This window comes from Trematomus bernacchii, unplaced genomic scaffold (assembly GCF_902827165.1).
Source record: "Trematomus bernacchii unplaced genomic scaffold, fTreBer1.1, whole genome shotgun sequence".
NCBI lineage: Eukaryota > Metazoa > Chordata > Actinopteri > Perciformes > Nototheniidae > Trematomus > Trematomus bernacchii.
The window spans coordinates 1081208-1142155 of record NW_022987876.1 but is presented as its reverse complement, the minus strand read 5'-3'; the positions used below and the strand labels follow the sequence as shown (position 1 = coordinate 1142155).

The following is a 60948-nucleotide window of genomic DNA, read 5'->3' as shown; positions in this document are numbered from 1 at the left end:
TATCCAAAGCGACTAACACACATTCAATACTGTGGACAATTTGGGGTGAAGTGTCTCAGGGACACAACGACATGCTGACTGCAGTGGGACTCGAACTTGCTATCCCCTGATTCAAAGTCCAGCACACTATCCACAGCCACACACTTTTTAATACCTTTAGTTACTTCACAGATGTGGATGAATGATATGAAATCTAATCAAGTGTTAAATCAGACTTTAGTTCCACCTGGAGTAAATTCACAAGCTACCCTGCAGTATACAAAGTCATTCAAACTAGCTGCACCTTTACCAGCTTTGAGAACACTTTCATGATCAATCATTATAAAACATATCATATATATTATTCTGAAATGGACCAATCTGCACAATGACTACTTTTACTGTCGCTACTTTCACTATATTTTGATGATAACACTTTTATACTTTCACTTGAGGAACATTTTGAATGCAGGACTTTTACTGTAACAGAGTATTCCTACACTCTGGTACTTCTACTTTTACTCAAGTACAAGATCTGAGTACTTCTACTTTAACTCAAGTACAAGACCTGAGTACTTCTACTTTTACTCAAGTATAGTTGAGTTAAAGTAGAAGTACTATACAAGATCTGAGTACTTCTCCCCCCCCCCCCTCTGCGTTTTAATATCTATGTTAAACTGCTGTGAGAACAGTTGTACATGTTACGCCCCTTTCCTTTCAGATGGGGAGAAATTATCACAAGAGTGAAAATTGTGTTTTATCACGTACATTTACTCAAGTGAGGGAATTACCCGCGAACCCCAAATGTGGTGGAGACAAACAAAAGCAATGGATCTCAGGATCCTAGATCAGACATTTAAGTGGATCAAAGATCAACATTTTATATTTAACATGTCAAAACGTAAATATTAGTTATCTTCACAGTTTAGTATTTATATACCATACAATCTTTGTGTGTCTAATGTAATATATGATCTTTTTACCACATTACATATTTTATCACAAGAAAACATGAATTTACTTTCTTCTATTAAAACAATCTATTACATATTCACTATAAGGACCAACTTATTGAAGCACAAAATAATAAAAAGAAACACTCAGTAATGTTTTTAATTAGTATAAAAGTAATTGGGAGTACAAAGGAGAGGATTGAAACCCCTCCACGTGACCCAAAGCAAACTGCGTTTCCCAAACATCCCATAATAAACGACGTGTCAGATCATTCTCATCTCCAGGATCCTCTTTCCTTGCATGTTAGCCGTCACAGTGAGAGGCAGCATGTGGAAAAATAATTTGGTGAATTCCTCCACGGTTTTGAAGCCCATTCCCTCAGAAAGGACTTGAGTTGTTCCGTAAAGGTTCCGCAGACGACCCCCCAACTGCACCTTCAGGTGAGTGTTTGTGTTGTTGGTGCGGAGTAATGTGATTACTTCAATCTTCCTGATCTGCACAGGAGCAGCACTCTGATCCTGGACAAACACACAAATCACATTCATACCAAAAGATGATCAGATAAAGGTGTTCAATCGTTCAGCCAAATGTGATCTCAAATGTGATCTCAAATGTGATCGGGACCAGTAAAATAATAACCCATAAATACTCCAAACTGTTCCCTTTGTTTTAGTGCAAAAAACGACATTCTGATCATGTTCACATCTACTGGACACTCTTCTTACACGACATCATGAACAACCTGACATTTCTGTAGAACAATAACTGATTTCCTACCTTTGGCTTCTGTGTGGCTCCGACTGGAACCTTCTGTTGAGGCTCCACAGCTCCGACTGGAACCTTCTGAATAAAACACCAGATTTAAAAAAGTACCAAAGACTTTCCAACATTAGATTCTTTCTCCCACCAAGTTTCAGAAACATCGGGCCAGAAGTTTCTCCGCAATCTTGCTAACAAACAAAACAACATCTTTCAACTACCTTTGGATTTGGGAAGAACCCGGCTGGTTTCAGGGTTGGGAGGAACCAGGCTGGGTTCGGGGTTGAGTCTCGACCCATGAGCTTCACGCCTCCAAATGGATCCATCTGACCAAAACCAAAAGAGTATAATAGGAGACCTTTAAGGATATACATTTTAAAGTCGAGACGTCGGTCCGTCACTGAGAGTTCTTCGGTGCAACATGAAACCAAAACTCACTGTATAAAATACAGACCATAAAACACTACATATCAGACTCTCAGGTGTGAACAGATCCTGTCTGGTGGAAATACATATATTTAAATGCCCCCTATTATACAGTTTTTCATCAATATATCACAGGTCTCAGATATATCCAGAGCCTGTCTCTGATTGGCTGAAACACCAAACAGATCATTGCAGCATTACCCATAATCCCCTCTGTTTCAGCCCTGTTTCCAAAGTGCTGATTCTCTGTCTGTTACTTTAGATGAAAATAAGGAGCCCCTCCCCACGCCCCTTTCACACCAACGCAACTCCGGTTCAAGCTCCGTGCTAGAGCTTTTCAGGTTCAGAACCGGTACTTCGGTTTAGCTCCGGCTCTTTTCACACCGCTCAGAGCCCGACTGGTGCTGCCGCTGCTGCGTCATGACGTCACAGTTTACGTCGCTTATTTTCTCACCAACGGAGCTCACCTCACAACAACAACGGGCCGATGATCGTGTTGCTTTTAATCATACGAAGCCAGATTAAATTAAATAACGACTTCTCCAACCTTATACTTTTCTCCAGAGTGCCGTGGTTCATTGTTTATTAATGTGTTTCAGCGGCATTTACCGACCGCTGCAGTGCTGCTGCTCTTCCACGAGTGTATTCTCCCGTTAGCTCCGGGTTAGCTCACACGGCTCTAAAGTATTCACTGTCTGACTGTCACACAAGCAGCTGATACATATCCCCAGTTCCCCTTAAGTGAATGTGTGTCAGTCTGAATTGACGCTGTTTGGCATCACAACGCTGTTATGAAAGTTTCTCTGGTATAACATGGGTGATGTTAGCATAGCAACCGAAGCTAAACTGACTACTTGGTAAGCCGTTTTCTACAGGCACATTTTACCGGCGTATTGTTCATTATGATTCTACTTGTGATAGTCGGACATGACAACCTGTGCAGCCCATGTATTGATTCCATCCGATAGCTGCTATAATAACAAACAAAACGTCTGCCTGCTCTCCACAATGATCAATAACAGCGAACGGATGGTCAAAGTGAGGTACAAATAAACAGAATCACAGCTGGTTAGTGTTGCCTGACTTTATAAAGCGTGTTTTTTTTTTTTACAAGTGTGTGGTTGCGTTCTAGTGACTTTGCTCAGCACTACTGCTTGTTACAACTTGTATTTGCCGTACTCGCCTTAACTGTTAGCTCAGGTTAATCTCGCCCCCCTCCGACGTAAGCGGTTCTTGCTTCTAGACGGACAACTTTTTGGTGCTCGAAACGAACCGGATTCCGGAGCTATGACGCTGCTCCGCTGCGGTGTGAACAGGAAAACCCGGTGCTTTTCAAGCACCAGCACCGAACCGGCCCCGAAACACCGTTGGTGTGAATGGGGTATTAGAGGCTGCTCTGCTGCGTTGTGAACAGGAAAACCCGGTGCTTTTCAAGCTCCAGCTCCGAACCGGCCCTGAAACACCGTTGGTGTGAATGGGGTAGAGAGATTTGGTTACAAAGAACCCAATGGTGCTCTAGGAGGAGATTCAGGTGATAAGGTGGGGGGGGGGGGGTTACCTTGGTTGCTGATTGGCTAATGGTTACACAAGCCAAAACATCGTTATGACATCATAAAGTGGCCAAAATCTGATCAGCTCATTTTCAGACAGGTTTTTATATAAATGGATCAAAAAGAGAGAGAATCTTTGTTCCTGAAACGTTCAGAGTCTCTTTACACAGAGGGGACACATGTTGATGAAGAAGAGACATGAAGAAGAGGGGACACATGTTGATGTAGAAGAGACATGAATAAGAGGGGACACATGTTGATGTAGAAGAGACATGAAGAAGAGGGGACACATGTTGATGTAGAAGAGACATGAAGAAGAGGGGACACATGTTGATGTAGAAGAGACATGAAGAAGAGGGGACACATGTTGATGTAGAAGAGACATGAATAAGAGGGGACACATGTTGATGTAGAAGAGACATGAAGAAGAGGGGACACATGTTGATGTAGAAGAGACATGAAGAAGAGGGGACACATGTTGATGTAGAAGAGACATGAAGAAGAGGGGACACATGTTGATGAAGAAGAGACATGAAGAAGAGGGGACACATGTTGATGTAGAAGAGACATGAAGAAGAGGGGACACATGTTGATGAAGAAGAGACATGAAGAAGAGGGGACACATGTTGATGTAGAAGAGACATGAAGAAGGGGAAAAACTAACCAAGCCGAGCACATCTTCGACCTGTGGAGTCTGAGGGTTCAGGGCGAGTTTCAGGGTTGAGTCTTGCTTCCGGATCTGGGTTTCACGACTGCCGCCGGAAACCTCTGAAAAAACATGAGATTAAAAAAAAATAATTTACAGTGTGTGAGTGTGTGTGTGTGTGTGTGTGTGTGTGTGTGTGTGTGTGTGTGTGTGTGTGTGTGTGTGTGTGTGTGAATGCTGACGGGTCGCTGGAGCTAAACTACATTATAATAAAAGTATAAATATCTTTGGAGAGAGAAGACCTGTTTGATTATTGCCTTGTAGATAAAGGGCAGAGGTAGTAGAAACGGTTACCAGGGTGTGTGTGTATGTGTGTGTGTGTGTGTGTGTGTGTGTGTGTGTGTGTGTGTGTGTGTGTGTGTGTGTGTGTGTGTGTGTGTGTGTGTGTGTGTGTGTGTGTGTGTACCAGCTGCAGGTTTCTTCTTCTTAGTCGCTGCTCCTGAGTCAGCTGCAGGTTTGGTCCCTGTGAAAGTAGAGGCTCTAAATAATCATATCACCTGAACATGATCCCTCTTTAGGAGATCCTCAGATGCGGCTTTCACACCAGCGCTTTTCCCTTTCTAGCTCCTAGCTAGAGCTTTTCTGGTTCAGCTCCGGTTTCCCTTTTCTGCTCCCGCTCTGTTCACACCGCCCAGAGCTATGGGCTCAGAACAGTCTCATAATACACACATGCACACAGAAGGATTCACACTTGTATTTCATGATCCGCAAAAGGATTCACACTTGTATTTCCGGATCTACACTTGTGTTTGTCAATGCACACACAAATGTTTTCCATTTCATATACATGTAAATAAAATCCAAATACAGAAAAAAGTTTTACATATGTATTTTTGATCCTCACATATTTGTTTTCCGTTTAAAACCGCTGCACCTGCAAACACAAACCGCTTTCTGTGCATGGATCGCTGTGCATTCGTGTGTGGGTTTTTTGAGACTCCCCTGACGGTCACCCGATTCGTACTTGTAATTTTTTCTATCTATAGCCAATCAGATGTCTCCTCAATTCTAAGCCAATCACATGAGCGCGCCCCCACGAGGGTAGATTTCTTGCGTTCATGACGTAGCGCTTCATGTACACATTTTGCGCTGTCCGGAGCTGACAGGTCCATGGAGCCTGCCTGCAGGCGCTAATCTCAGGACACCTCCACTTTCAGTACATTGCCACTTTCCGAACAGGAAATGCACGCAAATACAAGCCTTTATATTATTACGGTACAGCGCCACTTTCCGAACCATTCATGAATGCTTGTGTACATAAAAACGGCAGGCAAAACCGTTTTAAATGTGTGTTTCCTGTATGGCGAATACAGCTGCTTTGTTTATGTCTGTATGAAGTTGTTGTGAGTGTGGAGGGAGCAGCTACAGGTTAGCTTAGCCTAATCGATCAGTGCACTACGAAGCCAGTGCTAGACAGTGAACTGTCAACGGGGGGAGCCCCGCCGGTCATTATCGGTCGATATTCACTCTTAATAGTTTGATCGGTGCTCTCTATAAAGGCCGATCAGGAGAGCTGGATCTGATCGATATGGACATAAACGCGAGTGAAGTTTTAGCGAGCTGCATGAGAAACTGACGGGCTGTCAGGAGAGAGGGAGGGAGAGAGGAAAATAGATGATCCCGTATTAGCCATATCCGGTCATAGTCCGGTAATTACCTGCTAACGGAAACTCTGCTACACAATTCTTCTTCTTATTATTATTATTATTGAAACATGACCGGTAAGTTTCAAATTTGTCCGGTAAAATAAATTCTGTCCGTGGAAACCCAGCTCCGGACAGCGCAAAATGCGTACATGAAGTGTCATGAACGCAATAAATCATACCCTCGTGGGGATGTGATTGGCTTAGAATGAAGGAGACATCTGATTGGCTATAGATAGAAAAAATTACAAGTGCGAATCGGGTGACCGTCAGGGGAGTCTCAAAAAACACACACACGAATGCACAGCGATCCATGCACAGAAAGCGGGTTGTGTTGCAGGTTCAGGGGATTTAAACGGAAAACAAATATGTGAGGATCAAAAATACATATGTAAAACTTTTTTCTGTGTTTGGATTTTATTTACATGTATATGAAACGGAACACATTTGTGTGTGCATTGAAAAACACAAGTGTGGATCCGGAAATACAAGTGTGAATCCTTTTGTGTGCATGTGTGTATTATGAGACTGTTCTGAGCCCATACAGAGCTGCCGCTGCTGCGTCATGACGTCACCGTTTACATCGCTGATTTTCTCCCCAACGGAGCTCACAACAACAACAACAACAACGGGGGACTGCGTCGGGTCGATGATCGTGTTGCTTTTAATCATACGAAGCCAGATTAAATTAAATAACGACTTCTCCAACCTTATACTTTTCTCCAGAGTGCCGTGGTTCATTGTTTATTAATGTGTTTCAGCGGCATTTACCGACCGCTGCAGTGCTGGCTGCTCTTCCACGGGAGTGTATTCTCCCGTTAGCTCCGGGTTAGCTCACACGGCTCTAAAGTATTCACTGTCTGACTGTCACACAAGCAGCTGATACATATCCCCAGTTCCCCTTAAGTGAATGTGTGTCAGTCTGAATTGACGCTGTTTGGCATCACAACGCTGTTATGAAAGTTTCTCTGGTATAACATGGGTGATGTTAGCATAGCAACCGAAGCTAAACTGACTACTTGCTAAGCCGTTTTCTACAGGCACATTTTACCGGCGTATTTTTCATTATGATTCTACTTGTGATAGTCGGACATGACAACCTGTGCAGCCCATGTTTTGATTCCATCCGATAGCTGCTATAATAAAAAACAAAACGTCTGCCTGCTCTCCACAATGATCAATAACAGCGAACGGATGGTCAAAGTAAGGTACAAATAAACAGAATCACACGAAGCCTGGTTAGTGTTGCCTGACTTTATAAAGTGTGTGGTTGCCTTCTAGTCAATTTGCTCAGCGCTACTGCTTGTAGGCAGGCATGACGAGACTCTTCAGTCGACCCATGTTCAGGAGAGGTGGGTTTAGTTTCCTGCACGCCTCGACGTAAGAGAGACGTAAGTGACGCCGCCTCTTAGCTCCGAAGCTCTTGCCTCTAGACCGACAATTTTTTGGAGCTGGAAGTGAACCGCATTCCGGAGCTAAGAGGCGGCGCCGCTGCGGTGTGAACAGGAAAAAACGGTACTTTTCAGCTCCAGCTCCGAGCCGGAGCTGAAAACGTGTTGGTGTGAAAGGGGCAAGAGATGTTCAAACGCATTGATCCGATTGGTCTAAAATAAGGCCTTAATTACGGTTAAAATAGTTAAATCTATCCAAAAACGTATTAGACATTTTAAGGGGGATTTATGTTTATCTCTGAGTTGCAAATGTATTGGTAACATCTGACTTTCCTTAAATAAATAATAATCCACATAGCAGAACAATTGTGCGTAAATATTATCTAATTTGGACAAAAGTGTGTGTGTGTGTGTGTGTGTGTGTGTGTGTGTGTGTGTGTGTGTGTGTGTGTGTGTGTGTGTGAGAGAGTCTCTTTAATAACAATTTTCAACTCGAGCCTCAAATTCGCGGTAGCCAAACAGCAGTGAGGATCTCAGCCACTGACGTTGAATCAGAAAACCAAAACAGCAGCTGTTAGCACACAGAGCTCACATCTCATCATATCTGTTCAGAAACTGGACAAAAGTTAAACATGAACAAAACACAGACTGTCTGTGTCATGGTGAATACAGTCGCTGCTGTATTTCTGTCCTTAGGACGTTGTTGTGAGTTTGGACGGAGCAGCTACAGGTTAGTTTAGCCTGATCGATCCGATCCCCATTCAGAAAACACGCATTTTAAAAGTTTGTTTGCCTGCCGTCTTGTCTGCACACTTGTCAAAGCATTAATTCATGGTTTTTACTAACCATTATCAGTATTTTGTTAATTCGGCATCATTTTGAAACGTTTATTACAATTAAATCACGGTAAAATATGTAAATGTTGTTGTAGTTGAGTCTACCACAGTATTTATATGGATATAAGCCCCGCCCCCTCTCCAGCGCGTCCTGTTTGAATGACAGGAGTAAACACAGCTGACAGCCGCAGTGAAACTCCAGCGATTAGAGCAATGCGAATATTCATATCGCGTCCGTTGTGAACGCAGCATAATGCAGTTCAGAAACCACTGTTCTGACGTTTTTAAAGCAACTTCGAGATTTTAACAGTGTGAGGGGCACAAAGGCCACGGTGGCCGTAGGACGTACAATTATTAGTGGGACATAACGGCCAGACCGAGGGGCAACGACGGCCATGGCCGTCATGGCCGCCGTGAAATTCCTACCCTGGCTAACACGCAGCCTTGCTTGACTCCACTGGGAACGGCGAAGCTGTCTGAAGAAGATCCTTCAAAGAAAACCGTTGCTGACATGTCCTCGTGAAGCGATTGGACCAGCCCGAGCAGTGTCGGTGGACAGCCCAGTTTCTGCAAGGTGGCGAACAGTCCTTCCCGACTCACCATGTTGAACGCCTTCGCCAAGTCGACAAACGCCATGTGCAGTGGTTTGTTTTGCTCTCTGCACTTTTCTTGCACCTGGCGCACCGTGAAGATCATGTCTGTTGTTGAGCGGCCACTTCGAAACCCGCACTGTGACTCTGGGTACACGCGAGCGGCCAATTTCTGGAGCCGCACCAACAGAATTCTGGAGAAGACCTTGCCAAGCACGCTCAGCAGCGAAATGCCACAGTAGTTGTTACAGTCGCCTTTATCGCCTTTGTTCTTGTAAAGCGTGATTATCTTGGTGTCCTTCATGTCCGATGGGAAAGCGCCAGCTTGCCAGCATTGACAGAGCAGCTTGTGCATGTGCGGCAGTAATCAGCTGTCACATTTGAGGAGATCAGCCGGGATGCCGTCCGTGCCCGCAGCTTTGCCCTTTGCAGTGTGCTTCAGCGCGTTCACTAGCTCTACCATGGTTGGCAAGTTGTCCAGCTCAGCATTGATGTCAAAGCTGGGTGTTGAGGCCAAAGCCACGTCGCTGATGCTCCTTGGTTTGCCATAGAGCTCTGAGTAGTGCTCAACCCATCGTAACATCTGCTGCCCTGTGTCAGTGATCAGTGCTCCTTCTGCAGACTTCAGCGGACACACCTTTTTTGCTCTCGGCCCAATAGCCTTGTTCAGGCCCCTGTACAGTTCCCGCAGGTTACCAGTGTCTGAAGCCTGTTGGATGTCATTGCAGAGCTTGTTCCAGTACTGGTTAGCACAGAATCGAGCTGTCCTCTGAAGTTCACGCTGCGCATCCTTGAGTGCAGTGAGAGAACTCCGTGTTGCCCGTTGCTTGTACACTTTGTGCGACTCGCTCTTGGCAGCGAACAGCGGTTCCAGGACTACAGCATTTTTGGCCATCCAGTCTTCTTGCGGCGGCCTATTCGTGCCAAAAGATTCGGTAGCCGCGTCATGCATAGCAGCTCGCAGGCTCTGCCAGTTCTCTTCTGGTCCTGTGTCGGTACTGCTTGCAGCCATCTTTTTTGCAAACGACTTCCGGAATGCTATGACATTTTCTGCGCACTTAATTCTTGCGGTGTTTAGGCGCGGCTTCTCTTTTTGTCTTGGGGTAGGTTTTCGTTTAGGCATGTTCATCTGGGTTAGAACAAGCGAGTAGTCAGTATCACCATCCGCAGTGGGGTAAGTTCTGGAGCATCTTACTAGGCCAGAGGTCGGCAACCTTTTTGATATGAAGTGCCATTAAAAAAAAAGTATTTTATCAGCGTGCCGACGATCGTGAATCATCAACGGGGGGGGGGCTTTCAAGACACAGCCACGCAAAAACTGCGGCATTTGTACAGTTTCCGTTTTCGTTGATTTTCCCGACACCGAAGCGACCGATTGCATCCGGCCATGCCAAAAATGTGTTAAATATAGGATGGACCTTTATCTATCCAAGGAAATTCACGTGTCATGGCAGCAACAGGAACACAGGTAGTTAATATGAGAATACACTTGTATTTACAGTGTGAATTAAAAAAACAAAAGTAATCTTAGTTAACCTGTGATTCAGTGAATGTACTTACACTCACCGGCCACTTTATTAGGGACACCTTGTAGTACCGGGTTGGAACCCCTTTCTGAAATACTTGAGTTGCTGCCATGTGATTGGCTGATTAGATATCTGCGTTAACGAGCAGGTGAACAGGTGTACCTAATAAAGTGGCCAGTGAATGTGTATACAGATGCTATGTAAGGTTAATATATATTCCTTTAAATGTTAAATACCAGAGCGGGTATTAGTGTCACTGAACACTATTTATTTTCAAACTAACCTGCACGTTTATTAGATGCTTGCAGGATTTATTTCTACATGTATTTATTTTTCTTGTTATTTCTGACCTTTGCTTTTCTCCCGGAGTTTCTTCAGCTCGTCCTTCATGCCTCTGAGCCGGATCTTCATCAGGCGGTCGATGGGTGTGATGGATCCCTCGGTGAGTGTGATGGATCCTTCAAACAAATACATTTAAAAAGGTTTAACGCACTGAAAATGATAAATATAATTATATATGATAAATAATATGTATACTATGTGTGTGTGTGTGTGTGTGTGTGTGTGTGTGTGTGTGTGTGTGTGTTACAGCTGCTGTTTCTGTCTGCTCGTTAACCTGTCTGAGATTGTTTGCAGCTGTGTGTAATATGTAAATGAGCTGTGTGGTTGCCCCAATGTCGTTGGCTGTCTTCTCCTGGTCCTCCTCCGAAGACGCTGATTGGAGCACGCCGGGCCCAACGCTCTCCAATCCCCGTGCAATCCCAGAGCACACCTTCCGGAGATGACTACAAAGCCTGGGGACAATTATCACTCGGGAGGCTCTGCTGCAATCAGACACCTTTTGCTCTTGTGTCGTGGACACTACAGACTGTGTTTGGTGTGATATATGTGCTTAGTGTCGTGTGTTGAGTGTTGATATATGTGTTTAAAGTGGTGGGTTTAGTTTCTTTTGTTAGCTGTGTTTTCCTGCAGCTCCTTCCATTAGTGCTGATTGGAAGTGATCTCAGGTGTGATAACTAGGCTCATGTTTTAGAGGCCTTTCTCTGTTATTAGCAGTAGACTTGCGCCCTTTTGGCTTCTTTGTTTAGCTTAGGTTACCTTTGCTCCCTTTTTGTTGTATGCCTTTGTGTTATTTTATTAAAACCCTATTATAATTACATACCAAAACCATCTGGTGTATGTTAACTTACTCATCCGTGTGTGTGTGTGTGTGTGTGTGTGTGTGTGTGTGTGTGTGTGTGTGTGTGTGTGTGTGTGTGTGTGTGTGTGTGTGTGTGTGTGTGTGTGTGTGTGTGTGTGTGTGTGTGTGTGTGTGTGTGTGTGTGTGTGTGTGTGTGTGTGTGTGTGTGTGTGTGTGTGTGTGTGTGTGTGTGTGTGTGTGAGCTAGCTGCAGGTTTCTTCTTCTTAGTCGCTGCTCCTGAGTCAGCTGCAGGTTTGGTCCCTGTGAAAGTAGAGGCTCTAAATATTCATATCACCTGAACATGATCCCTCTTTAGGAGATCCTTAGAGATGTTCAACAGCATTGATCCGATTGGTCTAAAATAAGGCCTTAATTAGGGTTAGAAGAGTTAAAGCTCACCTATTATGCTATATTTGAACAATATATTATAGGGCCATATCTATACAAAACATGTCTCTGAAGTGTTTTGCTCAAAATACCAAACAGATCATTGTAGCCTCATCCCCCTCTATTTCAGCCCTGTTACTAAAGTGCTGATTCTGGCCTTTTAAATGTAACCGAGCTGCTGCTGGCCACGCCCCTTTGGAGCTGCTGCTGTGCGGTAACGTGTGCGGAAAATGTGTGCGGAAACATTTATGGAAACGTGTACGGGAACGTGGTTAACTGGCCCAGGCCAAGCTCTCGTCCAACGTTTATGGAAACGTGTCTGGAAAACATGTATGGAAATGTGTACGGAAACGTGTGCGGAAACGTGTCTAGAAAACATGTATGGAAACGTGTACGGAAACGTGTGCGGAAACGCGTGCGGAAACACGTGCGGCAACACTTGCGGAAACACTTGCGGAAACGTGTGCGGAAACACTTGCGGAATCGTGTGTTTAAACGTGTCACATGTAATAAAGTCCTCAGAGAAGAACCACAACATGGGGGTGAATGCTGACGGCTGGCTGGAGCTAGACTACATTATAATAAAAGTATAAATATCTTTGGAGAGAGAAGAACTGCTTGATTATTGCTTTGTAGATAAAGGGCAGAGGTAGTAGAACCGGTTACCAGGATGTGTGTGTGTGTGTGTTTTTTACCAGCTGCAGGTTTTCTCTTATTGGTTGCTGCTCCTGAGTCAGTTGCATTGCTCGTGGCCGCTAAACAAATACATTTTAAAAAGTTTAACGCACTGAAAATGATAAATATAATAATATATGATAAATAATATTTATACTGTGTGTGTGTGTGTGTGTGTGTGTGTGTGTGTGTGTGTGTGTGTGTGTGTGTGTGTGTGTGTGTCGGCCCCGACCCATTAAGCAACATAAGCGGCCGCTTAGGGCCGCGCAGCCACTAAGGGCCCCCTAGCAACAAAAAAAAAAATAATAATCTCAGTACTCCGTCGCCGTGATAAGTATGTTTAATTAATTTAGTTAATATGCCTAGATTGTCTACTCTCAAAGTCATGTATTATATTATTGAGTCAATCATATGATACATTAACCGTGCTTTACCTGAACCTCATCATGACACTAGAGAGGACGGCAGGATTGTAATTTCCCGTGTTCAGTGAATGCAACAGAGGCAAGACACCAGACCAACCAGAGAGTTGAATGGAAATAAACAACTGTCTTATTGGCTGACAGGTACCTATCCTGTGAGCTGTGACAATGTTTAAAATAAACTGTCAGTCGGACTCAGAGTTTTTGAAGATGGACATAAGAATTTCTTAAAAAAGACGACAATTCTCAAGTGGTGGCTCACACAACAACCCCAGAGCCACCACTTGAGCCAGGTAAACAAGGTATGTAAATGTCAGTAAACTTCCAATTATGCGAACATGTAAGCAAAGCATAAATTACAGCTACGTTGACGTTACTTTGAATCGCGGGGGTAAGCTACAGATGTAGCACTCCAGATAGGACTCCACCCAGCGGATTCCAAACAAAAACCCAGCGGATCCCAGTGGCTGGGGGCGTTGCCAAATTGCTAGAGGGCGTTGCCAAATTTCCCCATTTGTTCAATTACAGGATTTAACCATAAGATGGCGCTTCATTCACAACTACACAAAGACAACTGGGTGAACTTAGGTCTTCAGTTTGTTTGCAATGTTTGCAGCTCTGCAGTTGTGTTTGCTGAAGAGCATTTAATCACTTATTTGTTATGGTTTTCACAGGCTGCTATAACAAAAAAATATATATATTTTAGATCAAATAAAGTACATCTAATCTTATTATCTTAATTGTAATTCAATAATATATAGTCTTTATATATTAAATAATCATAATAATAATGTTTACACTTCTTTATTTGTTATGCTCATACTTTTACCTTTACAATAGTTTGCTTTAATGTGCAGTATATTTTTTGTAATATTGTTGTGGTGTACACAGTACAGTAGATTGAAGTAAATCAACTCATACATTATCACGTATTATACAGTAATGTGGTATTATTAAGTAATATCATTATAGCACATTAAAGGTAGGTAAGTTTGAGAAACCGGCTCGAGATCGCTAGAATTTGAAAATACACAACTGGAGAAAATCTGCCACTTCCTTACAGAGCCCCTCCTCCAACACACACGAACGCGCACATGACCAATGAGGGCACGAGATAAGTTTGTGCACAGATGGAAGGCTGACAGGCAGGTAGGCCCAGTGGCGTTTTTATATGTACAAAAGTGGTGGGGCACAAAAAACTTAGATGTCTATATATAAGCTTCTGCAGTGACGTGCAGTGAGGTTCATGGCTGGTGAGGCACTGGCACTGACTCTTCAGGTTTACAAATATTATATTTTGACCTAAACCAAAATATAATATTATTTTCAAAAGCTTTTTTTGTCTGATGCTTCGATTAATTTTAAACAGACAGTTCAACAAAAGGATACCCAAAAAATGTCATTTTATCATTTAAATATTGAATTGTTCTCTCTTAGTAAGATCCCATTTTCAAAAAATTGCGGTCTTACCTTGACTTGAAGATGAAGTCTATTTGCCTATCCTTCTGGACAAACATTTCTATTACTTTTTTGTAAAAGTCCTCCTTATCTTCTTGTAGTTTCAAAAGTCTATCATAAATCTAATCGATAGATTTATGATAAATTATAAAAGTAGGGTAGACATGTGGATGTTATCCGGCTGAACAAAACGTGCAATTATCTAACAGGTACATTTCCCACAGATCTTATTTCGAGTTATTTTCTAAAATCCTATGGAGAAACCTCATTGCTTTTTTGCAGCTTACTTCCTGGTTTTAGGACGCGTCACTGCAGCTCTCTCGTCTCCTCTTCACACACCACACTTTTCGCGGCACACGTACTTACAGCCAATCAGCTCTGAATGATGTGAGATGACGTATGGTGGGGATGGCAGCTCTGTGCCCCTATGGTCTTTTTTTTTTTGCCACACACATTACATTGAAAAATACTCTGAGCATGCGCAGTGTAGTTTTTACAGTCACCGTTCGCTTTGACAGTGAGAGGGTGGGGCATGATCAGGTTTTGTCCCACATGGCTCAAAACGGCACTGTAGACACTAATTAGAAGAACACAGACTAAAACAGCAATGTACAGACGAATCAGATGATTAAACATGACCTTAAAATATATTTTATATATTTTTTTATTTCTTTTTTTGCATCTCTTTGCATTTTTTGTAATCATTATGTGTAATACTTTCTGCTGACACTAGGTGGGGCTGTGCCACACCTGCCCCTAATGACCAGTCGCCACTGGGTAGGCCATCCAGTTATTTTAGCCGGGCCGGCTCAGATGATTGGTCGTGCTTTTTACAGTATTACGGCTTCCACAGATGACATTTTTTTATGGATTTTTTGTCAAAGCACTTAAGATATTCATTGCTATCAGGATGTTAAGAGCATTCCATGGAATATAACAAAAAGTGTATCTCGAGCCGGTTTCTCAAACTTACCTACCCTACCTTTAACATTAACCCCATTATAGCAGATGCCACATTGAATGGATGAACACATTTATGCATCAATAATTACAACGGAGTATTTCTAAATATAAGTTGTACAAATTATATGTATTTAATACTAATAACATAATGATTCATTTTACTTTCAGATGATAATACTTTTCACTTGGGCTATTGACAATTTTGAATGCAGGACATTTGCTTCTAACACATCTTTTTACCTAGGTAAATAATCGGAATACTTCTTCCACCTCTGATTTTAACCTGTCACTGTTTTTAAAACTTTAATTAAATGTTTGATATTTCCAGAGACCCTGTCAGACCGGCAATGCTGCCCTGCATGTAATTCCGATCAGAATGTGACAATAGTCAGAAGTTTCCCATCCCCCTTGGGAGACTTTCTCCACACATTCCGATGGGCAATTAGTTTTAAACAAAGAGTCCGCAATTTAGGCCACATTTACACGAGAACGAAACGGCTTGTATCTGCATAGTTTCTCTTGCGTATAGCCCTATTATTTACACGAGGCCGTAACAAACGGACCCCACAAACGATAACGGGTCCCAAGGTGGATAGATTTGCAAACGAAACGCTCTGGGGGGTCAAACGAGTCCGTGTAATCGCCTCTATACGAATATTTCCTGAAAAAATAACGATAGCCCCGCCTCTCCCCGCCTCTGCTGCTCACTGCTGTAGCATGGCCAGTAGCTACTGTCAGTAGCTACTGCTAGTGCTACTGCTACTGACCATGCTACAGATGTTAGTGCAACATCTACAGCTCGACCATGCTACAGATGTTAGTGGAAAATCTACAGCTCCTCTACCACAACCATCAGCAACAAGTGGACATGGAGAATTACATGAACTACTACATGTTGCTAAATCCACCGCGGGGCATAAACAGAAGGGTAGCCATGGCAACATTGCTGCGGGGCTGCTCCGGGGTCTTCTTCACTGCTTTTGGTGTATTTTGTGGCGGAAGTTACAGCGCCACTTACAGTCCCGGCATATGTACTACAGCGTGTCCAGCGCTTTCGAGCGGTCTCGTGTGGAAGTACAGCGCCACTTACAGTCCCGGCATATGTACTACAGCGTTTCCAGCGGTCTCGTTTGAACAGACACGTTAAATGAAACAAATGCATGTGAACGGAAGACTTTTTTGAAAACGCATACTGTGCATAAACGCAAACGTTCCCGTGTAAAAGCAGCCATAGACTGCAACAGTATCTCTTGTTAACAGAGGGGGGTTTCAGGGTTAATGAATAGTGGAAAATATGCAACTAGAAAGACTACAAATCCCAGAATCCCGGTCCCGCATGCTGGCTCTTACGGAACCGACTAACTCCCCTTGTGTGTATGCACAGCTCTCAACATGCCCAGACTTGGAGTGATTTTCACCTCTTTTAATACTTTCCGCCTCATTCTGAAAGAAAGAAGTGAAATGTGCCAACGTGACGGCCGTCTTGGTGTGTGGTGCGAGACGGGAGATGTAGTTCATTGAGCGGTTTCACACCAAAAAAAGTGTTACTTCACAGTTTTACGACACATTTTTTTTTTTTTTACTTGTAAAATTATCTTTTAAATTGACAAACATCATATGTGTAATTTGTGGCTCAATTCAAACGGGATCGAAGGATAATGTTTCTCTCCCCATTAACTTCAATACATACTTTTTCCGAAATAAGGTCCCATGAAGGTCCACCGGAAGGGGAGGGACTTCGCCTCTCTATTGCTTTCAACCAACCAGCTTTTATGGAGAAAATAAGTTATATAATAATTAACCAGAGGCATGTTTCTCACTATTTTATGCATAGAAACAACAGGCTACTGTGTGTGTGAGGAATCAGCTGTTTATTTCATATGAGTTTCATTGTGGCAGCGTCCATCACTGCTCTCCCTGGTTGCAATACACAAATGGCGCATTTCCACTACACGGCCTCGCTCGGCCTCGCTCGGTATGGCTAGGCCTCGTTAGGACTGGCTCACTTTATGGCGCATTTCCATTACAGTTTAGGAACTAGGGTAGTATCTATAGTAACGCAGTGTAGGCGGAGCCGTGACGTCATCTTCAATGAGAACCCCAGAAAAACAACACAGCCGTTAGCTGTTAGCACTCAAGCTCACAGCTCCTCATATCTGTTCAGAAACTAGACAAAAGTTAAACAAGTACAAACCACAGACTGTCTGTGTCATGGCGAATACAGTCGCTGGTTTATTTATGTCTGTAGGCCGTTGTTGTGAGTGTGGACGGTCGGAGCATATACTGCGTTAGCTTAGCCAATCTCCATTTAGAAAACACGCATTTTAAAAGGTTTTTCGCCTGCCGTCTGTCTGCAGACTTGTCAAAGCATTCATTCATGGTTTTTACTAACCGGTATCAGTATGTTGTTACTTCGGCATCATTTTGAAACGTGTATTACAATTAAATCACGGTCAAATATGTTCATCTTGTTGTAGTTGTAGCCCCCTTGCCAGCGATTTTCTCTCTAGTTTAGCATACTCAGCCCGACTCAGCCTCGTTGTTCCTGGCCCTAGAACAACGATTTTATGGGGCCAGAAAAACTGTGAATTAGGACCCGCTAGCCGGTACTAGGCCAAGTGGAAACGCAACCAAAGACGGGCCGCTGACGTCACAGCTCTCTTAAACGGGGCTCCGCGATGCAGTGGAAACGTGCCAAAAGACAGCTAACTGTAAAGGCCGCTACACACCCACCTGAGACCAAAGAATTCAACACGGCCGATTCAACATGTTGAATCGGCGTCGGGAGGTATGAAAAGGTGCCGTAAAGAGACGACGGTGTGGGACACACAAACCTGAGTAGGGCGCCACGAATGCCCGACTGCCTCTGACGGCCTCTGACGGCCTCTGACTCCCAAAATCAGGCTGGTGTGTCCGGGCCTTAAGCTTGTCACTCAGAGGGGGGTGGGGGCCATGGCTGATGGGCCATTAGGTGTGTAAACACACAGCTGATCACCTGAGAGCTGCCGTTTCATTCTGACTATTTAAAAATAAAAACCGGTCTGATTTTAACATTGCACAACAATGAACTCAATGTGTGATTGTTATAGCAGTAATATTAAACACTAATAATACAGTAAACTATTAACAATAGTATAATATTATAGCCCGTTTGCCCGTGGTGAGATGACGAGGCTTCATTAAAAATAAACCTATTTTTAGTGAATTACTGAGTTTGGGCAAGTGAATAAAGTTTTAATGAAGTTGACTACAGTATATTCATATTTGTCAGTGCTTTCAATTCGGCGAACATAAACATAAATGATCGTGGTGAAGATGATGATTACATTAGGATTAAAAATCGGTAGTGAGAGCTGCTGCATTTCCTCCCGTCGGATGTGATATAAAAACAAACTGATTATGTTTGTAGTTGTAAACTCACGTGGATTAAACTACATTTATTAGTGCTTTCATGTCAATTCGGCGAACATATGATACATTAAATGATCGTGAGGATGATGATTACAAATCGTTTGTTTGAGCCGGTCTGCATTTCCTGATGAAAAAACAAACCGATGGTTTTTGTATAGTTGTAGTACGCCAACGTGGATTAAACAACATTATTTTGTTAAATAAAAACATGGTGATGTTTTGTAAATGATTACATGTCTCTTATTTAGCACAGAATATGATCCTATCCGTTACATATGGATCTTAACAAATATTCGCTATATCAGATACCTGTAGATCTATCAGCTGTTTATTTTTTATTTCACATGAGTTCCAGTGTGGCAGCTTTTTAATCACTGCACCCCCTGGTGGATCCATGATCCATTGCAGCTGGTTTCATTATAATTAAATGTATTTATCAAGGGGGCGTATCAAGTCCTGCGGGGGGTTTTCCCCCTCCCTACAGGCAGATCACGCAGACTGCTAAAGTTTCAAATGTTCTCTTTAGTTCAGTTTCCATTGTCGCATAAGACTGATCCAGATAGCTCTGACTATGGCTGTCCTCTGTCTCCTGCTATCTGTATTTTGCGCAGTATATCTCTGAACGATGCGATGGTGATTCCACTGTGCAAATGGGCAACATTACCTCTACTATGAAGGATGCTACAAGCCTGTCCATCTCTGCTTTGGTTACCGGTCCTCCAAATTCTAATTTGTGCTGCTTCGGAGTCGGCGGTGGCGCACTCACAACATCCTCACTCTGGGTTCGGGGGTCCTTAGCTATTAGCTTCACCTTAGCATGTGTTCTTTGCAGGTGTTTGTTGAGGTTTGACGTGGTGTTTGCAGCAGTGGATAACAGCTTCTGGCCTGGACACAGTTTGCACCTCACCGTCACATTCCTGTCTATTCTTCGGACGAACTCAAAATAATGGCCATACCTCCACCCCTCGAAAGTTATCGCTGACTCTGCCATGTTTATGCAGCAGTGCACGTGGAGATGTGGATGCGCAAGTCGCGCAGATTACGTACATATAAACCTGCGGCGGAAACCCCTCTTGTCTGTCAGTGTGACTTTGTAACGCGTTACACCCAACTCTGCTTACAGTACACAGTTGATCCTGAGTCCTGTCAGTTAAAGGGTTTCATAGTTAGCTTAGCTAAGCATCAACCTAGCACTGAAATATATGGATGTTATGTGACAGTATTTCTGAGAAAAAGTCAGCTGAAATGGTGGCATAGTTGCCACTGCTTTACGTGTCGACAGCATGTTTGAATGTATTTGCAGCCGTAAATGTGGCTGTTTGGCCACTGACGTTGCCATAACAACACCTGAATTTAAATGTACAACCTCTTTTTGTGACAGATTTTTGCATGAAATTATAATTCTTCTGAATGATATTCCTATTGACAGCTAGTTTTTATGTGGACATTATGAGATGGACAGCCAGAGAGAATAAATGAAAAACAGTTATGAAATACTATATGACAAAACAGTTTAAAAGGGGAGTGATTTGTAAAATATCCATAAATAAAAATCTGTTTACAGTTCTGTTTCATATGGGTGTTGAGATATGTATCCATAGATCTCTTAATTTTGCTCTCAAAGTGAACCAGATTGATGCTTTTAACTTCAATATTTAAAAAACAAATCTTCCCGGGGGAGCATGCCCCCGGACCCCCCTAGAGGAGGTGAGGACCCCCCTAGAGGATGTTAGGTCCACGGTGTTTACATGCTTATTTATACAATATGTGTGCTTATGCTAACATCATAAGACAAAAGTTGGTTCCGTGTTGTATGTAGTGAGAGCGCGCTAGAGTGAGGGGGCCCCCAAAAGTCTAGGGCTGGCCCTGTGTGTGTGTGTGTGTGTGTGTGTGTGTGTGTGTGTGTGTGTGTGTGTGTGTGTGTGTGTTTACCAGCTGCAGGTTTCTTCTTCTTAGTCGCTGCTCCTGAGTCAGCTGCAGGTTTGGTCCCTGTGAAAGTAGAGGCTCTAAATAATCATATCACCTGCACATGATCCCTCTTTAGGAGATCCTTAGAGTTGTTCAAACGCATTGATCCGATTGGTCTAAAATAAGGCCTTAATTACGGTTAAAATACTTAAATCTATCCAAAAACCTATTAGACATGTATTGGTAACATCTGACTTTCCTTAAATAAATAATAATCCACATAGCAGAACAATTGTGCGTAAATATTATCTAATTTGGACAAAAGTGTGTGTGTGTGTGTGTGTGTGTGTGTGTGTGTGTGTGTGTGTGTGTGTGTGTGTGTGTGTGTGTGTGTGTGTGTGTGTGTGTGTGTGTGTGTGTGTGTGTGTGTGTGTGTGTGTGTGTGTGTGTGTTTGTTTGCTTGTTTGTACCAGCTGCAGCTTTCCTCTTCTTGGCTGCAGATGTGGTCCCTAAAAAATAAAATGAAAGTTAAAGTGTGAAGAGGCGCATGATGGTTCTTCATCTGCATATGCAAATATAAAAACACAAATGTGCCCAAGTACAGTTTTAATATTGGCATAGCTGCAGTGTGTTTCTCCTGATGTTTTTTTTAGAACAAATTTGCATTTTCTACCATTTGTTAAACATAGGATGGACCTTTATCTATCCAAGGAAATTCACGTGTCATGGCAGCAACAGGAACGCAGGTAGTTCATATGAGAATACACTTGTATTTACATTGTGAATTAAAAAAACAAAAGTAATCTTAGTTAACCTGTGATTCAGTGAATGTACTTACACTCACCGGCCACTTTATTAGGGACACCTTGTAGTACCGGGTTGGAACCCCTTTCAGAAAACCTCAGATCAACAACCATGCCACGTTCAAAGCTTCTTAGATCCCATTTCTCCCCCGTTCTGATGTCTGAACCTCACCAGGTCCTCTTCACCATTTCTACATGCCTAAATGCATTGAGTTGCTGCCATGTGATTGGCTGATTAGATATCTGCGTTAAGTGGCCAGTGAATGTGTATACAGATACTATGTAAGGTTAAATATATATTCCTTTAAATGTGCACGTACCAGAGCGGGTATTAGTGTCACTGAACACTATTTATTTTTAAACTAACCTGCACGTTTATTAGATGCTTGCAGGATTTATTTCTACATGTATTTATTTTTCTTGTTATTTCTGACCTTTGCTTTTCTCCCGGAGTTTCTTCAGCTCGTCCTTCATGCCTCTGAGAGGCTGCTGCACGGCGGCGTCCAGCCTGGGCAGGATCTTCATCAGGCGGTCGATGAGTGTGATGGATCCCTCGGTGCCATAGTGCTGGATGATGACGCTGGGCATGTCGCCCCGCGGCCGCCCCCCCTTCACCCCCTGAGGGATCTTCTGCAGGTTAAACAGAAGTTTCTGGAACTCGTCGTCCATCAACATGTGCAGGATGGAGCTCAGCGCCGTCCTCCACTTCGTCTCCAACGCCATCAGGTCCATCTGAGCACAAACAGGAGGAGGTGGGACTCAAGTACTTTACACAAGAACAACTTTGAGGTACTTGTACTTTACATGAGTATTTCCATGTTATGCTACTGTGTACTTCTACCCCACTACAGGTACATGGTGTACTTGTACTCCACTACATGTATTTAATACCTTTAGTTACTTCACAGATGTGGATGAATGATGTGAAATATAATCAAGTGTTAAATCAGACTTTAGTTCCACCTGGAGTAAATTCACAAGCTACCCTGCAGTATACAAAGTCATTCAAACTAGCTGCACCTTTACCAGCTTTGAGAACACTTTAATGATCAATCATTATAAAACATATCATATATATTATTCTGAAATGGACCAATCTGCACAATGACTACTTTTACTGTTGCTACTTTAACTATATTTTGATGATAATACTTTTATACCTTCACTTGAGGAACATTTTGAATGCAGGACTTTTACTGTAACAGAGTATTCCTACACTCTGGTACTTCTACTTTTACTCAAGTACAAGATCTGAGTACTTCTACTTTTACTCAAGCACAAGATCTGAGTACTTCTACTTTTACTCAAGTACAAGATCTGAGTACTTCTACTTTTACTCAAGTACAAGATCTGAGTACTTCTACTTTTACTCAAGTACAAGATCTGAGTACTTCTACTTTTACTCAAGTACAATATCCGGGTACTTCTACTTTTACTCAAGTACAAGATCCGGGTACTTCTACTTTTACTCAAGTACAAGATCCGGGTACTTCTACTTTTACTCAAGTACAAGATCCGGGTACTTCTACTTTAACTCAAGCATACGATCTGCATTTTATTTATAGAGCGTTAGTAGTAGTGTACTAACCCTAACCTCTCAGGATATATTTTACTTTTTCTTTTCCCATTTTTCAATACTGATAGGATTCATGGTTTTCACCGAACAGGAGGAGATTTACCTCTGAAGTGAAGTACAGTAACAGTTTAAAGTAGCAGGGAATACTAAAACACCTTAAAGTAACCCTTAAAGTAACCCTTAAGTACATGTATAGTTACACGTTACTCACAGATAGATTTTTTGAACAAACTGAGTGTGAACTTACTGCGTCTCTTCCTTCAACCGCAGCCCGGGTTTTCACACACGGTATATTTTTGTATCAGATTTATAAAGAGCGAGTCAGAGGAGAGGGAAGTCTGAACCTGTTTGGATCGTACCAACTGAAATCTTGATTTGCTGTTGATTTGGAATAGTACAAATATATAAAGGAGAGGGGTGGGGTGGTTATATTATCCAAACTTTAATTGTTAATCCCTCATGACATCCAGTCAGTCCTCCCCTCCAGTGAAGAATGGTTTGGCCCAAAATAAACCTTCCTTAAGTTTCATTTATTGTGAACAGGATCTTATTAACCTGTTAAGCCCTGAGCCTGTTTTTCAGGTCTCAGGCTCGAAAATGACATTCCCAGAACAAATGACCATATCTTCCCTTCTAAAAGGGGTACATTAATAATCTTTTTTCTCAAAGCAATGATAAACCTGTGAGTTGGATGTAGAAGAGTCAGAATCAATATAGATGTTTTTCTTTTAAAGTAAATTCAGATTTTACATAGTAAAAAACTGTAAATTATAGTGTCCGTCCAAAAATTATTTTTTACTTATAGTGAAAACTACCCTTGGATGATGGGTTAGTAGAATAAAAGCTTTAGGAATTCAAACTATAACATATAATAAGTACCCTGTATCAAGATTGATGCAAAACAAGTGAAATTTGACCTTTTTAGAGAGATTTAGCAAAATAAACCCACTTCTGGGGTCATTTGGGTGGATTTGACCTATCTCTTTTTAACTGCAAGTGAAAAAAAAAAAAAAGCTCCGCTGGCGGGGTCTTTGGGGCTTAACAGGTTAACATATTTTAAAAGTGTGTCTTATATAAATAAATACACTATCATGCTATTTTTAGGCATATATTATGGGTCTCAGATATATAAAAATATATAAAAACATGTCTATGATGTGTTTTTCTCAAAATACAAACAGATCATGCATTTTAGAAATCCCTCATAGCCCTCTATTCCAGCTGTTAGAGAAATGCGGCTTTTGGTATAATTTAATTTTGGTTTAGTATTGATAAGTAAACTTGAGTCAAAGATGGCTGCAACTCCACCTCCTCAGCCTGTGCCTCGAGCAATATGAGTATTGATATGGCTGGGTGGAGTGGCCTCATTTATGCTGACATATTCTTCATGTCCCAACCAAGTTTCTGTGAGACAGCATATATCAATATTATAATCTGATATTAAATCATTTACCAATATTGCTTTAGATGCTAGAGATTTTATGTTTAAGAGACCACATTTAATCTTCCTGTTTTGTTGCACTGTAGTAGTTGTTACATTTACTTTTATTAGGTTATTATGTATGACACCTCTATTAGGTTTTACCTTAAATTGTCCTTGGGCAGACACACACACCGTTAATATTGGGTATTTTATTGGGTTCGGGAATCCTAGTAGAACCTAGTAATTTTTTGTTTGTAGCTTTAAAAGTATTTTATAAATAAAAGATATTTTGAAGTCAACTGAATCGTGCATCTGAGTTCCTGTGAGCCCTTCGTGTCAAAGGGGCATTATTTTTTTTTATAATTTGGGAAAATTGAAATTCGGTAGGGAAAGCCAGCTAAATCGGTAGACGGTAGAAACATGTCAAAAGCGGTAGACTACCGCCCAAATCGGTAGGGTTGGCAGGTATGCATATATTTGTTTTTGCCATGTTTGTAAAATGTAATTTTCTTAAATGTTTTATGTGAGGGACTGCGGATGGAAATGAGCTCAAAGCTAAATCTGGCACTGTTACGCTTGACACATTTTGATGTTTTAAGTGTTCATTACTGTGCATTGTCCCTTCTAAATAAACGATTCAATAAATTAGACTTTAGTTCCACCTGGAGTAAATTCACAAGCTACCCTGCAGTATACAAAGTCATTCAAACTAGCTGCACCTTTACCAGCTTTGAGAACACTTTAATGATCAATCATTATAAAACATATCATATATATTATTCTGAAATGGACCAATCTGCACAATGACTACTTTTACTGTCGCTACTTTCACTATATTTTGATGAGAATACTTTTCTACTTTTACTTGAGGAACATTTTGAATGCAGGACTTTTACTGTAACAGAGTATTCCTACACTCTGGTACTTCTACTTTTACTCAAGTACAAGATCTGAGTACTTCTACTTTTACTCAAGTACAAGATCTGAGTACTTCTACTTTCACTCAAGTACAAGACCTGAGTACTTCTACTTTTACTCAAGTACAATATCTGAGTACTTCTCTCACCTCTTGTAACAGGCAAATAACAATTATAATAATAATAATGCATTTTATTTATTGAGCGTTAATACTAGTGTACTGACCCTAGCCTCTCAGGATATATTTTACTTTTTCTTTTCCCATTTATCAATACTGATAGGATTCATGGTTTTCACCGAACAGGAGGAGATTTACCTCTGAAGTGAAGTAGAGTCATAAGGACAGGTACAGGAAAACACTCCTGCCTACTGCAATACCTCTGTATAACAAATCACCTCTGGCTGCAGAGAACTCTCTGCTCCATAGCTTATCCTTGGTTAACTGGACTTATTACATTCCCACTGTACATTTTATATTTATATTTAATTGAATATTCCATTCCATGCACACTTGATGTAAATAATATCCTGCTTATATTGTAGTGATTTTATTTGTCAGACAGTTTATTGATTTTTTATCTTCACGGTCATATGTATGTTTTTCTTACTCTGTAATGCTGGTTTATTTCTATTTCTATTTTGAGATGTTTCTATTTTAGAATTGTTTTATTTCTACTCTTTGAATTTGTTATTATGTGCAATGTCTTGTTTTGTTTTATGCTGCTGCAACAAAACACATTTTCCCAAATAAATAAAGTACATTTTATCTTATCTTAGAGCAAAAGTATAAAGTAGCAGGAAATACTAAAACACCTTGAAGTCACCCGGTCGCATTCACACCAGCCTTGTATCCGTTTGAATCGAACCCTGGTGTGGTTTGTTTGGGTTGATGTGAACACAGTCCGAGACCTCTGAAGTGAACTAAACAACCTGACTCTGGTCCGCCTAAAAGAGGTGTTCTCGGACCGCTTGCTATTGAACTCTGGAGCGGTTAATCTCTGGTGTGAACGCAGTCCGCACCAAAACACAGGATATTACTTTTTTTTTTCATGTCCCTTTAGGGGCTCCGTACGGATGTATTCAAAATCTTTAGCGAAAGAATGAAGCAGAATGAAGTGTTGAACTGTGTCGTGTAAAGTATAAATGCTCAACTACATAAAAGTCAGAGCCACCTGTCGTCGGTGAAACCTCCTCCTGACTGCAGAACGTCACTCATTTTATTTGTTTAATATTTTTTAACGCACATCGTCTGATTGTATATTCATATGTGCGGGCCGCTAGAGTCTATATGCTGTCCAGATTAACAGCAGCATGAAAATAACCTGCTGATGCTATATAGTGTATATATACTGCCTCAGTGTATTTATTTGTATTTATACATTTTACATTTATACCTTTACTTGTATATTTGTATAGTGCATTTATTTTGTACAGACTGCTGATAGATGTGTATATAACTGACTGTTTGCACTCTTGTTAGACCCTGTTACACTCTGCTTGCATTATGTAATGACAATAAAGTAATCTAATCTAACAGCATTTCCGTGCACATGACTTCTGTTTAAAGTTTATAGTCCGTTAGAGTTTTGCCCGTGTGAACGCACACCGAACCTTCTGAAAAATGAAACAATAGCCGCGTTCACACCGGAGTACTTTTCACCGTACTTTTCGCGTTTAGTTCCGTTAGTACCCCTTATGTCGCGTTCACACCAAAAATCTTACTTAATCTCGGGAATTTTTACCCCCATTTTTAGTGCCCGCTGAGAGATCGTACTTTCCTGTGGGTAAAAAGTGCCCCAGTGCTGATTGGCTGGGCGAATTGCAAACCACGCCCCGTACAACTGTGAAAATGTTGTGTTGAGCCGCCATTGTTTTTCCTCGCTACAAAAACCCAGCGCACCGACGGAGTAGTTTGTTTTTGAAAGCAGTTATGGCAAGCATCAAGAAATGATGAGGAGGTGTCGGCGCTTCTGGAGATCTACGCCGAGGACGCGACCCAGGGAATGCTACTGAAGCCAGTTCAGTAGCTTTCACTCGACCTGGGAATCACAGCCCCACGGCACACCGGCTAAAAATAAAGAAACTCAGGCAGGACTACAAACGGCGGATTCAGTGGCCAACGATGACGACCACGACGAAGGTAAAATCAACTACATGCACTGGGGTTTTAATCTGCACAATAATGGTCTAATATGTACTTTTATTTGCTCAGTAGATCAAGCTAGCCATGCTAGGCTGAATAGGCTAACACCGGCCCCTAGCTAGCTACATCTAGCTAGCTAGATATTCTCGGCCGCTATGAAAACGTTTTGACTTGTGAATAACTGTGCAGTGTTTCTGTAATTTGCTTCACTAACTCATGGCACTAATCGTCTGTTTCAGGCGAGGATGGACAACTCTCGGGATTGGAAACAAGCGAGCTTTGCATTCTAGATCACAGCGCTTGGTCGTCCCCCTTACCAGCAACCAAACGCAAAGGTACACACACTGTAACTTTGTCTTGAAAGAACGTTACGCATCGAACTGATGTTCACAATCATGTTTATTTCCTTCTTGGTACAATTATGAAACAGCGTGAAAACGTATTCGCCTAGACCGGCATTTACAAATGTTCGCGCCTTTTTACTCTCTCACAAACATTGTAAACATCCGGGCTAGAGGTCACATGACTTCCGGTAAGAAAACTTGCCTCAACAACATTAAACAAAGTTCAAGCATACATGAAGCACTCTTCAAAAAGGAACAATCCTCCGTGTTTGAACCTCTTAAATCGCTGCATAGCCGATTTATTTGGACTGGATTATCCCAGAGAGGCTAAACATTCTTTATAACACAGTTTCAGATTTGTGAAACCTTAATTCTTTTTGTGAAAATACAAAAAAGGGAGATTTCAGTGCTTTTTTTATATGTAGACCACATTAGACCAGGTCCTGATCTAAAACCACTATACCTAGACTCATCAAATCTGGACTGGATTATCCCAGAGAGGCTAAACATTCTTTATAACACAGTTTCAGATTTGTGAAACCTTAATTCTATTTGTGAAAATACAAAAAAGGGAGATTTCAGTGCTTTTTTTACATGTAGACCACATTAGACCAGGTCCTGATCTAAAACCACTATACCTAGACTCATCAAATCTGGACTGGATTATCCCAGAGGGTCTAAACATTCTTTATAACACAGTTTCAGATTTGTGAAACCTTAATTCTATTTGTGAAAATACAAAAAAGGGAGATTTCAGTGCTTTTTTTACATGTAGACCACATTAGACCAGGTCCTGATCTACAACCACTCTACCTAGACTCATCAAATCTGGACTGGATTATCCCAGAGAGTCAAAAGATTCTTTATAACACAGTTTCAGATTTGTGAAACCTTAATTCTATTTGTGAAAATACAAAAAAAACATTCCTAGTATGTTGTAAAACTACATGGCGACTAAACAGATCTTGTATCTTGCTTATTTTCCTCTCTTACGGACCGTCCACACAGCAGCGTTAAAAAAATCTTGGAGGTGGGCGTATCTGAAGCTTGGGGATTTTTTGCGAGCAAGGCACCAACAACCAATCACATGAATCTCCCGCCCGCGACATACGAAGCAAAAAAGTTTGAAGTAAACTGGATATAAACTCCCCAAACAGGCGAAAACATACCACTGTCTCTGCCACCTCCCTCCATGCCTGGCTCCTCCGGTTTATATCCCGGTAGGTAAATAGGGACTGGTCATATAGCACCGGGTGATTCCCTACCGCTAATTTCTCCTCCATTTTTTGGAATATGAGGAAATGACCGGCGGTATGTCTCTCCCAGCATACACGCCGTTTGATTGGCTAGAGCTTGAACTGTCAGATTTGCGTACACGGGATTTGATTGGCTGACGCTTCCACCTCAGCCTCAAAAGTTGAACATTGCTCAACTTTGAATCCTGAAAATCCTGAAAATCTCCGTTCGCCTGCCCACAATGCAGTTCGGCGAAAAGTGAGGGAAAGTGACGTCACCCCATTCAAAGTGAATGGGCAGAAGCGTTTCAAGATTTTTTTAACGCTGCTGTGTGGACGGTCCGTTAGGAAAGCGGACACGGGATGCGAATTTCTTTGACACCGTCCAGGTGTTGGAGGACCGGCGTGCCGTGGTGAAAGAGTCGATGCACGGGGATCAGATGGTGCTGTTCACCAAGGCCCAGGAAACGGAGGACAAGATGCTCACCAGTTCATTTTATATTATTATTATTACTGTTATTATATAGTCTTGATACAACTGACACTTTATTTTATATTGATAATGTTAATTTACATGTACAACTTCTATTTTATTTACATAAAAAATGTGAACTTCTATTTACTGTTAAACAGATCCTGTATCTTGCTTATTTCTCCTGACACTATCTTTAGTGACCTGTGTAGCATCCTATACATCACATGTAAGTGATTATTCTGATACCATCATGTTTCATCGGTTATAAACTGGCAAAGCTTTATTTGTCATTTATTTATCATCAATGTTGCAACCTTGTGGAGGAATGGCAGGGGCACATACACAAATATGATAATTTATATCATTTTAAATATTATTTGACCTAAAACTAAATGTTTTTATGATTGTCCTCTGAGGAGGACATGGGGATTTGCAAACTTTTAATTCCCCCCCCCCCATTTTACACAACACAAAATGGAGTCCACTATGGGCCGAAACTAACATGTAGGTTTCCATAGTGTTTATGGCAGACGGATGCAGTGGGTCTCAGGAAGATATATAATAAAGGTGGGTTTGCTGCTGAGCATATTTACTGTGCATACAACACACCTGGCACAGTTTATTGTTATTATATTGCCACACTGTACACTATTGTAATGTTGCCTGTCTTGACTGGAAAATAAAAGAGAGAAATAAAAGCACTGTACAAATATCAGCTTTATTGTCAAAATGTTTACAATGTACAATTTACACGCTGTTCAGATGCCTCAAAGCTGGGTCGCCGGTAAGGCAGTCCATTCGTCCCTGTACTCATCATTACTTTCACAAAGGTTATGTAATATGCAACATGCTGCCACCTGGATTTTGATCTTGTCCATCTTGCAGTCGTTTCTTTTCATCAAGCACCGCCACCTGCCCTTCAGTCTGCCAAAAGCGTTCTCCACCACCACTCATGCTCGGCTTGTTTTGTTATTGTACGCAAGTTGCTCAGGCTGCATTAACTCAGTTACAAAGCTGTATAACATGAGCACAAACAGCACAACTTCAGTCGACTCCATCTCCATCATGTCTGAGGTCGGAAGGTAAACAACAGACGCCTAATGTACAGCGAGTGGGTGGGCGTCGCAGTATACGCGGGAAGTTTTTCTTCTTCTTCTTCTTCTCTTGTTTTGCAGCGGATTGCAAACAACTTTAAGGTGCATACCGCCACCTACTGTACTCGCCGTGAAGTGGTTTGTGGCCTGCCAGTAAAGCCAAAGCAGAAGAAGAAGAAGTGACGTCAGTGGCTCATTTGCCTAATCTTCCCTCAGGGAAAAGTACTCCGGTGTGAACGCGATCTGTACTAAGTGCCCTGGGGTAAAAAGCACCGGGGCTCTGAGTGCCGGAACTAAGTACAGGAAAGTACTTGGTGTGAACGTGGCTAATGTAACAAACTTGTCTGGTGCGCACCAGAGAAGCGGACTATTAGGTGTGAATGCGACCTAAAGTCACCCTTAATGTATCCCTTAGAGTAACCCTTAAAGTAACCCTTAAAGTCCCCCTTAAGGAAGTTAATAATCATATTTATCACAGATTCATTTTCAGAACAAACTGAGTGTAAACTTACTGCGTCTCTTCCTTCAACCTCAGCCTGGGTTTTCACTCTTTGAATATATTTAAATCAGATTTAGAAAGAGGAAGGTGAAGTCAGGTAGAGCAGCAGGTGAAGTCAGGTAGAGCAGCAGGTGCAGTCAGAACCTGTTTGGATCGTACCAAATGAAATTTGCTGCCCTGTTAATTTGGAATAGTACAAATATATAACGCAGAAGGGGGGGTTATATTCTCCAAACTTTCAGGCCCAATTCCAAACCACACCCTATCCACACCCACTCCGTGATGGAGTGAACTCTGTCTGTAGTCTCACTCTCAGCTCAACGAGGCTCCCTTCTTTCAGATGGAGGGTGCAAATACAGCAGCGTGTGCGTCACTCTTTAGTGTCCCCTGGCCTCCCAGCTGTGTGCGTCACTCTTTAATGTCCCCTGGTCTCCCAGCTGTGTGCGTCACTTTTTAGTATCCCCTGGTCTCCCAGCTGTGTGCGTCACTCTTTAGTGTCCCCTAGTCTCCCAGCTCTGTGCGTCACTCTTTAGTGTCCCCTGGTCTTGCAGCTTGAGACCTCCCTCTGCTCACCTGCTCGGGTGTTTCCGCTGTCGGCCAATCGGAGGAGAGCTTTCTTTTTCAGGATGATGCTTCCACCAATCGGGACGGCCGACAGCAGCGCCAGAGAGAGACCGAGCCACGGCCTGTAAGAGTTGCTGTCACATCTGCAGACAGAATACAATCACTTTATCACACCTGGGAAAAAAAGAAAAAGTACAATTATAATAATACTAATTGTAATCTTTAATCTATTCAAGAACTAGATTTTATAAAATGTTTAATAAACAGATTTTAAATGAGATCCTGGAACAATACGGATGTTCATACACAAGCAGTGAGAAGAGTTTTAACCCTAAACAAAGACCCCTCCCATCCTGAACACAGGTATGCAGGAGGTGTGTGTGTGTTACCTGTAGTAAGCGTGCTGTTCTCCAGGTGTGTGTGTAGCGTTGTTTGATCTCCAGAGATTGAACACACCACAGAATGAGGGCCGCACCACAGTCGCACCCCCGACCCTGCAGAGCAGAAGCTTTTATTTTTATTTTGACATGCTGTTTACACCTAAGAAGACTCTTAAAACAGTTCCTTAAACAACAACAATTCTAGCACAAGATAAAAAAAAAATCCATATAGAAAGCCATAGAAGAAACAATACAATATATTGGATGTTGATGTCCTCGCACGTGGAGGCACACTTTGCCTGCTGCCAGGTCCGTGACGAGGACCAGAAGTATTTTCACGTGGTGGCGGCGCTGGGGAGCTCCATGTCGTCCAGGTTGGTTGGATTTATCGCAGATCCCCCACGCCAGGGCAAATATGAGGCGATTAAAGCCCTTCTCCTTAAAGGCCCCTACACACCAGGCCGATATCGGCCGTCTTGCGTTGTTGGGCGAAAACGGGTTCCTTGTCGCCCAAAGTCAATTTGGTGTGTCCCGAACCCTCGGCCGTGACACGCCTTATTTGGCCTTTCACGATCGACACCCGGCCGATTCAACATGTTGAATCGGCCGGGTGTCGATCACAAGCTATCGGGCCAAGAAACCACTCTGATCAGCTGTTCAGCTAGCAAATGAGAAGCGAAACGGAAGTGAGGGACGTAAACAAACGATTTAAATGTCCTCTCTTACCTCCCACACATAGCAGGGACATCTCTGATATCGGCGGGAGCTGAGAGCTCCGTGATGTGTTTGGTCAAGTCCGGTTTTTCATCTCATCGTAAATTTAGCAAGAAGTGGCCATTATTACATTGCTGACTCAATAAACTACACACCCGCCAGAACACTGCGATCATCAGATGCAGGTCTATTAACTGTGATTTTATAGTATGTCTGCACTTTATGTGCTCATTTCATCATGCATGTATTTTTATATTCTAAAACATGTTTTCGATGGACGAGAGTGAAAATGGAACGGCACCCGCTATTTGTTTGTATATCAGTCTGTTCTTCTTCTCTGTCTTCCGGTTGTTGCCTATTTTGAATGACGAATACACACTACCGCCGCCTGCTGGTAAGGAGAGTTATTGCCACTCACGCATGCGCAGTTCGTACGTGCTCGGCTGTAGTAAAGCGGTGTATTTCAGTGCGACACACGGCCAATACGCAGGAGAACTCGTCGATGGATCTGTCGGTGTCGGATGTCGGCGAGTTCTCTGGTGACTGCCTGGTGTGTCAGGGCCTTAAGACATTTAGCTTATCTGCTAAGGAGAGGGCTCGCCAGATTTTTGAGATTCAGGGTCTGGGGGACAGCAAGCCGTCCCAGCTCATGGAGAATATGCTGAATCTGCTGGATTTTGTTTGTGGAAACCTTCCTGCGCCACTTGCCGCCCCGGGTTCAGATGGCGCTGGCCAACATGACCATTACTGAACCCCGCGCCCTGGCTTAGGAGGCTGACCGTTTCTTTCTGGCGACCCAGCAGCCCGGTGCTGGCAGCAATGCTCAGTGCCCCCTCACCAGGTAGGAGGGCTTGGGGGGAGCAGACTGCATCAGCTCCAGGCCGGCGTGCGGACACGGGGTAGTGTTTTTACAAAGCGCGGTTCGGGGCCAAGGCGAAGAAGTGCATCGCTCCCTGCAGCTACAAGCCTCCGGGAAATGAGAGGGCCGGCGCTCGGTAGTGGCCCTGAGCGTTGGCGGCACGAGCAGGCTTCTCTTCGTTAGCGACAGTCTCAGGAAGCTGGTTTCTCTGTGACACGGGTGCTCAACGGAGCGTGGTTCCTGCGTCGAGGGAGGACGTCGCTCGGCGGGGGCACGGGCCGCAGTTGACGACGGCTAATGGCAGCCCATCTGCACTTATGGCGTGAGGCCTATGTGTTTATGTGTTGGGGGTCAGCGGTTCAACTGGGACTTCGTCACAGCAGACATTTCTTTTCCCCTCCTCGGGGCAGATTTTTGATGTGCTCACGGGCTCCTGGTGGACGTTAAAAACAAACGCTTGGTTGATGCCTTGACGTTTTCCTCCCTTGTGTGTACGCTTGGCAAAGCGGCGTACAACGGGCTGTCGGGCTCACTGTCAGGTGCGGACAAGTACCTCGGGTTGTTGGTCGAGTTCCCGGAGCATGGGGTGGAGAACCACGTCACCACTGAGGGACCCCCAGTCTACGCCAGGGCCCGGTGGTTGAACCCTTAACTCGCAGTGGCGAAGGCGGAGTTCTCAACCATGGAACGCCTGGGTACCATCCGCCGGTCTGACAGTCCTTGGGTGTCTCCTCTGCACATCGTTCCCAAGCCTAATGGTGGTTGGCGCCCGTGTGGGGACTACCGCCGCCTCAACGACGCCACGACACTCGACCGCTACCCGGTGCCGCACATTCAGGACTTTTGGCAGCGGACCAGGTCACAGACCCCAGCGTCCAGGCCCTGAAGGGGGCTGACATGGGACTGCGTCTGGAGGATGTGGTTTTCAGTCGTTCCCACCAGCTGGAGGCGCTCCGTGTTCGAGGCGGTGCTCAACCTGTCGCTCCCCGGCAGGAAGCCTTCGGTGTGGATGGTGGCCGCGAAGTTCTGGCGGGGGTTCAAAAAGGACGTGTGTTGCTTGCCAGCGTGCTAAGGTGCACCGCCACACGAAGGCCCCCCTGGAGTGTTTCTTGGTGCCTGTGAGGAGGTTTGACTACATCAACATTGATCTGGTTGGTCCATTACCCTTCTCTCAGGGTTTTTCCTGTCTCCTGACCAGAGGTTGCGTTAACCGAATATTTTCCGTCTATGACGAAATGTTTCTAACAATGACGGAAAAATCTGAAAGGCGTCCGTCATTTTGACAGTTTAGAACAAACTCAGAACAGCGCCAAAGTTTCCCCGCAGCGGGGCTCCGGTATTATGCCGTGTTATGCATGCCCGCCCAAAAGGAAATTACATCGTTTCCAAACTTAACTTTGCCGAACAGATTTTCATTTCAAACCTTTATTTAACCAGATGGTCCCATTGAGATCATTGATCTCTTTTCCAAGGGAGACCTGCAGCAAATAGGTTCCACATGAAACATAAAACAATAAAGGACATCATACATTATATTTACAGGGCTACATTTACATACTTATCAACATTTACAAGTACCCACAGTATCAAAGAGCATTTCACTTATCCTAGCTTTAAATACATCCAGAGGAACGAAATTGCTCAGTTTCAATTCTTGTTGAAGATTGTTCCAAGCAAGAGGAGCTGCGCACATAAAAGCTGTCTTACCTAAGACAGTCCTTGCACTTGGCACATGTAACAAGACTACATCATGCGATCTCAGACAATAGCTGCCTGCAACTCTCTGTGTAGAGAGCAGATATAAGACGGGAGTTTACCCAACATGGCTTTATAAATGAACGTGTAAAGCCATGTTGGGTAAACTCCCGAAATATTGAAATGTCCGTGAGTATTTGCTTTACGCTGTGCGCGCTCCCGCGAGGTGCAGTGGGCATGCATAACGTGGCGCTAACAGTTCACGAGCGTGCGTCCCCCCCCGTTGACAGTTCACGGACCGACGGGTGATATTGGATTTTGACGGAAATGTTACGATCCTGTCTGTCAAAATGACGGGCAGCGAAAAAGTCTAGCGCAACCTCTGCTCCTGACTATGGTGGACAGGACTACCCGTTGGCCGGAGGCGCTCCCACTCGTGTCCACAGCGGTGGCGGACATAGCCCGGGCCTTCATTACAACATGGGTGTGTCGTTTCGGAACCCCTTCAGACATTTCCTCAGACCGTGGTTCGCAGCACATCTCGGTGGACCGGGTTAAGGCTGATCACAATACATGTTACTTGTTAGACGCTTTTATCCAAAGCGACTTACATACTCAATACTGTGGGCAATCCCCACAGGAGCAATTTGGGGTGAAGTGTCCGCCGCACGGACTTTGTGTATGGCTGAATTTTGGGGGGGCTTGTGTCGTGGAACATTACGGGACATAATTCACTGTGGTATATAGAGTGTGTTGCACCACGGACCTGTTAGAGAGGGTACCTGGGGTTTGTTATCATTCTAGCTTGAGTAGCATGTATGCAAGTTATTCTTTCCTTTCTGTAAACCTAATGGAAAATAAAGTGCGTTCCATACTCAACACGCCGCCTCCGACTCCCAGTGTGTGTGTGTGTATGTGTGTGTGTGTGTGTGTGTGTGTGTGTGTGTGTGTGTGTGTGTGTGTGTGTGTGTGTGTGTGTGTGTGTGTGTGTGTGTGTGTGTGTGTGTGTGTGTGTGTGTGTGTGTGTGTGTGTGTGTGTGCAGAGTTGAGTAATACTGGTTTGACCACAGACTCAGAGTAACCTGATGAGGAGAGCTGGCATAACAAGGAGGAGAAAATCAATATTTACTCTGCAAACACGGAGGCCCTGTGCTCACTGACGGAGGGAAATGTTTCACGTTTGATAAATACTTTGATATCGAGGGAATACGATTAAAGGGGCTTTAATTTGCTCCTGTGGGTATTGTCGATAGTATTCACTTTTACATGTCTGATATGTGTCAAATGTAATGTCAAGCGCTTTGAGCACTCGGAAAAGCGCTTTAATAAATGTAATGAACTACTATTATTATTTTGTTGATGTTCAGGTGTATATCAGTGTGTAGTGTCTCTACTTTAAAGAGTCCTCTCCTGCTGATGTTCAGGTGTAAATCAGTATGTAGTGTCTCTACTTTAAAGAGTCCTCTCCTGCTGATGTTCAGGTGTAAATCAGTATGTACTGTAGTGTCTCTACTTTAAAGAGTCCTCTCCTGCTGATGTTCAGGTGTATATCAGTATTTAGTGTCTCTACTTTAAAGAGTCCTCTCCTGCTGATGTTCAGGTGTATATCAGTATGTAGTGTCTCTACTTTAAAGAGTCCTCTCCTGCTGATGTTCAGGTGTATATCAGTATGTAGTGTCTCTACTTTAAAGAGTCCTCTCCTGCTGATGTTCAGGTGTATATCAGTATGTAGTGTCTCTACTTTAAAGAGTCCTCTCCTGCTGATGCTCAGGTGTATATCAGTATGTAGTGTCTCTACTTTAAAGAGTCCTCTCCTGCTGATGTTCAGGTGTATATCAGTATGTAGTGTCTCTACTTTAAAGAGTCCTCTCCTGCTGATGTTCAGGTGTATATCAGTATGTAGTGTCTCTACTTTAAAGAGTCCTCTTCTGCTGATGTTCAGGTGTATATCAGTATGTAGTGTCTCTACTTTAAAGAGTCCTCTCCTGCTGATGTTCAGGTGTAAATCAGTATGTAGTGTCTCTACTTTAAAGAGTCACTGTCTCAGGTAAGCTCAGTGTTCACAGGAAGAGGATCATGTCTGTGTCTCACTGTGTGCTTTTTAAAGAGGCCGCTGTCCCACTCTGGGAAACATATGAAAGACTAAAGAGTGCAGTTAGTGGGACTGTTGGACTCATGCTGTGATGTCTGACAGCACCACACACCCCGGACACTCACTGTTTGACTCACTTCCATCTGGCAAACGGTTCAGGACAATAAAATCACACACCAACAGACTGAGGAACAGCTTCTATCCCAGAGCTGTGGCCTCCATCACTCCCATCCCTGTCCAACCTCAGAGCACATCCACTACCTCCACTGTATGATTCTATCCCACATTGAATACTGTTTGACAAACTGGTCGTTTGCTTGTGCCACAAACCTGAAACCCATAGAACAGCTGTGAGAGAGAGCTATCAAGGTGTTTGACAGAAAGGGTTATTCATACCACCACTGTACCATCCTTGATAAACACAATTTCTTGAGTTTTGACCATTTTAAGTCTTTTAAAAGTATGTGTTTTCTTTATAAATGTTTACATGGACTGCCCCCCCCCCCCCCCCCCCCCCCCCCCCCCTCCCTTAGGGGAATTCATCCACAGAAAACACACTGGACGCTGCACTAGGTCAGAAACCAGAGGAGACTGTGAAGTCCACCGTAGACGGACCACTTTTGGACAAAATGTCCTCTCCATTAAAGGCAGCTCTTTGTGGAACAGCCTCCCAACTGAGATACGGGATTGTCCCACTCTCAATAGCTTCAAAGGTCAACTCAGAGAATGGTTGAGAAACAACCAGACGTGTAATCACCGCTAAATGCTCTTTAACACAGGGGTATCTCCTCTTGCACTTTATGTAGCTCTTGTATGATCTCTTGCACTTAATATGTCGTAGCTGCTATATTGTACTGCCATGTACCACCATGTCATAAATGCTTGTATGCTGCTCATGCTCTTTCTGCATATCATGTATTTATTTTTGCCATGTATATAAATGTGATGTTCTTAAATGTTGTATGTCAGGGACTACGATGGAAATGAGCTCAAAGCTAAAATCCGGCATTTTTACATTTGAAGCATTATTTGTTTAAAGTGTTCATCAATATGCTCTGTCCCTGTTAAAATAAACGATTAAATGAAAATGAAAAAACATTACAACAACTGTGAACACACACACACACACACACACACACACACACACACACACACACACACACACACACAACTCCACCCCTCAAAGACTGCATGAACTACTATTTAGTCATATGGCTATTTTACTAATATATATTTAGACTGTAAGTAAATATGCCCATTGACTTTTATCTCGTTGCACTGTCATCGCTACTACCTCTGCTTTTACCACTCTTATTTGTTTATTGTGTGTATTTTTTTACTGCAGTGAGAGTTGCCAAAGAAATGTTGTTGTACTTTGTATGATGACAATAAAGATATATTCTAATTCTAATTATATTCTAATTCTAATTCTAAGATGTTCCCTCAGATCCCACACCTCTGATCATCCGAGCCGTGGTCCTGCTGCTGATTCTGCTGCTGGCCAACGGCAGCCTTTACTTCTGCTGTAAGGTAGGCATGTGTTCAGAGCAGGGGCGGATCTACCGGGGTGGCATGGGATGGCAACTGCCACCCTAACAAATAGCCTTGCCACCCCAGTTGCCACCCCAGTTGGCAGCTTTGTTTTGAAATAAAAGTTGTGGCTCATCGGATGAGAGAAGTCTCTAATGTCCGAGTGCAAGTGAATGCAGCACAAGACGCGAGCCTTGTAACATCTCCCCCGGCCCTGGCGCAAGCGTGGAAATATGATTGGCGGCGATTTCATTTGAACGGGGCGGCGCAAAACGAGAAGCATTCGGACCCAAGTAGACGGAAGGAATGAGGTATTTGCGGTCTACAATGACAGAGAAGAGCCTAGTGTCAGTGTGGCTGGACTCAGCATTGAATCAAAACGCACTAAAGCTTTGGATCTTAATACGTTTGTGAGGCATTTTGCTGAACAAGATGGTAATCGCCGCATTCAGCTGTAATAGACTCGTCAGCTTGATGCTCTGCTCACGGATGACTCGATGAGCATAATAAACTGTTAAGATGATGACCTTGTATGTGTGTATATTTTTTTTTTCTTTGTGGGGTCTGCCCCCAAAAAGCAGTTTTAAGTCCTGAAAAGTCAAATAACACGTAAAACTACACTGCCCAGCCAAAAGAAAGTAACCACTTTGATTTAACTAGGCCAGTAGGTAAGGACTTTCCACTGGATAATAATTTACTGCAGCGATGTGTTTTAGCTGAATACACGTTTTTTTAACCCTAACTGATGCAGTTAGTCACTTCTTTAATGTTTGTTCTTTCTGATGTAAATTCAAGGTTGTAACTGTTTGCAGTAAAGTTGTGGGGCGCTGAACTGTTCCTTTGAATCTTTAGAATTTTGATATATTATAGTAATTACTTGTCTTTCAAATTTGAAGGAGGGTGAGCAAGCATCTTGAGGAACATTCATCATTAACTCCTCCAAAAAATATAGTTTATTCAATAATAAATGAATATGTGAATCTTAACAGTGATTGACAGCTGATAGGAATAATATGATTGTTAATAGTATCATATTAATTCAGACAAACATCGATGAGACAGTTAATTAATGTACTTATTGCAGCAGTCTGCATAGATTTGGTTCCCCTGCTGGTCTAAGAGTGAAACAAACTCATTCAGTTATTGTTCAGTTAAAATTCATTAAATTATGTCTGCCACCTTATATATTTATATTTAAGGCTTTACTGATGTGCCACAATAATGTCACCAAATGTTATTGAGTTAACATTTCAATATTGTGGATTTCCAAGTTAACATTGATTGATATGACTGCGATTAAATCAGCATATATTTCTGCCAGGGGATGCCACCCCTCAAAATCTCCTGCAACCCTCTTGCCACCCCATGAATATTTTTCTAGATCCGCCCCTGGTTCAGAGGGCTGTGATGTGGGCCTTCGGGCCAATCCCAAACCACTCCCTCGACCCTACCCCTCCGTCTGTAGCCACACTCGCAGCTGAATGATGTTCCCTCCATTAAGGGTTAAGGGTATAAATACAACGCACCGCATTGGGACGGCCTCCCCTCTCTCCGGCAGAAACAGGAAATGCCGTAACTGTATGTAACAACGGTTTCAAATCAGCATGTCTTTGACAAAACATGTAAATGAATAACTCAAATAAAACTCCAAACATCTTTAATTGTGTTACTTTTTTGTAAAGCTCTTTTAGTTTTAAACCTGATGTTTATAAGCTTCTTAGTTTTTGCAACAGTCTGTAAATATACACAACTTTATAATAAAATGCACACATTCACCTTTTTCTAGACTAAACACAGGTATGATCCTAAATTAAACAAATATGAGGTTATCATGAGGTTGTTAACATCGCAGTTTATCAGTGGATGTTTGCTGGAACTGTTTGTAAACAGCGTGTTTCCTGACGGACACACACAGCGTGACTCCGGTCAGGTAGAGACCGGTCTCCAGGCAGCACCGATGCAGACTCGCTGTTTGAGGGCTTGATAGCCCACTCCCCCTCCACACCGCTCCACACTCGTTGGTTTGGAACAGCACTTAATGTGGCGGACCCTCTGCGCGAACGCGCAAACGGAGGGGTAGTGTGTAGGGGTAGGGTGTAGGGGGCGGTTTGGGATTGGGCCGAAGAGGAGCAGGAAGTCACCTCTGTGCTGCAATGTCTCTGCAGGCCACCAGGGGCATCGCAGACAGGAGGACATGAAGCTGCAGGAAGTTAACCTGGCTGTTCCTGCAGAGGAAGAGTAGCAGCTGCTCCTGACCAAGCCCCCAGGAAGTGCGCCGGACTCAGATGAAAATATTCGTGCTGGCCAAACGACGGTACTACACTTCCTTTTGGTTGCCAGGCCCGGAAACACTTTTTCCCATTGACTTACATGGGGAAAGAGTGGTCTGTAAATCGTTGGATAATTTTTTTGAAACTAAATAAACTACCCAGTATGAACACTTCTATAGCCCTTATTAAAAACATTCGTTCCTCAAGTTGTAAAAATGTGCTAATAACGTTATTCTGAGAGTTATTTCCCTCTGCATTATGAACGCGCATCTAACCCACGGGACCGCGCCGCCCGGCACGTTCATGTTACGTGTTCAGCACTAGTACATGCGTTTATCTTTACCCATGGATGCACAATAAGAACGGACCCATATCGCCTTACTGCCAGCCCACAGAGCTGTAATAATGGATATATTGCACATGTTTGCTGTAATTCATAATTTGTAAAATATTATACTACATGGGCTGTATGATTAAATCTTGTACCGTAAATGTTGTATTAAATAAAGTTAATATTACCGACGTAGATTAACGTCCCTGTAGCTTCTTACTGCACTAAGAAGCTTATTGCACTGTATATATATATATATATATATACAGTGCAATAATTCTTTCATGCTAAATGAAGCTCTGTTGCTTGGATATCACTAGATCCTGTTACAGCGTAATATAAAAGTACATAACGATTGATGTGTAAATTAGCATAATTACTAGCTAACCGCTAGCTGCTAACTGCCGCCTCGTTAATATCAAATCTATCATAATAACAAACCATTACCATGCTGTCATGAACGTGCGGTGCTGTTACGTGTACGCAAATTGACGTGCTTGATGTGAACGAGCATTTTGGGGGGTATGGTTAAAGTTGCGCATGCGCTATGAGCGCACATACGGGTACTTCTCAGGCATGCCGGGTAATCTGTGACGTTTCGCTCTCTCAAAAGTTGGGCCATTTTATCATCATGCGCGAATGAGCAACTCTCATAGGAATGAATGAGGCCCCGCCTCCCACGCTGTATCCAGTTCTTATTATACATCCATGCTCCTGACACACACACATATAATATATAGCCTATTCCATCAAATATAACATATGATAATTCAGCCCCTGCTCAGAGTACAGATGTCCTGATAGCAGAACTTCAGAGCTTCATACCAGAGAAATTCAGGATCCTGCTACTGAATTATTAGAATGAGATTATAATGGAAAGTCACAATAAAGCGTCCAGGTATTCTGCTGACGCACCACACTCTCCCACACTCTCCCACACTCTCCCACACTCTCCCACACACCCCCACACACTCAAATCTCGTAATTCTGACTCAATATCTCAAAACTATGACTTTTTCTCAAAATCTAAAAATTATGAATTTTTTCTCAAAATCTCAAAATCATGACTTTTTCTCAAAATTATGACTTTTTCTCAAAATCTCAAAATTCAATTTTAAAATGATATACATGTAACAATGATGCTTACATTTGTACTCAACTTGATGTTGCTTTATTATGTAAGAACATTTCTCACATGTTATGATTATTTCAGAAGGAATTAGCTAGAAAAAAATGCTAAATGTTGTTGTATTAAATGTACTTAATTCTTAGATGATATTTTATAATTTTTTATAATTTAATATTATAGCTTATTTCATAATAATTTAGCTCATTGTACTTTTTGTATTTGTATTTTGACATAACTCCAACATTTTGATATATTTGGTTTTTAAAGATTTTTAAAGGTTGTTGTTTCTTTTATAAGAATTGACCAACATGTTCTTAAAACCTTTGCTGAATTTGGTCATATTAAAGATTTCGCTGCTTATTTCATAACAATTTAGCTTATTTTTAACTTATTTGAAAATAGTTTTTCTCCGTATAGAACTAAAGGAATATTAATTTTACATAATGAATTTAAACATTTGGCTCAATTGATAAAAAAAAGTGTAATTTGAGAGGAAGGATTTGATATATATGAATAGGTAAATAAGGTCAAATATAATGAGGGAACATGGAGAAAGACGTATAATGATGAGAACATGTGAATAAATGAAGCCCTGCACAGAGACCTGAGCTCAGATATTACAGAGATCACCGAGATTATCTTCTATGTTCAATCAAATAAACGGTGACACTTCCTGAATATCTCCACATTTTGAATTTTTCGTGAAAATCTGAAAATGCTGACTTTTTCCAGAAAATCACAAAATTCTGACATCATGTATTTAATACCTTCAGTTACTTAACAGATCTGGATGAATGATGTGAAATCTACCCTGCAGTATACAAAGTCATTCAAACTAGCTGCACCTTTACCAGCTTTGAGAACACTTTCATGATCAATCATTATAAAACATATTATAGATATTATTCTGAAATGGACCAATCTGCACAATGACTACTTTTACTGTCGCTACTTTAACTATATTTTGACAGACAGACAGTGTATTCCTACACTCTGGTACTTCTACTTTTACTCAAGCACAAAATAATAATAAATACTTCAGTAATAACTCACCTGATGAAAGGACAATTAATTAAAGAGGAGGTTTGGCTTCAGGCTGGGTTTGAAGGTTGTTTCAGATTCCCCAGCACTGCAACAACAAACCAGAGAGGCTTTGTCTTTATTCATCTCAGAAACAGAGAGTGTGCTCAGTATAATGGGGATTTTCAAAGTAAATAGTTCTGGAGCTGTAATTTACTCTTGAGTCTCAAGCTGACTTCTTCTACAGAAACAGAAACCATCGTACCTGAAGTGACTTGATTGGAGGAACGTAAGGAGGCCGACGGCGGTAAACGCGTCAGTCCCAAATAATTTCCACTAGGAGAAACGTGCTGCATCTTCAGAAAGGATGCAGATATAAAAACCCAAATGTTCCACATGAAGAAACATCTCCAGCAACTTGACAGCACATGCAGCATTTAGAGAACATTCAGCAATTTGACAACACATGCAGCTTTTAGAGAACATTCAGCAACTTGAGGAGACATGCGCAGCGTTTACTAAAAGCTGCAGAAACCAAACGCTGCAAGAAGCTCAAACACAACGGAGACCAGGGGACACTAAAGAGTGACGCACACAGCTGGGAGACCAGGGGACACTAAAGAGTGACGCACACAGCTGGGAGACCAGGGGTGTTTCTCAATCGCGAGTAAAGCTGCTTCAGAGCCACTATTTCAAGCATACTACGTCATCGAGTGCCGCCGAAGTACTGTTCCAATCTCCAGTATACTTGGAAATCTACCGAGCCCGGCGTACTCCGTTTGGAGAAATATCGAGTCTGCACATGAGTAGACTTCGCAGTCTTAAAATCCCCACAATGCTTTGCGCACGGACCAATTTCCCCAAATCTGTGGCGGAAGATGTAAGGCGGGGCCTATCATATGACGCACACCTGCACACTTGCTAGCGTGTTCCACACTTCGTTTTCCGAATGCCAGGAAATATTCTTGACTCGCTTCTGAAGCAAGATGCTCGGCAGACATGTGCTACCAAGCAAGCGTACTCGCGATTGAGAAACACCCCAGGGGACACTAAAGAGTGACGCACAAAGCTAGAGACCAGGGGACACTAAAGAGTGACGCACACAGACCAGGGGACACTAAAGAGTGACGCACACAGCTGGAGACCAGGGGACACTAAAGAGTGACGCACACAGCTGGGAGACCAGGGGACACTAAAGAGTGACGCACACAGCTGGGAGACCAGGGGACACTAAAGAGTGACGCACACAGCTTGGACCGGAGCGCTTGGTGACGTTCAGGATGATAAAGTTGGACAACGGTCTCTGTTTACTTACCTACAGTGTTTTATGTGCATCCAGTTTAAGATAACAATGATCCCACTTAATATCCAGTGGCTACGAACCCTTAAATATTTGTCCTAGTCCCAGGAGGCTGATCCGTCGTCGCACCGTTAGCCAATATGCTACGAGATTAGCTCCTTCAGCTGCTCCCAGTGTCACTGTGTTGTCAAAGCTTGGCTCCAGAACTGGCTTCTGTTGGCCGGGCCACCGGAAAGGCTTTTATTTCCAGCAGGAATGAAAGAACTGGCGGATGGCAGCCTCCCCGACCAATTAACCTTCAGATGGTTTCTGTTGGCCGGGCGGCTTCAGATGCCTTCAAGCTCTCTCAACTAAAGACGGTAGGAAAGAAAGAGCCGGAGCTCTGTTCGAGAGGAGCTCTCAGATATTTCTGCAGACAAAAAAATGATTTAAAAAGAATGCTATTCGTTTGTTGTAATGTGTTCTGTTACTAAGACCTCTCAGATCATCGGCTCAATGTCCAAATGAAAGCAGTATTCAGTTGATAAGCTTCTGAAACACACTCGCAGAAAGCCTCAGGTCTGCTTCTTGTTGTATTTATTATTGTTTACACCTGCTCACATTGTTATTTAAAAAAATCATACTTATAACTTATATCTCTCTTTTTGTTTTTGTCTTGCATTTTCATGTCCTATGTACGTTTGAGTTTATGGAAACATCACATGTCAACAAGCCTTATTCAGAGTGCTAGAAACAAGCTAAATGGACCTATATATCTCTTTATCAGGTATTTTCGACCAATCAAAGCTCTTTAAATACTACGAGTCATTTACCCATTCATGCAGAGCAGCACCACTGGCTTTAGGGAAGCACACACACACACACACACACACACACACACACACACACACACACACACACACACACACACACACACCGACACACACACACACACACACACACACACACACACACACACACACACACACACACACACACACACACCGACACACACACCGTTGGCCATCAGGACTCAGGAGCACCTCAGGGTTCAGTGTCACATCGACATGTTGACTTCACGGGCTGGGATCGAACCAACAACCTGCTGGTTCAGAGACGACGCACTCCCTCTCAGCCAAAGTCGCCCACCAGAAGAATAAGACCGGCATAAAACACAAGAACATATAGCCACAGTGCTGTATAAGAAATACATAGTCATTTGATTTAATAAAAGGCAGAGGAAAAGTAAGTACTTAAAATGTGTAAAAGAATCTAGTCTTCTTCTATCTGACATAATGCCATTTATCGGTGTGTTTAGGTGATAGCTGACACCAACATTTAAAGTTATAAACAAACACATTTCCTCTGTAGTTTAGAAAACAACCTCTCCCCTCGCTTCTGTTTTTGGGTAATCTCTGAGATCTTACACATGTCGTATTTGTGAGTTTAAAAAACCAATCATGCAAATTAAATCCATTATAAAAAGAAGAAGAAGAGATGTGACTCCTTGACTTCTTCACACTTTGTCTGTCGTCCAATTTATTTCCTGCTAATCCGTTAATCTCCTCTTCACGTCCTCACTTTGCCTTTCAACATTTCATTCATTATTTATTCATCACAGAGAGTCTCAAACCACATCACATGCTTCAGAGGTCAGTAAATAACAGGGGCAGTAGAAGCACTCAGATCTTGTACTTGAGTAAAAGTAGAAGTACTCAGATCTTGTACTTGAGTAAAAGTAGAAGTACTCAGATCATGTACTACAGTAAAAGTAGAAGTACTCAGATCTTGTACTTGAGTAAAAGTAGAAGTACTCAGATCTTGTACTTGAGTAAAAGTAGAAGTACTCAGATCATGTACTACAGTAAAAGTAGAAGTACTCAGATCTTGTACTTGAGTAAAAGTAGAAGTACTCAGATCATGTACTACAGTAAAAGTAGAAGTACTCAGATCTTCTAGTGAAAGTAGAAGTACTGAGATCATGTACTACAGTAAAAGTAGAAGTACTCAGATCATGTACTACAGTAAAAGTAGAAGTACTCAGATCTTGTACTACAGTAAAAGTAGAAGTACTCAGATTGTATTAAAGCTTCTGATGGATATCATCTTGGTGTCCAGAATAAATGACCCAGAGGATGAAATGATGGCTCTGTTTACACGTGATAAAAACGTGCAACCTGTTTTATAATCACAACTGAACAGCTTGTACGTTTCAATGGTACTTTTTTGACATTCTGTACTTGTACTTTACTTGAGTATTTCCATTTAAAGCTACTTTATACTTCTCCATTACATTTCAGAGGCAAATATCGTACTTTACACTGTGTTACATGTATTTGATCACTAACAGTTATTAGTTAAATTGTATGCTGATATGGGATGACGCAGTATTGTACTACTAATCTACACAGTCTTTCAAGTATCTACATTTGTTAGCCATTGTTAGCGAGACCGGTTGCTAACTACACTTTATTTTGTGAATACAAACATGGTAGCAACACGGATAGAGGATAAGCAGAACCATGTGTACATTTGATTTAATGTGACATACATAATACAGAAGAGCTAAAAATGTTATATTATCAAAGTGTTCTCTTCGTGTTCACATGCAGGGACTCCATATTGAATGATGACGGGTGAGGAATCTCCCAGTTTCCAAGCAGGAAGTGCGACCTCTTCTTGCACTATTTTATCTGTTTTATTGTGTTGCACTGTTGGAGGATCCTCAGATTGTCATTGACATAACTTCACTGTAGCTTGTGCATATTTGAATAAAAGCCTTGAATCTTGAGGGGACGTTCCAGTTCAAATTTCAGACTGGGAACTCACATACTCCAAAGAGGAACGTCTTCATATGAACATTTCATAGCTCTCCATCAAATGGTTGTGGAGATATTTTAGTCTGGAGATAATTGTTGGACCATCTGTACATCCGCTATGCTAGTGAGGCTAAACATGTTATATTTCAAAATGTAATCTGCATTATCCCAGATGTTGCAGCAGATTGAGGAAGAGACGTTATACCATCTGTTTCTGTCTGTAATTATACTGCTTGTAAGGTGAGGGGTGGGCGCTGGGGGAGGTGAGTGTTTGTCACCTGATGTGTTGGAGGTACTGGTTTTAGTTACAAAAGAATCAGACAACTGGTCAGACCTGGCCTTCAAGTATTCACTAACTGACGTATTTTTAAACACCTTGTAGTGAGATAACTGTATTTACTGTAAAGTGGGAGAAGTACTCAGATCTGGTACTTGAGTAAAAGTAGAAGTACTCTGATCTTGTACTTGAGTAAAAGTAGAAGTACTCAGGTCTTGTATTTCAATAAAAGTAGAAGTACTCAGATCTTGTACTTGAGTAAAAGTAGAAGTACTCAGATCTTGTACTTGAGTAAAAGTAGACGTACTCAGATCTTGTACTTGAGTAAAAGTAGAAGTACTCAGGTCTTGTACTTGAGTAAAAGTAGAAGTACGTCTTGTACCTTTTACTCTAAATGCACTGCATTATTCTGTGGCCACAGTCCAGTTATTCTGTAGAATAATATCCTCCAAATGTGAACCACAGACTGTATCTTTCCTCATTTCTGTCCGTCTGATGTGTTTCATGCAGCTCTGGCAGTACGTTAACACATTATCCCCCACCCCCCAGTGTCCAGCCTGAGTGTGGCACTAATAACCCCTCATACTCGGCGACCACCGCACTACAGCAGAGACTCCCTCTCAGTTCCTCTCTGCTCAGCAGCTGCTCTGTACTCTCTGTGATCAAACCGTTATTCACCGGATCAATAAGAGCTATCGGAGCCATGAAGCTCCTCTGCAGCATATCCACGGTTTCCCTGCTGCTCTTCTGCCTCCCAGGTGAGAACATTTTCAGCCTCTTTTTTATTTTATTTTCACATTCAAAAAGATTGGATTCATAGGATAGTAAAAAAGAGATTAAAAAAAGAAATGTGGAGTTTAACATTTTCTTTTAAACCCCAAAGCTTTGGTATCATTTAATCGGCAGCTAATATTATTAACAAAAAAATACAAATACTGCTACTACAAATAATATTAATAAATTATAATAGTTTTGCTTCAGAAATGTGTTTTCATGTGTTTTACAAAAGTTGTACTCTGTATTTTGAATTATGCTTCAACTGTTGTTTACATTTTCTAATCAAATGTTGTTCAATTAGTGAATAACGGAAAAAAGCGTCCAGCATGATGCCTTCAAATGTTCATATGCTCTGTTTGTATGCATATTTAGTTCTTGAAAAATGACATTGTCCATACTTTCATCACAAAAGTAATTCTTATTTTTGCCGAGGGGGGGGGGGGGGGGGGGCTTTTATTGTGAAGGAATGCATAAGTTATATTAGGATAATGGCTCTATGGAGGAACCATAAAAAGACCCTTTGTTTAACAATTGCTCACTCATATCTTGAATTATTTGAAGAAAACTCTGTTTTGATGACGGCTGTGGCTCAGTGGCTTAGCGCGTTAATCTTCAGATCAGGGGAGCACTGGTTCGATCCCCACTGCAGTCAGCATGTCGTTGGGAAAGACTCCTGCCCACTGTATTGAGTGTATGTAAGGCAATTAGGATAAAAACGTCTAACAAGTGACATGTAATGTAATGATTTAAAGTGATTGAGAGCTGTCTTTAACAACAGCTAAAGTATATCTGTTTACAAACTCTTAGACAACTCTGGCTGAATAATCCAACTCTTATTTATCCAGTCGATGATCACATCTTCTGTCAGCGCTGCCCCTGGCCAACTTGTGGCCCTACGCAAAGTTGTGTCATGAGGGAGGGGGTGCTAGTGGAGCACGCTCGTGAACTGTGCGAGGAAATTGTGGAGCGCATAATTGCGCTGCATTTGCGCGTAAAATGAGGCCCCACACACTCTGTAGGGAGGGGCGGCCCTGTCTTCTGTAATACCAACATTTTTCTTTGATCAGGCGATATGTCCATGTCTATTTACTGTGGTTCAGGCTTGGAAAGAAGTTTGTTACATTCATAGTGTGACTGATTGTCTGCGTATACTCTCTCACAAAAAGTTAAACCATCCCCCACTTCACTACAGAATGCAATGACAACTTGGTGTTAACCTCTATATGAAAGCAGCATGCCTCACATTAACTCCAACGTAAACCTAACATCATAATTATCAGATAGCAACAGACTGTTAAGGTGGGATGGGGTCGATAGGTCAAACAACAACTGCGTCTGTGCCCGACAGTGAATGACTGACGTTTTCTCTCCTGACGTTTTCTCACCTGACGCTGCATCAGTTACATTACCTTTTTAGCTTCTTTGAAACCCAAACCATGTTTTTTCTGAGGAGTATTTTAAGTAATGTGGGGGGCGACTGTGGCTGCGAGGGAGTGCGGTCGTCTACAAACCAGAAGGTTGTTGGTCCGATCCCAGCATGTCGATGTGTCCTTGAAGATACGGAACTGTTTGGTGTGTGTGTGTGTGTGTGTGTGTGTGTGTGTGTGTGTGTGTGTGTGGGTGGTCTGGTGGACTTGAGACAATGTGAGTGAATGCTGAGCAGTGATGAGAGTTTGATGGCTGTGAGGATTAAAGCCAGGGGCGGACTGGCCATCGGGACGTTCGGGACGAATCCCGATGGGCCGGTACTGAAGTGGGCCGGTCGGACGATGTGGGCCGCTCGGATAAGTCACTAGCACCCCCCCCCGTCGACAATTTCCTCGCGATATTTACTTGCGGCACCGAGGTGGGCCGCTCGGATAAGTCACTAGGCCCCCCCCCCGTTAGTAATTTACCGAGGTGGGCCGGCGGTACCGAAGTGGGCCGGTCGAGAGTCCCGGGCTGATTTGTAGTCCCAGTCCGCCCCTGATTAAAGCCGTACACTGTCCGTCCAGATAAGAGAAGTGACCACCAGAGATAAACCCAGCACATATTCAGGCTGCAAACACGCCACAAAGATTATATCATAATATCATTTAGTAGAAATTGTGCACAGAAGAAACCATGTCCAAAATATAGAAATGTGCATAAGGAAATGTGTAATCCCAGAACAGGGTCAGGAAAACCCATTTGTACTTCTTCTACTGCTAATACATGTACACACCACATTTTACATAAACATTTATTTTATTCTGACCATATAACAGGTTATCAGTTTTATTAATACTGTACACTGGACTTTTTAATGTATTGGATTGTATTTTAATACATTTTACAGGGGCTTTGTTGTGGCCCTAACTCTCTTTTTATCACTACTTTGCACCAGTCTTCCACAGTATTATAGTTTATCCTCTGCACCATTTTAAAGTTTAAGACTCTCATTGTTTACTTGTGTAATTTTCTTTTTATACATTTTTTAGAAGAGGTTTCATGAAAATCGGGCCAATAGGTTTTCCGTAATTCTTGGAAGTCGTTCTTCGGACTTTGGTGTGTTCATGAGCTTCGAGACACAATGTGGAAAGAACACATTGATATCTGTTTCAGGGTTGTTTTTTTTTCAGTGTCGCATCTTCCAATAAGTCTGTCACAACATTAATAATATAATGTGTGTATAAGCTCCAGGATTTGGACTTGTTACAACATTTAATGGCTTTTTCCTTGGCCCAAGCTTTACCCTTCCACCAAGTCTGATGAAATTGGGCCAGTAGCGGTAATTAGTCGATGTTAGGACCAATATAGGACAAAAAACAACAACCTTGTAAATGCCATTACATGCAGCACGTGAGCAAACTGTAAATAAACAAGACCCAATCTAACATCTTTTACACATCTTTACAACAGACACGACTGAAGTAATGGAACTGATTTCTAGAAAGAGCTTCACAATCAACAAAATGATGACACACACAAACACAGGTCATATTGACTTAACATGCCATCATCTGGTTTTTGTTCACTACACCCTGACGCACTGCTTCTGGCCATCTGTGCACATGTGATGTATGGACTTAGTCGTTACTATGAGCAAGGCAGTGAAGATGATGAATATGTGCTGCATTATGTGTGTGTGTGTGTGTGTGTGTGTGTGTGTGTGTGTGTGTGTGTGTGTGTGTGTGTGTGTGTGTGAGTGTGTGTGTGTGTGTGTGTGTGTATGTGTGTGTGTGTGTGTGTGTGTGTGTGTGTGTGTGTGTGTGTGTGTGTGTGTGTGTGTGTGTGTGTGTGTGTGTGTGTGTGTGTGTGTGTGTGTGTGTGTGTGTGCCAGCTGGCATGCTTTCAGACCCGTTAGCCCTCACACTTCAGCTCCTCTGAGAGTTGACGCTGAGTCATGAGCTCGCCGGACCGCGAAGACATTTGGACAATGAACAGAGACTATGAGAGGCGGAGCTGCAGGTTTGTTTACACAAAGACTTCAGGGTCGTAATGATCCCCACCTGGCAGGGAAGTCGTCAATTAGATGGGCCAATATAGGCCTGTTTCAATGGATCTGTACCGATTAAAGAACATGACCAAAAGCAGATCTCTCACCTCTGCCTGCTTGTGTTTCATCGCTGCTCTAAAAACATAACTAGAAAGTTAGTCGATATTACTGAAATTACTATTCTCGATACTAATTTGATACTATGGTAAAAAACTAAGAGAAAACATCAATCATTCCTGTGTACTCAAACATACACTCTATTGTTACTGCATTTTGGTTTTAGTTAGACAGTTTGAGAGGTCATAAATCCATCTCTACACCTATTTTATATTGATGCTAAAACTGTTTTTATTCAACTTTCTCTGTCAAGTTAGGAGAGGGAGAGTCAAATAACGACAACACACTATCATATAGCATATGGGTTTAGCACTCTACTTTGGATCCTATAGTTGAAATTGTCCGTCTCAGTCAGTAGGGGCTTGGACTGGGAGCTGTAGGGTCGCTGGTTCAAGTCCCTGAACAGACTTAAAAAATATGGAGTGTGGACTGGAGACTTGGAGAGGTCCCAGTTCACCTCCTGGTCCCTGCCGTGGTGCCAGACGCCCCCTCTTTATCAAAGCTTCTTCCAATAAGTGAATTCCACCATGAAGATACTAACTCACACACACACATGCACACACACACACACACACACACACACACACACACACACACACACACACACACACACACACACACACACACACACACACACTGCAAGCTGATATATACTTTAACCCACAAGAACTCCAGCAAGTACATTACCTGTAAAAAAGGCCAAACCTTTTCAAGTGCTACAAAGAGAAATTTGAAATGTCAGTGGAAACCAAGGTGCAGTGGAAACAGATGAGTGTTGGCAGAATAAATTGTGGATTTAAATAAGTGTAAGAGTTCTTTAGGGGTCTGGGTCTGGTAGATGGGTATAGTGGTCTTTTAGTATAGGGGTCTTTTAGAGTTAGAACACCTGTGGGACATATTGGAGCAATAACACTTTCCTCCACCATCATCAAAACACCAAATAAGGGAATATTGTAAGAATGGTGTTCATACCTCCAGTAGAGATCCACATGTATTTCTAATGGACACCTTCTGCCCTGGAGCCGTTTCATCACCTTACAAAGACACTTAATGTCATCAGTCTGTATATACAGTGTACATACAATGGAGATTTGGCCTGTAGTTGTTAGGATATCTTGCCTGGGGTGGAGGTGTTGAACACAGAGGCAGGAAGACTGTTGTCATCGGGCGTTCTGCTAGCTGAGAAGATAACAATGTAGAAAGATTTTCAGTTTAAACTACATTTTTGTTTGCTTGTACAGGTTGCATGAAAACAAGAAGTAGTCCCAAAGAATGCATAATTTCCTCCAGAGTTCAATGAAACTAAAATGAGCGGCTACACTATAATGATTGGGCCTTTTTAACAAGAAACTACATATTAGTGTTTTAAATAAATCAGTCTTTAGTAAATAACGATACTTTTGGACTAACGGGTTGTTGGGTTTGGTCCGTTAATTGGAAATAATAGAAAAAAGTTCCTGCTCAACAAAAACAAAAGAGTAGAGAATATATATCAAGTCAATTAGAGGTAAATACTTAAGTAAGTAAGATAAATGCAGTTAAACAAGTACGCTTGAATAGTAAAGCAATATTGGCTTGAAAAGTAGTGTTGCACCTGATATTTAAAAGATGATATTGTACCCAGGGTTTTGTCTGCATCGGGTAACAGGAGCGCTGCGCCCTCTTACTCTCAGCGTGCGCCCTCAAACCAAAATGCAGATCTTTCCCGTAAAATGAGTGATGCCAGAAAACAATATTTCTGTTCCTCAAAAACGGTATAATCTCAGAAATATGAGAATCAAACAGAGCGTCAGAGACAGCTTGGTGTTTACGGAGAATCATTATGGGATGGATGTCTGAGATTTCTGAGTTTCTTTTCCTTTATTCTGTAGAGGAAGTAAAGAAACCGTAACTCTGGATTTATTTGTTGTTTGAGGTGCAAAATATGACTCTGCAGCTTTAAGACATGAAGACACTATTATTTTCCACTTCGAGAGAGTTCGACCGTCTTTATCGCTTTTCTCATAATGAGATATCCTGTTTTCCATATCTGGAGCTTTACTCCCACATTTCCATATTTGCACAGGATGTTAACACTGTTACAGTCTTAAAGGAGTTTAGTGATATATCACAGTCTCGTTATCTGAAGGTCATTCTCCTGACAGTGCTCTTGTGTGCTTCCTTTTTTGTGCAAGGCATGTTGGTAAACCTCTGTGCTTATTTTATCTGTAATTTCTCCTCCTGCAGGTCTGAATCTCTGTCCTTGGTGTTGGAGGTTCACAAAAGATTTTTCCCACAATCAAACATGAAAGAGCATTTTTATATGATCATTTTACTTATTCAGTGGTTCCAAAACTATAGGTTTGGGGCCCAAGATTATTCTGCTGGGGCATTTAGTGCTAGATGATTAAAACATAGGCAGTGGAGAGGTGGGGGGTTTCTAAAGAACATCAATGCTGATGCAGTAAACTTTAAAAACATAGAGACCATGATTTCTTTACTCAAATTAATTGTATTTGTTGCGTAAACCTTAATTTTGTCGTCTTGGGTTAAATTGATGTTTATCACATACTTATAAGAACTCAAACTTACTTACTTTTAACTCTTACTTTAACACATTTCAGATTCAAATCAGATGTTGTTGGCACTGCTACATAACGGCTTGATACTGTCTGGGCTTAGATACAAAGCACGTTCAGAGTTATGACCGTTTTCAAAAGATACTAACAGATGAACACAGTACTTCTTAAGTGATGGTCTATTTGGAGCCCCTTATCCAGACAATGATGGTAACTCCAGCCTGTTTAACAGAGGATTTAGTCTGCGGTTAACTCCTGCTGTTAGGACCACAGGAGACAGCTTTATGAGTTTATTTCCTCGATAACAGCAAAATAAAACACAACAATTAGAAACTCCTCAAGGTTTAAAGCTGAACACCTCTTAAGACTAAACACTAACTCGCTTGCCACCCAACAAAAACACTGCGATTGTAAATATATTATGCTTCTGAATAATTTCCAGGTAAAAACCTTATATTTCTATTTCTATTTAAACATGTTATCTGAAATCTCTTGTATATTGCTCTTAGGAAGTGTAGGGCTGAAATAAAGTGCATTCCCCATAACACTGCACTGTTTAATGCCTTGCTTACCTCCAGAGTGCACTGCAGCATCCTCAGACCAACCAATACACTGAAGCAACAGAAAGATATTTCTCTCTGACCTTCGAGCAAGTTTCTTTGGCTACTAGAGTTCATACCAGCCTGTCTACAGGAGACTGACTGCAGTTGATAGGGAAGTCTTTGCCGTTAACATATCTTTATAAACTATTTACACAGCTCAAGTGTCGGCTGTTCAAGACGTTTCTTTACTTATATGGTTACAGGACTGAAGATAGTTCTGCCTCCATCAACCTGATGGTTAAGATTAGTCTTCAGTTTTATCTGCCTTGATTTACAGCATGGAGTACATCCGATATTATTGATTCTAAAACATGTATGCCCTTCACATCTCATAGCATCACTCTTTTTCATTACCTTATGGACACCTAATGTGTGTTTACACTATTTATTGGAGAGTTGTTGAGGTACTGTGTGACACCTGCTGCCATTGGTACATGTTCATGATCCTTGTAGTCAGTGACTATCATCATGTCTTATGGTTGCATTGCATTCTGGTACCTGTCAGCTAACCTAACTCTATTTATGTAGATGTATTCAGTGCTCTAGTTTAGGTGCAGTCCAAGGCTGAATCAAAGAGATGTGTTGTTGTTTCTGGGTACCAGGAAACAGGGCTCTGACAGCTTAAGACTACATTTTGAAGACGTTATTATACTCTATTTAATGCAAACCTATTGCATCTTTTTAAAATATCGTTTTGGTTGAGTGGGAAAGCATGGAAAAGTGCAAAACATAGAAAATCTAGCACCTTCAAAAGGTCTGATTCATATCTACATACTCCACATTTAAAAACTGAATGCAAATGTGTTATTTATTGACACAGAAGAGAGGATTGACAATTGAACAGACCCTATAGCATGATTTATTTCCACCACCATTAGCATTAGCTAACAGGATTTAAAGGAATTATCTCTCTGCTGTTCTACAGACACTTTCTTATTCATCTGAAAAACCGCAGGTGATCACCGGGTTAATTGAAGTGGGAAATGTGCTTTCCATGTGTATGTGTTATGGTATGTGTGTATTCAGAGCGCCGCTGTGGGACGGACTGAGCTGCTGGAGATATGAGACATTTCAGGATTAAACAAAGCAGCAGAGAAAAGCTCTTTCTACACACGGTCAACCTTATAACCTTCAAAATACTATTAAAAATAATTAGGTGAACATTCATTTCAAGATGTACAACAAAGTTTGTTAAAAAGCCAATAAGAGAAAAAGAAAGATTCAAATTGGTTCCAAGGATTTAAACGTAATTATGACATACTAGGTACTGTGTAAGCTTTAGGGCAGGGCTACTTTGTGATTGACAGGTTGCTTCCATCTTATAACTTGAAGCCTTTCCCAGTTTCGCTTCATGAAAGTTAATTGTTTCATTTTGGCCCTGAGATATACTGCTTTCGAGCAGTTGTGCTAATCTCCACCTTTGGCGATGGCGATAAACAAAATGTAAAATTAGATGCTTCAAAACCATAATTCACAAACGAATGCGTAACATCACGGTGACTCCGTCTATGGTCCTGCGGCTTGGTTAAAAGACAGAGTTCTTATTTAAATACACACTTGGGTTAATGAGGATCTCATGCTCTCTGTCTTTCTATTACCCAGTGTGCCTTGCTGCTCATGGTCGCTACGCTCAGAAGCTGATGACTGACTTGTTCTCTAACTACACCAACGCCTTGCGTCCGGTGGAGGACACCGACCACATCATCAACGTCACACTGCAGATCACTCTCTCCCAGATCATCGACATGGTAATCACACCCTGACTCCTGATCTTCAGGCTGTGTTTATTATTGGATGAACTGATGTGTATATCCTTTCTCCAGGATGAGCGTAACCAGATCCTGACAACATACCTGTGGGTCCGCCAGGTGTGGAATGACGCCTACCTCACGTGGAAGAAAGAGGACTATGATGGTCTCGACACTATCCGCATACCCAGCAGCTACGTATGGAGACCTGACATTGTTCTGTACAACAGGTTGGTACATCTGATCTGCCCGACTGCAGGACATTTGCAGGACAGAAGAAGGACTAATAAGCACGATCTCATCAATTCAAATGTTTGGTAGTACCAGATTACATGTAATCAGATTATAATCAGCTCAGATCAAATCTGAAACAGAGCAATCAGATCCTAGTTACATTGCCAAGGATACTTGAAAAGATGTTGAATTACATATTTAATATATGGCAATTTAAACATTTGGATTAGTTTCAATTAATTATCATTTGTGGAAGGGGAAAATAAGATTGTGTTGAGTAGGGATTTGGGTAAAATGTATCTTATTATCAACTGATATATCAATAAATGATCATTTTTGTATCATCATTTTTGTTTTCTTTGACAAATATATTAACATGATCATGTTTTGAGGATATTTACCACATTTATTGTTCTTAAATATTTTTCCGTAAATCTGTATAAAATGCTCTGTAGCCGAGACATCTCTGCAACACCATATCATGTGTTACAGAATGGTATTTCTCATTTACCAAATATTGTGCCTCCGGTGATTTGCATATTGCATTAGTCAATTGGAGTTTGCAAAAATAATTTGCATTTAACATTTTTGGTCCATATTTTGGACAATGTTTTCAATGTTTTAAGTAATCCAAAAGTATTTAGATCAGATTAAACGACGTCTATCCAATTGGATTATTTACTAATTAGAACATTTGCCATGTCATTTGTGTTAAGTAACTGACTGCATTTCAAAGTAATCTGACCCCCTGTGATCTCCTGTTCCTTCTCCCTGCCTTCACACCCTCCACTTCCTCCACCACAGTGCAGACGACGAGTTTTCCAGCTCCATGGAGACCAACGTGGTGATTCGTCACGACGGGCAGATAATGTGGGACCAGCCAGCCATCACCAAAAGCTCCTGCTCCGTGGATGTGGCCTTCTTCCCCTTCGATCTGCAGCAGTGTCACCTAACCTTTGGGTCCTGGACTCACAACGGCAACCAGATGGACTTGTTCAATGCCTTAGACACTGCGGACCTGGCAGACTTCGTGCCCAATGTGGAGTGGGAGGTGAGTCACATTGTCAACATACTCAAAGGAAGACCTCAGTCTGACATTATTTCACAATATCAAATTATACTTTTCTCTCCAGGTCCTGGGCATGCCAGCCAAGAAGAATGTAATCTTGTACGGTTGCTGTTCTGATCCGTACCCAGACATCACCTTCAGCCTCCACCTGAAGAGACGGGCCTCCTTCTACATCTTCAACCTCCTCATCCCCTGCATGATGATTTCCTTTCTGGCGCCATTGGGCTTTTACCTGCCGGCAGATTCTGGTGAAAAGGTTTCTCTGGGTGTCACCGTGCTGCTGGCCCTCACCGTCTTTCAGTTGCTGGTGGCTGAGAGCATGCCACCCTCCGAGAGCGTCCCACTGATAGGTGAGAAAACTTAGAGTCCCTGATTTTTAAATGTTGTTATAGATGTCAAGAATCTAATGCAATCTATTAGTTTTTGTAATCAATGATTACAGTAGTTTATTTATATAATAAGGCTAGAACAAGTTCTTTGGAAACGTGAAGGTAGACATCTTTATGCCGCTTCAGAAACGGACCTTGAGACTGGGTTCTCATTAGAGAGCTTTTTGAAGATGACTGACAATCATTGAATTTTGACATTGTCAGAATGAGTTGAGGGCAGAAGGCAGTGGGCGACTCTGAGGCTGAGTGGGTAGTGTGAACACATAAAAAGCAGAAGAGTTTTATGTGATTGTGTTTCAACAGGCAGAACGTTGTCTTGCATGTAGGGCAGCCTTCAAGGCACTGCCCCATAAGTCATTACATCTTGTTTTCTCCTGGAAGAGCACCCTACAGGGTACTTCATTATATTTTCAATACTGTGACTGCTCAACTAGAGGGCACTATATCCTGCTTTATCTTCCCTGAGTCCACCGGTAGCTGGATACACACACAAACAATATGAAACACAAAGTCATAGTTTTCATGTATTATCGATTGTTGGCAAATACTTAAAGCCGCCTGAAAATGGGCACATATCTTTTTGAACCAGTCAACAAAGGCAGGCTAGAGGTTGTGTGTTTGCCTGATGGGCAAAGCCAGAATGCAGTGACAAAGTTGGCGTGTGATTATATCACAGAAACTGAGTGCTTGTGAGAGTGGATTCCTGCCTCCTGTCAAACAAGTACAACTGCTTCTGATCCTTCTATATGTCATTACAGTTTTAACTCTTCGCATTACCATATACTGGTAGTAGATTGTTTTGGGCTTGATAGGGGAGTCCCTTATTGACCCCAACATAATATAAGTGATTGTGTATCTGCAACCGACCTGTCCTAAAATTGCATGTTCTATGGACTCTTGTAAGTTTTGAAAAGAACAAAAATCCATTGTGCACGTACACAACTCCCACCGAAGGAATACTAAAGGTGAGTCAAAATGATAATGATCAAACCAGAAATGCAGTAAAACGTCATCCGGAGAGCTTCAGCAGGCAAAGCAGCACTGGAAAGGCCAGAGATTGAAGAAACACAGCAACAGCAAAGCTGCAGGCGTAATAATTCAACGTTGTCACTGAAGAAAGACTTAACTGAGTTCTTAAGGACCTTTTTAATATCCCGGCAAACGCTCGGCAAAGCACTGGTGAGTAGAGCTGATGATACTTTCTGTAGCTACTAGAGTAGGATTTACACGTACTACTGTTTATTACTATTCATTCTGGAATATCCACGTGACTTTTAACGTAAATGCATTATAAAAAAAAGTGTTTAAATGGAATTACTAGATTGACTGAACTCACAAGTAAATTATTAATTATTAATGAATATTATTTTTGTTTTTTTCACACTTGACTTTTGTTAGTGTGTAGATATGGCCGGCAGCGAAGGTCTAATGAAGGAAGGTCAGTTTTTGTGCCCCATCTGTCTGGAAGTGTTCACTGAACCAGTCGCCACACCATGTGGACACAACTTCTGCAAGACCTGCATCTCTAAAAACTGGGATATGAATGTCCCTGCCCAGTGCCCTGTGTGTAAAGAGTTTGTTCACGTAAGACCTAAGCTACGAGTCAACACATTGATCTCTCAGATGGGTGATCAGATAAGACAGACGGCTCAACAGAAAGCCAGCTGCAGCAACTCAGAGATCAGAAGACATTTCCTGTGCTGTCTGCACTGGAACCAAACTGAAGGCCCTGAAGTCCTGCCTGGTGTGTTTTACCTCCTACTG

At 42.2% G+C, this 60948-nt stretch overlaps 2 protein-coding genes across 9 annotated transcripts in view; one reads left to right on the top strand and one right to left on the bottom strand.

Annotated features, from left to right (window-relative positions):
• Window positions 1-732: 732 nt before the first annotated feature.
• Window positions 733-31388, bottom strand: LOC117469499 (transcriptional regulatory protein AlgP-like). Of its 8 annotated transcripts, none has more exons than XM_034113923.1 (11): window positions 31288-31388; window positions 22002-22299; window positions 21235-21273; window positions 20789-20845; window positions 12623-12682; window positions 10711-10818; window positions 4781-4837; window positions 4333-4436; window positions 1914-2018; window positions 1711-1776; window positions 733-1451 (listed from the first exon to the last, which is right to left on the bottom strand). In XM_034113923.1, the coding sequence occupies exons 2-11, from the start codon at window positions 22297-22299 to the stop codon at window positions 1197-1199; spliced, it is 1149 nt and encodes a 382-aa protein (XP_033969814.1). In that variant the 5' UTR covers window positions 31288-31388; the 3' UTR covers window positions 733-1196. The 8 variants fall into 8 exon arrangements, with proteins under 8 accessions (XP_033969814.1, XP_033969817.1, XP_033969813.1 ...); XM_034113926.1 differs by lacking the exons at window positions 10711-10818; window positions 31288-31388 and adding exons at window positions 11745-11801; window positions 23391-23520; XM_034113922.1 differs by lacking the exon at window positions 31288-31388 and adding an exon at window positions 23391-23520.
• A 17548-nt stretch (window positions 31389-48936) lies between these two features.
• Window positions 48937-60948, top strand: part of LOC117469481 (neuronal acetylcholine receptor subunit alpha-10-like) — a 16004-nt gene continuing 3992 nt past the window's right edge. The window contains exons 1-5 of the mRNA XM_034113900.1: window positions 48937-48991; window positions 57347-57492; window positions 57568-57722; window positions 58531-58777; window positions 58860-59145. Coding sequence (XP_033969791.1) covers window positions 48937-48991; window positions 57347-57492; window positions 57568-57722; window positions 58531-58777; window positions 58860-59145 — 889 coding nt within the window. The remainder of the gene's footprint in view (window positions 48992-57346; window positions 57493-57567; window positions 57723-58530; window positions 58778-58859; window positions 59146-60948) is intronic.

Bases quoted from the DNA above. Each gene is read 5' to 3' on its own strand.
- LOC117469499 (XM_034113923.1), bottom strand. From the start codon at position 22,299: ATGGACCTGATGGCGTTGGAGACGAAGTGGAGGACGGCGCTGAGCTCC. The intron at 20,846-21,234 runs GTACAAACAAGC...CTACTTTCACAG, and splicing joins GAAGAGGAAAGCTGCAGCTG to GGACCAAACCTGCAGCTGAC. The intron at 1,777-1,913 runs GTAGTTGAAAGA...TGTTTTATTCAG, and splicing joins GGTTCTTCCCAAATCCAAAG to AAGGTTCCAGTCGGAGCTGT.